The sequence below is a fragment of the Barbus barbus genome (genome assembly GCF_936440315.1).
Source record: "Barbus barbus genome assembly, chromosome: 15".
NCBI classification, from domain to species: Eukaryota; Metazoa; Chordata; class Actinopteri; order Cypriniformes; family Cyprinidae; genus Barbus; species Barbus barbus.
Window position 1 is genome coordinate 4,959,854 of NC_136743.1, and position 72,089 is coordinate 5,031,942.

Consider the following 72,089-nt stretch of genomic DNA (forward strand, 5'->3'; position numbering starts at 1 on the left):
ATGTCCAGTGTATACCATGCTTTTCCTTCTGACAGCCTCACTGTACAATGGTACCACCATAAATGCATTTTAAAGTTTGTTCCGAGTTAAATTTATCTTATAAATGGCTGGTTTTCATTGGAAGCAAGGGAAGCAGTTCCTCTTAACTAAGCTTATAAATTATGCAAAACTACTAGAGCAACAAACCCAACAATCATCACATGTAGAACGCAAAGGACAAAAGTCAGGTGATTGCATTTCAGTCATGCATGTATATCCCAAAGCACATGTTGAAACGATCCCCTATCCTCCTAGCCAATATGAAAGCTTTGTCTTCAGAAAAACTGTTGACATACGAAATGGGCTTTACATAAGCCTGGCACTGGAGAGGTTTGTTTATTACCAGCAAGAGCCGCAGAATTATGAAGCATCAGTGGGACTGGAGTGTGCATGCATTCACAACAATAGAACGATGAACCAATGAAAGCCACACCGCATCAGAACACTCACCTCGCACGCACGTGAGAGAATTACAAACTAAACAGTTTTGCAAGACATGAATCTTGCATGCACGACCTACAAGCTACTGAGAGCCTACTAGCCCTAAATGAGAAGAAAAAGAGCCTTAAGCCAACCAGCTATACCTGGTTAAAATTCCTAAAGGGATGCGAACAGAATTCCATCATGATTTAAAAGCAATTCTAAAGAATTCTAATTGGAATTTTCTAACAAAATGAAACATCACACAAACAAAAACTAGATCTTTCAGACAAAGAATCCATGTGATTTCCTTTAAATGTCCAGCAGTAAAACATTAATTCAGTACATGACATTTAAAAAGATTACACAATGTCCAATAAGAGTCTGGAAATCCTGTTGGATCCTATTAGGATTGGTTTCAAATTCCAAATATCCAGTATTTATGTCTCCTTAACTAGGGTGTATATATTGACTTAATATTACTTGATTTACCATCTTAAGGACTTATGGTGGTCTTTCAGAAACCCATGCTTCCTAACAAGACTTTTACATCACCAAAAGAACCAATGCCTTCCTCAAAAGGAATGTGAGGAAAATCTTTCACTAACTCTCAGCTTCCATGTGATTTCCTTTAACCGCCCAATAGCTAGACATTATTCCATTACAATAAGTGTAGCGCTTATATACAACAGACATGTTAATCCCAAACACCCTGGAGGAATTTCAGTTCATCCAGTTGGATTTGATTCTTAAAGGATTCTTACTGGATCCCATTAAGGTTGGTTCCAAACGTTAATGCTATTTCCAATATTCCTCCAGGATTTTATGACTAGGGTGGATGTATTGACTTGATGACCCTTCTACAAGATCAAATGTGCATCATGGTCAGAAATTAACAAGGGTTTAGGGCAAAAAAAATGACCTAAAGAGCTCCATATATTTATAGTTTTATAGTTTTTGACCATTCCTAATATTTTAGGCCAATAATTACGGTTTCAGCGCCTCCGCAGAGCTAATATGAAGTGTTTGTGATGAAATCAGCAATTCAAATCCTGACAAAATGCCACTGGAATTAATTTACCTAATAATATAAAAAGTTAATTTCTGACTCTAATGTGCATTAAATCTATCGCTAATATGAATAAGCGGCTCACCTGGTAAGTTGGATGTCGGTGCGTTTAAATCCTCAAGGTGATGCGTTCCTTCTTGGCGCAGGATGCGGGACAAAGCGGATAATTTCACCTGCCTCTCCTCCAAAGCGATCACGCGCACCGGGCGGACATATCGGTCCGACACGGGCGTCTTTGAGCGGGTCCGGTGCGCACCGGGCGTTTATAGCGCAGTGGATCCGCGTTCTTCCACCCGCTCACGCAGACACAATGTCCCTTTCGCGACGGGATCTGTCGGGGTCCGGTGTGCGGACGCCGCTGCTGTAATTCGGTGAGGATATAACGGGTAGGTGTGGTTGGGTGAACGGACGGAGACAGACAACCGTGGCACGGGTCCAAAGAGCAGTCCTGCGTTAAGACGCACAGCGCAGCGTGTGTGTCCGCCCGCTGAAAGCCTTTCAAATGCAGAGGATTCACGTGCATATGAAGATATCAATGTCTGAGGATCCTTAAATGGATTCGGGGATGGTTAATAACGCCGTACATCCTCCTGCAGTCTGGAGTGGAGCGGAGCGTCTCTCCAGCGGTTCCTTTGGCGATGCTCATGAATCAGTCTGTGCGTTCTGCTGTAGTATAAACTGATATTTACATCCACCAGTGAGACACCAAGCGCTGCGTAAACACGAGCTTCATCCGCGGGCTTCAGACTGAGGCACCTAACCATCCAAGAGGGGGGGGGGGGTGGATCTCTCTCTCTCTTTCTCTCTCACACACACACACAAGCACACACACACACATTCAGTTAGACAACGTATACACACTCGGATAATTGGATCTAATTAATATTTCAATTGTTTCTCCTAAACTAAATGAAGAGGAAATAGTGAGAATATATTTTCCCCTGAGAAAAATGCCCTTAATTTCACACTTCCTCTGAGATTCAGTGGAGGTCTCAACAATGTCTCAAATTGTAGGCCTATGTAATATTGGATAGGCCTACAATTTGAGACATTGTTGAGACCTCCACTGAATCTCAGAGGACGTGTGAAATTAAGGGCATTTTTCTCAGGGGAAAATATATTCTCACTATTTATCTCCATATGAACTGACAGATTTCTCATCAAATTGGTTTAAGACTAACTGATCTGTACCCACATTAATTCCATGTACCATCTTTTTTGGTTTCAAGAGAAACATCTGAGAAAGGCAGTGCTTGAATTGAATGCATTTTACATCTTCATTAAGTCTTCTGAGATGTGAAAGATCAACCTCTAAGCAATATGATTTTTAATAGCTACTCGAGAGCACCCTCCTCGGACTTCTACTGCTATAAAAATAAAGCTAATTATGATTACACTCTTAAAAAAATATATCATAATTACATAAAAAAATCAAGTTTTTATGATATTTTTTCAGTTTATTTAAAGCAAGAATCCCCCCCACCACGTGGACAACAAAGGCTCTTCTCAGATAATGCTTTGGACAATCTGTGTTTGATTTTTGACTGACGCACCTGCTGAAGCAACAAAAGGTGTCATAAACAGACCTAACCAGTTAATGAACATAAAATAATCTGTCATTGTGATCTCACTTTAAACACAGGTTATGATACAGACTGGCTCACCAATGACCTATCTACCTACCAATGTGTAATTTAACCTGGATTCCACCAACCTGTTGGAGAAAGTTTTGAAATAAAATACATTTTACATTTTTCACACTTAAAAGCCTGCATTTATTTGATCAAAAACACAGTAAAACAGTAATATTGTAATATATTATTAAAATTTTTGTGGAAACCGTGAAACTTTTTTTTAGGACTTTTCAATGAACAAATAGTTAAAAATACAATATTAAAAATATTAAATTCTTTAAAAAAACTATACTTTATGTCTAATGCATGCAACTCTGATTCTACATATCAACCCAAAACATAATATAATATAAATATATATATATAATGTAATATAATATAAATATAATGATATTTGCTGTTGACCCAACCCTAACTCTAACTGCAGTTCTTTCTATATTGATGATTTTAGGCTGAACCTGCAGTCAGTTTTTTTGTTTGTTTTTTTTAAAGCATTAATAACGGTCCACAAAATAAAGTACATAAATAATCCAGGCAGTCTAATTATATATTTCATATGTAAAAACATTGAAAATATATGCATGTGTCATTTCAACACTTCAGATGACTCATCAGCAGCATAGACGGTACTGCTTTTCTCTTTCTGTCACACACGCAGAACAGATTTTCCAGATGGATTCTCGGCTGATTCACTGAGGTGTGTGGGATTTTTGAGAGTCTGATATATTCGCCTGTACGATGTGACTCAGTAATGTTTAAAATGCACTCGAAAGACTACAAATGCACTGAACCACAGGATCAAAAGCACATGCATGCATTTCTCAAGGGTTGTTCACATCAAATAGCAATGCTTAAATCAGACAAATGAGCAAATTAGTAACACTCAGTGCTTATACTCCTTAAATAAATAATAAGAAAGAGTTTCAACTGTAGAAAAAGACTGAAAAAACAAGCCCTTTTCAAGCGTGCAATGCAAATATTTTTTCAGGCCTGAAAACAAGACTCTGAAGGCCCAGTTTTCCTAATATCCCCCAAAGAAACTGCGATCAAAGAGAAAAAAGAGAGAGCGAGGGAAACACTTTTTAGTAATATTCCTGTCAGGCAGGTTTTCATCACCCTTGCTTCTGTTGCTGAGGAGATGAGCATCAGGAAACCATTACGCTGATATTTTCTAGGCAAGCATTGAAACAGATGCCGCTTTGATATAGAACGGGGAAAAAGTATCCGATTCTGACATCTACAAATTGGACACAGGTCAGTGGCAAATCACTGCAGAAAGTGTTTTTAGCACAGACCCTGCAAAATTGAAAACCTATGTGCAAATCACTACAAAAGCCAGCAGGCCACGCCACAACATTGTAGCAATTTATGTCAATAAAATGGGTCACCGAAAATGAAAAGTCTGTCCACTGCTCTCAAATCACATTTGAAAATTTTGAAATGTAGCATTATGTCACTTGCTCAACAATGGATCCTCTGCAGTGAATGGGTGCCGTCAGAATGAGAGCTGATAAAAACATCACAATAATCCATACACCACTCCAATTAATCAATTATCAATTAAAATCTTGTGAAAAGAAGAGCGTGTTTGTAAGAAACAAATCCATCGTTAAATCAATTTAACTTCAAACTGTCACTTTTGGTTCAAATTTGAGTCCATTGTCTGTTGCCCTTTAACATCAAAATCCACCAACATATTTGTTCTGAACTATTTTGGCTTGTAAACAGTGCTTGATCTGTGCACATTTCTCTCCTGATTCAGATGGATTTTTTTTCTTTACTGGAGAAAGCTATATTATGGATAGAGGACTCAAAAAGAAAAAAAAGTCTTGATGGATTTGTTTCTTACAAACATGCAACTTTTTGCTTCACAAGACATTAACTGATGGACTGGCCGGAGTTATGCTGATTACTTGTGAAATATAGTAATGTTTTTATCAGCTGTATGTACTCTCATTCCGACGGCACCCATTCACTGCAGATTATCCATTAGTGAGCAAGTGATGAAATGCTACATTTCTCCAAATCCTTTATAATTAAGAAACAAACTCATTTACATCTTAGGTGATTAAATTTCCATTTTTGAGTAAACTGTTTCTTTAACTCACTGATGGCACATTTAGCATAAGAAATGAGAATTAAGAGCTGCAGCAGAGGGGAAGATTTAAATGGATTATTAATAAATGGACTTATGGGATTCATTTGAAATCCTTTAAACCTGAATTGCAAAAATGCAACAACAAAAAAAAGGCTTTTCAAACAGGTTCAGCTTTCTTCCACTGGTAGGAACGAATAGTCTCACACCAAACTCAAACATTTGTTAGCTGCTTTGGATAAAAGCGTCTGCTAAATTACGCTGAATCAATGTAAACTCAAGTCTCTTTGAGCCACGGTTGCTGTGTCGAGCTGGTTTACACTTTCTGAGGGTCAACGTCCTTACCGTTGACTCTGAACATCAAGCTGGGATAGTTGAAGGAAACAGAAAAACTCCATGTTGGAGCTTTGAGCAGATTTTATTTGAGGTGAGCCATTTATTATAGTTTAGTTTTTTTATATAGCACTACTAAAAGAACCCCAGGAATTACCCACAGTGCTTTACATAAAAGCAAACAACCAAAACGACTTCACACACATATAAACAATCTGATAATCTGATTATAATTGCTTTTTATCTTTAACAGCTTCAAACCATTTTAATAGATAATGCTACAGAGTGGGTAAAAATAGACACATATTACTGTATCCCTGGAGATGGCACTGAAAATCACAAACTGGTTTATTGACTGTGGGTGTGATGTGATGTGTAGATTGTTCAGAGGTGGGCAGTGACAGCAGTGTTGCATCGTGCTGAAGACAGAGAGACTCTGCCATCTAGTGCCTGATGTCGATGCCTAGACGGTCTTTGCATTGGGAATATTATTCTGAGATGCAAATGCCAGCAACAAGCTTTTGACGTTGTACAAATCTGGGTTATGACAACTTTTTTCTTCTTAAATACTTATATATATATATATATATATATGACATTAAATTGTTTCTGGCAATCAGAGCAGTAGGCCTATTTACCTGGCACAAAACATCTGTTAGAGTAATAGCATTAAATATGAACAGATTGATTTACACCAAACAAAATAAAGCTTAAAAATATTTTAATTTAACAAACATTAAATAAAGTGTATTAAAACTACACTTTTTTTTTCTATGGAAGCTTGTTTCTGCCACAGGATGCTAAACTATAAAAACATTTCTCAAAAATCTGCATTTATATCTCGCAATTCAGAGAAAAAAAAAAAAGTCCAAATTGTAAGAAACTCGGAAATGTGAGATAAAAAAAAAAAAAAAAAAAAAAATCTGAATTCTAAGATAAAAGGCAACAATAAACTTTTTAGTTTTATTTTTCCAAGGCTGAAACATTATACACATTTTATTGCATTATTTTTCTGCTAGTTGCCATGGCAACATTTGTCATTTTCATTAAGTTTATTGATGTGCTAAAATAACAAACTAAATCAAAGTAAAAATGAACAAAGACTATATTACAGACATGTATAAAATACTCTAAAAACTAACTTCAACTTTAATCGAAACAAAAACAAAAAGTATAAAATTAAAACACATTTAAAATATTAATAATAAAGAGCCGTATCCGTATCTAAAGTATAAAAAAATAACACCTCCGTGTTAAAAGAGCAGTATTTTACCAAGCATCCCTTTATAAAACTGCTGTAAATGCCACATATTATTTTTTTAATGTGCTAATTCATTATTTATTTTTTAATTCACTAAAATGAATTGTCCTTTGTAGGCAAGCATATTGGATTATTGCATTTAAAATTGTATTGCATTACAGTTTTGTGCTCAATAATGTGGCATAAAAAAGGACAAGGTTCAGTCAGTCAGCCCATATTCGACCATTCTGAGATGCTCAGAACCGATTAACCAGTGTTGTCTATGGACAAAAGGCTAAACAATTGCTAAGTTTAAACAAATTTTAAGTCTGATTCAATATTGTAAAATATATGCTACTTTAATGAGCATCTCATTTGCATTCATTAAAATGCTCTTTTAATGAATAAAAGGCTCTTGCTCTCTAGATATCAGTCATTTAAAAAAAAACACAATTCAACTACTAATCACTATAAAAGAATCAAAAATACCACTGTTACTTTACAGCTTTCCTTTATTACTCAACCACATTACATCACATCTTCCAGCTAAAAAAAGAAAACATTACCCTACACACACAAAGCATCTTACATCATAGGGGGACACACCATCACCTCTTTATACAGACGTGTACCTGGTAATATACAGTCATTTTCTTGCAAATCTCGATATACATATGTGACTTAGTGTGACTTGAAATACAGCAAATTAGCTTTATATCGCTATACAAAATTGTGAGTCAACATAGAGTATTTTAGAGTTCTGAGACAAGGTTGTGCTGCGTCACTGAAAGTGCAAACCCTTCAAAATGATCATCATGTGGAGTTTTGTGTGAGTCTGATAAATCTATCCAGCTCTCACAGTCAAAGGCTTGACATTATTGCTCGGTTGTTCAGAGATGTGCATACTAACCCTTTTCATTAGAGCTCTAAAAAGCAACAAAAAAATAAAAAATTCAACATTCTAACATCCTTTTTATATATTAGGCTAACGTGAACTATTTAATCTCGGAAAGTCATATAATATACACTGAAATTCACACGCTATAATTAGTTCGTTTTCTTTTCATATCTTATCTATTACATGCATACTGAAAGTGGCACACACCTGCTTTAACACGAAGTTTGCTATGCTCATTATGACACCGATGTCAACATGAAAAATGATTTTTCCTGCAGTCTGTGGTTCCTAAGATCAATGTAAAGCAGGTTTTGTTTTACTGGCAGCATCTGAGGACAAATATGCAGTGTGTTGTCAGCCAAACGATGAAAATGTTCCTGAGTACACACTGCTTTTTAAAAATGTTAAAGTCTTAAAAACCGTCTTAAGAACTACAGACGTCAGGATACAAAACGACTGACCTTAAGGGAGGTATAGCAAACTAGATAAAAGTTAAAGAGGTTGCCATGTCCTTTTAAAGAAATAGTTCACCTAAAAATGAACTTTCATCATTTACTCTCCCTCATGACGTTACAAGCATGTCTGATGTCTTGCGTTGATAAGCATATAGTGACCAGATGCTTTCAAGACCCTAAAAGGACAACAAAAAACAAACACAATTAAAGTATCATAAGCTGTACAACTGATTTGCATGATAAACACTTAAAGAGACAGTCCACCCAAAAGAAAATGACAATTCTGTCATCATTTACTCATCCTGATGTTGTTTCAAACTTGTATGACTTTGCAGAATGTAAAAGAAGATATTTTGAAGAATGTTGGTAACCAAACAGTTTCGGTTTCCATCGACTTTGGACAATGAGAACCAAAACTGAGTGCTTACCAACATTTTTCTAAATATCTTATATTTCTCCAAGTCATACAAGTTTAAACAAGTAAATGATGACAGATTTTCATTTTGGGGTGGTTATTCACCATTTCGTCATCATCTCTGAGCTTGGCATCCCTTGGTCACTCAATATGGTTTATAATCTTCAAAAATGACCTGTTTATGGTCCATGGAAGAAATTAAGACAGATTTTAATTTTTGGGTGAACTATCAGTTTAAGTCAAAAAATAAAACAATCTACATGTCCAGGCTACAAAGACACACCTGTCCCTTTAAAAATGCCTCTTAAACAGTGAAAGGTTTGTTCATTTTATAGCAAAGACTTGTCAACCTTACAAAAATAGATCTGGAAGTTCATGTTAAATATCCATTGAGCACATAAGAGCATGTCTAATACAGCGAGGCTCGTTTGCTAGAGAAGTGGCCGCTATAAATAGCTCAATATACAAACTGCGATTGAAAATAGCAAAAACGACAGTAATGTGATTTGATGACTTGGCATGCGGTAATATTAAAAAACCTGTCAGGGTTCTTCCTCTCGCAGACATCAACACAGACAAGAGGTCAGCAGTGGATGGAGGTCCTGACCCCATTCTGGGACGGCTCAGAAACTGTCAATCACACGTCAGTCTGGGGTCAACTTGGGCGTTCATTTATGCATCATTACATCAACGTGCACGAGCTAAGAGAACTGAATGCGGGAAGAACGTGTGATGTTTCGAGTGTAGCGTGCGGTTTCCTGTCATTCGGGTCAGGTGCTCACAGTGGGCAAAATCGCGGCTATTAACCTCCGCCACAATTCAGTGTGTGGGGGGAAAAAGAATCAGAAATCGAAATATTTACAAATGCCAACTACTTCATTGTGATACATATTTCACAACTCAATACACTGATGCATCACAATATCATATCAACTGGACGAGGGAAGAGTTTTAATCTCTCCTGCACATTTTACTTCACTTTCGTCTTATAGAAGCAGCTCTGGTTTTAGAGTTTTTGCTTATGTAGACAATCTGTTTCTTCTTAAACATGTAAATGAAATAAATGAACACATGAATAAAAAACAAACAAAAATAGTGTTATAAGGGTCAACACAATATGGCGAGGAAAAAAATCTTGATAGACTACTGTTCAAAAGTTTGGGGCAAGTAAGATTTTTTGTTTTGAAAGAAGTCTCTTTTGCTCTCTAAGGCTGCATTATTTGATCAAAAACTGTCATATTTAAGAATATTATTAAAAATTCAAATAGATTTTAAGATATAGTCAAATAGAAAACCATGTGAGGCAAATCTGGATTTCCATCATCAGTCTCACATGAGCCACCAGAAATCATTCTAATATGCTGATTTGATAACATTAAGAAATGTTTCTTGGAACATTGCTTTTAATATCTTTGGGGATACTTGTACTTTTCAGGATTCTTTGATAACTGGAATGCATAGAAGAGAATAGCATTTATTTGAAATATTTTGTAACATTGTGAATGTCTTTACTGTCTCTTTTGATCAATTTAATGCATTCTTGCTAAATAAAACCATTACTTTCATTAAAAAAAAAATCCACCGATCCCAAACTTTTCAATAGCAGTGTATTTCCGTATATCAATATTGTATCGGCACAGCTATACCCACATCCTTAAAAACAGTGTTTGGGTCCCAAACTCCTTTTTTTAAATGACAGTGAAGCAAAAGAAAAAGGCTAAAAGAAAAATGTAGAATCTGGAGAAACAAAACCGGTATGGACCTACACTACTAGTCAAAAGTTTGGAAAAATCAAGTAATATTTTTAGTATGACTTTTTTCCATTTTAGAATAATAGAAAAGTCATGAAAACTATAACATAAAATTACATAAAGTATGTATTGAGCAAAAAAAAAATTAAATGTCTTACAATTGAGCTTCTTCTTTGTCTAGATTCCAGCTCTGGACATTCGTCATCTTCATGAGCAGCATCCTGGGACGGTTTTAAACTGTATTGAAGACATTTGCATGTATACTGGACAGTTGCTGGTTGCTTCACTGGTCTGATCTGGTCAGACAAGATTCATTAAGATCTTTGTTTTGTAAAGACATTCGTAAGTAGGCATAATGTATATTTATCTACAAAACTAATATTTAGCATTAAAGCAGAAGGCTTTAGATCAAAAGGTTTTTAAGATCATGAAAATCAATGTGTCCAAACTTTTGACCGGTAGTGTATCTCAAGATGCCTGATGAAGATCAGTTCATCAGAAATAAGGTTATACGGTTCAAATGAAACCACATTTATACACTGGTCTAAAAAATATTGAACACACACACACACACACACACACACAATCTGTCCAGCAGAGAGTTCTTGTCTGAAAAGGCTATGATGCTGTATTTTAAAACAGACTGGTCTTATGCTCTTATAAGAACTAACAAAAGAGAAAGTACATTAACACCCACAAGAGCTTCATAAAGAGATCTTAGATATTAGTCCTGTTCAAATGACATTTTTCTGGTCACATAAATCACAAGCCAAATCAACTGCGAGTGCCTCAGATGTACTGAGGTCCTGAGACCGACGCTCACACACTCGGATCTTTTAGGTGTGAAGTCGAGGGGTCTTCTCAGTAGAAAACTCAGCTCCAGGCTGAGAGAAACGTAAGAGTCGAAGTTTACAGAAGAACAAACCCTCCAGAACTAGATTCTGTTTGTTTGCTTTCCATATACGTCGACGATTTGTTGACATGAGCGTAATGAAAGGTGTGTTTACTGTGCAGCCACTTCCTGGCTGATGAATCGGCGCAGGCGTTCCAGGTACTGACTGTAGAGCTCGATGTCATTGTGCCCGGCTCCTTCCACCCACAACGGCTCCACAGCCTTCGGGCAGCGCTCAAACAGGGCCAGACCATGAGAGAAATCAATCACTTCATCCTCCGTCCCGTGGATGATCAGCACTGGAGATGTGATTTTAGACACCTTCTCGATGCTGAGAAGAGGATAAGACGCAACTCAGAGTTATTAAAGAAACACCATGTACTCTCTATAATGTCATTGAAAATCTGTATAACTTCTATTCTTCTGTGAACCATAAAAAGGACATTTGGAAGAACTCACTGGTCTTTTTTTCCAGGGCAATTGTACTCACAGGGAATTGGAGCTTTTAGCCTTCAACAAGGTCACAAAATAACCATAAAAATACGAACTATTATTCTGAAATCATACAGTAGCCTTGGGTTAGGAACGGACCAGCACAATTAAAAATGTACTCTTCTAATCTATTGTAGTATCACACACAAAATGTTGGTGTCAGTAAGCCTTTAATGCTTTTGAAAGAAATCTATTATTTGATAAAAAAATGAAGTGAAATAATATTACAATTTTAAATTACTCTTGTCTATTTGAATACTTTTAATATTTTAAATTAGCTTTCCTGTGATGCAAAGCTATCATTATTCCAGTCACAAATAATAATATCACACGATCCTTCAGAAATCATACTAATATGTTATGATATTATGCTCAATAAATATTTATTATTATCAATGTTGAAAACAGTTGTGTTGCTTAATATTTTAGTGAAAACTGAGACAAATATTTTAAGATTCTTTGAAAGTTCAAATTAGAAATAGAAATATTTTATAATGTAAACGTCAGTTTTAATCAATTTAATGCATAGTTTCTGAATGCATTTTTATGGTGAACTAGCCCTTTAGTTAATAAATAGGTTATAAATATTTGTATTAGCTAGACATAAATAACTACTATTCTGCAGTCAAAAAAATAGTTTCTCTACTGATTGCCATTCAAAAGTATTCTGACTAAATATCTTGCACGCAGTGCTAATAAAGTCCAAATATTTCATTCTATAGTAGATTTTTTACCACTGCTAAATTTCAGAGGGAAAGGGAATTCAATTTTTCCTCTTCATGGAAACGTACGGCTCTTAATTCTGAATGAATGAGCCATTTTTGAAGACCTAAACAAATAATTGATATAAGCACACCTATGACTGCACCTCAGTTGAGTTCCATATTAACGCAAGACCTTGAGTGGCCAATTATATCCTAATATTCTAAACAACAGTGGTAACATCTTTGTCATAAAAAGAAAAATGTTTTCAGTGTTCACTGACTTTGGGAAGGCATCAAAGCAGTACGTCTTCTTGGTGTCAGGGAACGCCACCCTCATCCCTGAGGTGAGGGGTGAGTGAAGCACCACGGCAGCACACTCATAACGGGACGCCAAGTCCACAGTGGGCACGGTACCAATGCTCTGCCCATAAAGGATTATATTTTCAGGGCTGATGCCATACCTGAGACAACACAGAAGTGATTTCACAAATAAACACACCTGAATTTTAATATTGTACCAGTACAGCCGCATGCTCTCTAGTCTCCGGATTCTGACATACCTTGAGCGCAAAGCGTGCCACGCAGCGTCTATGTCTGCATACAGATTCTTCTCTGAGGGTTTCCCTGTACTGACCCCATAACCAGAATAATCATAAGAGAAGATGTTGCAGTTGATACGAGTGCCCAGACCGATGTAGAAGCTGCTCATCTGACCGAGATCCACAGCGTTACCGTGAGAAAAGAGCACAGTGTACCTGTAGAGCACAAAAACAGAGACAGATCTAGAGGACTGGCTTTAAAATGGATTGTGAGATGGTTTGAATATAAAAATATAGCAAAATAACATTTCTTGATTAAGAGGAAGAAATACAACAATGCAATCCTGACATCTATACATAGACAGAACTTAACACTACAGTTATGTCCATAAATTAATCAGTACTTAAATCAGTATTCTGTACTTTTATGTGTGCACATTTTTCTGCAGGCTTTCTTGCTAAATTTTATTATAAAGTGCAGCAGTTGGGTTCCAGAAGTAAAAAATCCATTAATTTTCTCTATAGGGGAATTGATTTTGAACAATAACTAATAAACCTTTAAATACAGACCTACTGTAAACTATGAGGTTATAAATAATGGCATATGTTTTTATTGAAGCTATCAGCCAGCATTTTATCATCTTATTTAATCGTATATCAACTTATGTAATAATCACATTCCTGGTGAAAAACTACTTTACTCTTGATTCTTAAATATCCTTTATGTATAATGCATTATAAAGGCATTTATCAATGAATTATAATATTTGAAGCTTTGTTTGTCATGTGTTATAATGAATTATGACTGTAGTTACAATTATTCATGAGATCATACAATGCATTACAAGGCATAACTCATGCATTAAAACTGCTATTATAATTCATTAGATAAAAGCTTTAAGTAAATTCTTACCAAATAGTTTTGAAAATGACTTCAATGATAGTGCTTCTCTGTATTGTTTTCATTATAGTTCCTCATCTTTATCATTATCATTTTAGTTATCGTTCCTGGTGTGAATGGGACTTTAAAGGCTTGGGTGAGGAGACTACCTCTAAAAAGAATGCTTTTTTACATTAACATCTTAAGCTGATCCTTCCTCACCTTGCAGAAGGGGCACAGCGAATGTACATGCATCCCACTCTGTTGCCACGGCTGGAGTGAGCGAGGAAGACCTCGGTTCCGTCCAGCTCCCTCTGGGAGTACTGGAACTCCGCTCGCTCAGAGAGGTGCAGCTTCCATCGACCTTCTACAAAACCACCACCACCTCCTCCTCCTCCTCCTCCTCCTACTCCACCACCTCCTCCTCCTCCTCCTACTCCACCACCTCCGGCACCTCCAACACCTCCGGCACCTCCAACACCACCAACACCTCCGGCACCTCCAGCCAAACGGGAGCGCAAACCTGGGGCTCCAAGGTTAGAGGTCACAGGTGAGGTGGACTCCAGGTCTGGCAGAAGAGCGTAGGTGGGCTCCGGGGGCAGGAAGGCCAGCTTTGCTGCAATCCGGCTCGGACAGGGCGGGCAACAGAACAGTCCGCACAACTCGCTGATGGATAAGCCGTTCATTTTCTTCTGCTGGAAATTAGAGATCCTGTGAAAGATTGCACGGCTTTAATTATCATATTTCAACATCATTCACATACGCCAATACCAACAAAGCACTCAAGCCAAGTGGGAATGTCATTTAATGTTAAGGAGGGTTGATATTTAGATTAAAGGGAAATGTTGATTTGGTCATTGCAAGACAGTGCAATTAAAGCACTGCATTCTCTTTAGAGGCATTTTAACAGGGCACAGAAATTAAAGCTGCATTCAGATCCGTCACTACAGCAAGGCTGACGTCAGGAGAGCTGCCCACATAATCACAAAACTCAGATCTCACCATTTAACTTAATCACACATTAATTCAGAAAACAATTACTTATGCACACAGCAGCTGACTGAATATTAAAAAATGGGAAAACGCTATTTCTGTAAAAGCTTCCCTGAAGTCATAATATTAACTACATTTTCTTGTGTGTATAGAAATATATATATATATATATATATATATATATATATATATATATATATATATATATATTTTAACCTAGAAAAAATGGTTTCACCATGCAACAAAACACACAAAAATTAAGAAATTGCAAACTCATTTGTCTTTTAACTCATCTCTTTTAACTTTTTATTTAATGTGGTTATGCAAATAAATATGCATTAAAATATATATAAATAAATATCCACTAGTGATCTCAGACTGACCTTTGGACCCCAATGCATGAAGGCAAAATTTAATTTACAAAGAAATAAAAAGTAAAATCAATCAAATAAGAAATATATTAAAATATATTTAAATGATAGATAGATAGATAGATAGATAGATAGATAGATAGATAGATAGATAGATAGATAGATAGATAGATACGCATTAGTAGCGCTGTATGGTACAATTTACAATACAATAAATATTAAATAATATAAAATATACACACACCATTTGCACAATATACGAAAACGCATCCACTGCAAAAGTGTATTTTAATTGTACATCACATGCATCCAAATGATTTATAAAAGTGCATTATTTTACTCTTGACATGATCATAAATCATGGATTTCTAAAGAATAATCCAGCTAGTGTTTATTAATATCTAGTCAGTTAGCACTAGCTGGATTTTCTGGCTAAATAAATCAAAGACATCACTTACCAAAAAGGGTATAGTACTACAAAATGGGCTTTGGCTACCTACAGTTACAGTAAACGCTAACAGTTTGATCCGTATTGATTGGAAACAGGCAGTAGGATGACAAACATAGTGCTGATTGTGGCAGGAATCAGCCCGGCATTAGCACCCAACACTGATGTTTTCATCTGTCGGGCAAAATACGGAGGAAGCGCCGGATGTGCCGCATTTCATAATAAAAGCCCCTTAACCGGAAAAGTTTACTTTGGAAAATAGAGTTCACCTCAAAGATAAACTTGCTTAAAAAAAAAAAAAAATATATATATATATATATATATATATATATATTTATTTATTTATTTATTTATTTATTAATACGTATAAATATAACAAATAATAAAAACGAATTAAATATTACTATTAAAAAATTATTAAACGACATTTGCTTTTTTGGCTTTACATCACCAAATGTTTTTAGGTATATATATTTATTTTTATTTTTTATACATATTAAAAGCATCCTGCAATACACTCCACATATCATGTTACTGACAAATGTACTGAAGTGTAATACAGGTAGGCCTACATTATTATAAAATTCCTTAACGTCAAAGCATAACTGTAAACATTAGTCAGGGACTAAGAGTCCTTTACCAACATTCAGTGAGTTCCTGAAGCCATGCTGTCCTGCGTTTGTATCAGATAACTGACAGCATATCAGGAGGACAGACGTCAGAGAGATGGTTGCGTCAGGCTCTTCCACATAAAGAGAAACATAAGAGTAATGACGATTGATCTGGACTTCAGATGAGATTTAGATTGAATATATTTATAATGTTATTTCCCTAATAGCCATGTAAAAATGCATGTATGCAGCAACAGACCTCACCACAGCTGATCTTGGTTGAATTGTATTGTTACTGTCTTACCTCTGGACAAAAGCCAGTAATTTTGATTGATTATGTAACAGAGATTAATAATAAACAGGCAGTATATCAGAGTAAGAGAAACTGTCTGTTTACTAGATTAGACTTTCCTGGATATTCACTGGAGCAAAATTAACAGTATATGAGATAGCTGCTGAACAAAAAACATATATTTTCTTTTAAAATACTGATACAAGAAGGAACATATTTCCTGAAAAGTGTTCTATAATAAAAAAAACAAAAACAAGAACTCTTATTTTATCCAAATAGGTTCTTTTAGGACTGGGGTTCTTTTCTAAAAGAAGCAAAACCATAGATTTTGTGAAAAAAGACAAGTATTCATTCAAAATATAAAACAAATGTTCCTTTTCTACAGATTTCTGTAACAGTGTTGAATAACTGAATTTCTGACATATTGTTATAATTCAGATCTATGATTGATTTTAAGGTTGATTTAATCACAGCATGCCCTGTTTTGTCATCAGATGTTGATCTGATGAGATTTGTCTGTCTTTGTTTTGGGGATAAATTGATGATATGAAGGTTTATTTGTTTGGTTTATGTGAGCATATTGTCTACTTGTGTTCAATACATGATGCTGGGAAATATATTTTTTTAAATAAAGCTTTGTAGACTTAATGTGTGTTACAGAGAGGCCCATTCTCCCCTATAGGCCTATAGTAACATATAAACATTATAGCCTAATGAATAGGCTAATAAATAACACAGTCAGTTAATTATTTAGTCAAAGTAATTATAAGAGGGGTTAGTATTAGTCAAATAGCTGGAATGATGTCTGTTACTATAGGTATGTTTACAGTGTAAACTCTGCCAGTAAAACTACAGTACCCATGATGCACCGCGACCCCATTGGAATTGAGGAAAGACGCATCCAGGACATCGACTCATAACTCGCCACTCTCCTACACAATTACTAGTTCACGCCAATTTTTGCTTGTCGACGGATTAGCTTGGCACACAATTCAAGCCTAGCCTTTCTTTTTGTACTTTCAGACATCTGAATTGACTTATTTAACGAAAACCTCCCCTTAGAGAGGATTAGTGTTGAATCGAAGTGGATTTTCACGGCTAGCCTTCAGCTACGAAAAACAACAAACCCGGAGCGCGATTTTTTATTTTTCTGACAAGCAAAACTCTGCGTATAAACAACCAACAACCTTTTTTACTTTCATGGACGACGAAAAAACACTTATAATGCTTTATAGATAAAAAACACTTTTTATTTGATCGAAAATAGTCTCTTTTTTGAGACATTGTCATTTCCTCGCTAAGCTAGCAACTCCAGACAAAGAGAGAAAAGCAGCTTTCATCGCCTCATCACATCTTGTCAACTTTTCGCCTTTTTTGAAGAACAAACCCCACTTTTTGAGTCTAGTTGGGTCGAAATAAAGCAGAAATGGCCCAGCAGAGCAGTGCTCAGGTCGCCAGCTCACAGAAAGCTTTAATGCTGGAGATGAAGTCTCTACAGGAAGAACCAGTGGAGGGTTTCAAGATCACTTTAGTGGATGAAGCTGATCTCTACAACTGGGAAGTGGCGATTTTTGGACCCCCAAACACTCACTATGAAGGGGGCTATTTCAAGGTAAGGACTGAGGATGATTTGTAAGGGGTAAATACGTGTTATTTTTAGGAACAGATGGCTATGGTCTATATTTAGAACTGGAACCAGCTCTAGATAGCTGCATATCTTTGTTTTCTTAAGACGTATTTGGATATAATTAAGGTTTTTGATTGATTTAAGGCCGGAATATGATCTGAAGTCTTGTTTTCCATCAGATGTCGGTTTGATGAGATTTTGGGGTCTTTGTTGAGGATAATAGAGATCATTTGTTTGGTTTCTTTGTTCCTCATTGTGATTCTGATGGATGGAGGGTGAGATGATTCACATGACTTTGTAAGAAGACTATTATTAATATTACAATTAAATGTGATCATATTTAATCTCATCATGGTATTAATATACTTTAAGATTACCGTATGCTAATTACTCATGAGTGATTATATTTTTACTCATTATTGACTAATAATAATTCATCACTTAGTGTTTGTGATAATTCTTCTGAATGCAGGCATCTGTCCAAACTGATTTCACTTTTGAAAATATCTTACTGGTAACCTTCCGTTAACTTATTAAGGGCCATTTATTTGGTATTAGTTGTTGACATCATGTTTGACCTGTTATGATAATTATAAAAATAAATAGAATAATGACAACAAAGGATGATTGGAGGTCTCTCCCCATTCCACCAGAGCCGATAAACCTGTAGGTCAATGACTTCACTTGTTTACAGCGAGTGCACTCACACACACATACAGAGTTTGGCAGATACACTGTTCACTGGTGTGTCAGGATGTGAGCTCCTGTTGAAACCTGATTAATGTCAGAACTGAACTCTCGAGCCTGGCAAAGCCCGAAGGCATGGTACTCGTACTCGTAACTGCTCCCTGCTTGAGGATAAATCAGTGGAGAGTGTATTTGCATGTCAGAGACTAGCTTCTTTGTTTGAAAGGGGAAATTATTTGCACACTTTGTCTGTTCACAGGAACAACAATGTTAAAGCTCTCTTGAGTATTCTGCTGGGACATTTTCAAGATCTCGTTGTCAGCCAAGAACCTGAAACCAGTCGTGCCTAACTTATCAGTAATAGTTGCGTGTTTCCTTTGAAAGGTCAATTCACCTAGATATGAATATTATGTCATTTATTTACCCTCATGTGTTTGTAACCTTTATGACTGACGTTCTTCCTTGGAAGACAAAAGGAGAAGTACTGATGGATGCTGTTGAATCACCACAACCACAGTATAACAAAAAAACTTGATCAATATGATTTTTTTTCTTAAAGAAATTAATGCAGATATTTAACAGGGATGCAATTAATTGGTCAAAAGTGACAGTAATGACATTTAGGCTACGTTAAAAGTTTACCATTTGAAATAAATTCTATTATTTTGAACTTTGTATTCATTAAGGAATCCTTTTAAAAATGAATGATGGTTTTGACATTGATAAGTGAGTATCAAATCAGAATAATTTCTGAAGGATTATTTGACACTTTCAAGTTGGAGTAATGATGATGAAAATATAGCTTTCCTTCACAGGAATTAATTACATTTTAAAATATATGAAAGTATAAAACAGTTATTTTAAATTGTAATAATATTTCACTGTGTTTTTGATCAAACCATAAAACATAAAAAATGTGTTATCAAACCCAAACTTTTTTGTATGTGCTGTATGTCAGGTCTTCAGAAATCACACAATGGCATTTTGAGAGGAATGAAACAAAACTGAAGTTGTTTTTGACACAATATTTTCCTCTGCTGTAGTTCTCGAATCTCATTGTCTCTAAAGAATATAATAATTCCATTTGACATCACTGATCTCAAACCTGGCGTCACAAGTTTTTTTTTATGTAATGTATTTGAATATACGCAAATGGCATTCGTGTGAAACAAGCAATTTCAGTGAATAAAGAGTTTTTGATTTGTTCCTTACACAAAAGCTGTTATACGGCTTTGGTGACTGTAGAGCCATATGGACTGTTTTTATGGTGGGGGCTCAACAGCATCGCTCCCTATTTACTTTTTATTATATGGGTCAGAACAGTGTTAACATTCAGGTTTTGGAAGAACATTAGCCTGAGTAACTAATCCTGGTTAATATAGTAATTTAAATGAGTATAGTCGAATGCACGTGTCAGTGTGTCCACTTCCAAGTAGCTGCCTAAAATATTTCAAGGGCAGTTTTGCCACGAGACTTGAAAATAATTAGGTCTGTATTGAATTGAGATGGAGGGCATATCTCTTGCGTAACGGCTGTTTAACCTAGTTGATTTTGTGCCAAAAAATGATTCGTCCCACTTCCTGGTTCTCCTGCTCGAAGTCCATTTGTGTGTTTTCTCTCAGATTTTCCCTCCTGTCCATCTGCACTGTTCCCCTGCAATGTGATGCGTCTCCAATCCTATTAAGAGCAGCTGTCCTGCGCTCACCCCGAGAACGAATCCTCCAAAGCTGCTGTATATAAGAAATCTCTCTGCGCCGTACCAGCCGACGCCACTGTGTTGTTGATTGTTTTGAGCTTAGCGTATGGATAGATTTTCAAGCAGCACCAGAATGTTTTTTTGGGGGGGTGGAAGAATCTGCAGAATGTTTTTTTAAGAAGGTGAAATGTGTTAAATGTTGCTGAGAGTAATACAGTCTTAGGACATTTTCACACTTCCAGTACAGTTTGCTTTAGGAAATTGGGGGCTCTTTGGGAAATGTTGTTTAATATGTAATAGAAATATAAAAATAAAAAAAATTACAGAATAAAACACTTCTGCTTTTTAAAGACTGGTGAGAAATGCAAAATCAATTTCTAAAGTTTTATACCCATGAAACAGTACTATAGGCCTAATGGTGCTTAGAAAAAAATACAAAATTTATAAGAAACTAAATATTTTTCAGACAAGTTTTTACATTTTGTTATTTTTTCGCAGTATCTCAGAAAGTTTGGAAAAAAAAACATTTTGACTTTATGCATTTTTCATTGTTGCTTTTCTCTAAATAAATTGCCTTTGGAAAGCAGCTTGCATTTTTCACATCTCTTGTGATGCATCTGTTGCAGACAAACAAATGTGAAAAGAGACCAGCGGGTGAGGGGGTTGAAATCGAACTTTAGTTCAGACCAAACAAAGAAAAAAAGTGTGAAAACAGCCTGATTGGCAGCTGAAAGCATAATCAATTTAGGCGTAATACTTAATAAGCAAACATGCATGGGTTGAAGCGTGTTTTGATGGTCCTGACCACAGTTTTCATCTTGTTTTTCAGGCTCGCATCAAGTTTCCGATCGATTACCCCTATTCCCCACCCACGTTCAGATTCCTCACCAAGATGTGGCACCCCAACATCTATGAGGTAAGAGGATTGCTTCAGCTCTCACGCTGTGTACTGTAGCATATGGCTTGGCTGTTGTTCTGGTCTTCCTCATTTCCTTCTCAGTTAAGCCCTGTGTTAATGCACCTGGCAAACATAAACCCTTGTATGTTGGTTAGTGCCACTGTACAGATATGAAAAGCAACACATTATGAACTCTTGATATGACTGAATATAAATAGCTGCACTGTGTCAAATGGGAAAGTGAGCCAAGCAGATTATTTGAACTCCTAAAAATGAGGAACAAACAACTGTAAGTCTCACCACCAGTCGCAAACAGGTGTGGTTCACCTGCAGTTAAGACCTGGTTGTGACCTAAAAAAACACATTAGATCATGTTGTGCAGGTCTGAAATTAGAAGCAATGGCAAAAGCCACTGCACAGATCTGTCATTATTTGCTTACCCTTCTACGTTTTTTCCATTCAGTGAACACATACGGACTTCTGGGTGGACTGTCTGTTGTCCAAAAAGGATTAAAACCATCATAAAATAGTTTTTATAAATCATGCGCTATATTCTGATGTGTGTGTGGAGACAAGACTGAAATTTAAGTAATTTAAAAATACTAGTATTACTCATTTTACGTATATTCTTATTTGAGGTTCACTGGGTTAATAACATTATATTTATAATTTTAATTAATATTGTGATCAGTAGCATTGTATTTGGTATTATATTTTTATATTTGGTGCAGATGTTTGTTTGTAAAAATTACAATTGGCCTTCCTCTCTTAAGTTTCAATATTTTTTGAAAATTCATATCATGGGTAATGTGTGTGGTGTGCTGGAGTGTAGTCAGCTTTGTTGATATATTATGTGCATTATTTTTATTTATTTCTATTTAATAAATGCATTTGTAATATATTTGATAAATGCAAGTAAATGTTGTTCATTAAACTTTATATTTATCAAAAAAAGAAAATCCTGTAAAATAGTGTATCGCTATTTCCACACAAAACATGAAGCAACAAAAAAAATTCTACATTGATAATAATCAGAAATGTTTCTTAAGTCAAATACATTGTAATGATTTTTAAAAGATCATGTGACACTTAAAACTGGAGTAATGATGGAAAAATATCTGCTTTGCATCATAGGAATAACATTACATTTTATATTAAAATTGATAACTTTTTTTTAATATTTGTAATATTTCACAATATTGCTGTTTTTTTATTTTATTTTTTATTTTGATCAAATAAATACAGCCTTGATGAGCAGAAGATATTTATTTCAAAATCATTAATGTAACGTTTCCAAACTTTTGACAGGTGCTTTAATAATAACAATTCTATATACTTTACTATAATATATTATACTACTTTATTATAATATATTATTTTATATTGTTATGATGATTATTATTAAATGCTGCTTTTTATTTTTTACAGGACAACAGTATGTATTATTACAATATAAGACATATCTTTTAATGTGCTGAAATATATATTTTTAATAAGTGCTGGGGGTGTGACTTGGGGGCGTGGTGAGATTTTCCTTCTTTTTTGTCTCTAGCTGTTGACATGCCTGCAGCATGTGTTCCTGTATAAATGTGGTGTAACTGTATGTTGTTTATGGTTGCCATGCAGTGTAACATCTTGCCACATTAATGTTGAATTGAACTGATGTGCGTTCACAGATGTGCTTATTTTTTTAAGTCTTTAAACATAGCTCATTATTGTACAAAGCTTTTATGTTATGACATATAAATATACTACTAAAGGATTTATTACTGTTTTGAATTAGCCTTTATTTTTATATTTACAGTTTTCTTTATATATAAATATTTAACTTTTTAAAATGTATTTTAATATAAGTTTTAGTGATTTTAGTATTTCAGTTATTTTATTTCATGATTTAATGATTGCCAAGGCAGTTTTAATTTTGTTTTTCATCTATTTATATTATTGATACCCGATGTATCAGTTTATTATGAATAATCTTGTTTTTTGGTTTGAGTTCAAGTTACAGATAAACAAAAAAGGCTCTAATTAAGTAAGATGAAGTATGCTTTAATTACAAAGCATTTAATTGGTGCTATTAGTATTGGATTATTATTAAAAAGATTAATATATATTTATATGAAAAATTGGGGTTGAATTTACAGGAAGTACAACTATATTGAGATCTGATTTAAGTTTGTAGTCATACCACCTACTACCAATGCACCAGTATGTTTCCCCAAATATATATGCATTGCATGCATGATGCACAAGCCCATTTCAGAGTTTTTCATCATCCTGCAGAGACTGTCCTTCATTTTTGATGGGCTGTTTTTTCCTTATCTCTCTTTCGCTCGTCTCGCTCTGACTCCAGTACTCACAGCAGTGGTGTGGAGGCGAGGGGTTCACTCAGATGCTTGTTTTGCCTCATGAAAGCATTACGATCCTGTGATTGATTGAATCTCTTTGTGCTTTCACAGAACGGGGATGTGTGTATCTCCATCTTGCATCCTCCAGTAGATGATCCACAGAGTGGAGAGCTGCCCTCAGAGAGGTGGAACCCCACACAAAACGTCAGGTAAGAAATAACCTCTAACAGCCAGACCTTTTTGATTAACAGCATATAGTCTAGTCCACTTTGCAGCTTGTTCTGACCACTTTCCACAGAGAAATGGTGGTTTTCAAATGAATTTTCCCTCAGGGAGAGACAGGCAATAGCTCTTTAGCAGTTTTCCCGATAACAGAATTATAGGAAGAGTGACCTGGTTTTGTGTTCATGAGTTTCCTGTTGCTTGCCTTTATGGAAAGCATCTCAGTGGAGATCTGGGTATTTGTGTGTTCCCTCCCCTGAGTCTGATCTGTGTTCTAGTTAGTCTGGTATTATGTTTCACTGGGCTTTGTGCTTCGTTGGAAGCTAGTGTCTTCCAGGAAGCTCATGTTACTCATTTGTGTTGTTGAAGAGCACCTAGAGAGAGATGGGCTTATTTTGACCCCAGACTGAATGTTGCCTGTTTACACTAGGGATGTGCAACAATGATCGAGTACTCGACAGCGATGATCAGTGAAAAACAATTCTGATTGGTTATAGCAGCACATTGGGCGGCACCGTGAGCTCTGATTGTTTAGCTTGCAACAGCATGCGGTTCAAAGTATAGACGTGAGAAGAGAGAAAAGCTTGGGTTTGAAGTCACGTAGTGATGTCTGGGTTAGCTACATAAATATCTGAGTAATCTAATATAGGATGCGTTGGGATATTAACTAGGGATGGACATTTCATGCAAAAGAAATATTCGAAAATCGCTGGGAATTATTAGATTTATTATTCGAAAATAGCACCCCTTCCCTGTATACACGTCACGTTATTAGGCTAGTATTACTCACCCATAAACAGAGAGAGAGACCATTCACACTATTAATTTATATGATAACAAATTGTTTGGCATTTAATGATAGGCTATCTTAACTCAAGCCATTTAATGATTGTAACATGCTGAAACATATTAATACAATAAACGTAACAGAATGACAGCACTTATTAACATAGCAGTCCGTCCATTAGCATAAATCAACTGCTCAAGGTATTAAACTGCTCAAATATATTCCAATACTTTCTGTCACAATTATATCGTTGGGTAATTATACTGTATATTAACTGCGGGCATCAGTGAGCCGTTATTAATATGAGGGGCATTGAAAGCGTTTTTGAATGTGCATGTGCGCGACCGTTTTACTTTCACTTTGGAGATTCACGATCACGTTTATACTATGGAGTGGCAGTACTTACCACACATTTTACAAGATTAGATGTTTGTCAGTGGTGCTCAGCATCTGCAAATCATTCGCCATCGTCCTATTCTGTTGCTGGTAAGTGAAACTGCATGTACTGTAATGTAACAGGCTATCGCTAGCATGCGGCTAACCATATGTCCCTTTAGTGGCTCCGTTATTTGTTTTCAGTGCCTTTCCCAGTACGGATTCAGCACACCTCTAACCCAGTCGGGGATATTTGTGGTCCGCACAGAACTCTTATTTGACATCGTTCTTAGTTGCAAGTCTACAGGGTTCACGTGAGAGAGTGTGTTCTTCTGTTATCTTTGACAGCTTTTAGGTGCGTTATTGGCAATGCTTCCCTCTGCTTATGCGTCACCACCGCATCAGCACCAAAAACATGGGGAATATTTTGACAAATATAATCGCACAACCTATTCGATATTCTATGGAAAAAAATCGACTAATCGAATATTCAAAAATCGTGACCCATCCCTAATATTGACATTTACATGCAGCTGAATGCGCTGCATATTACCAGTGTAGTTTCATGCTCAAATGCAATGCCCTATATTGACGGAGTTATTTTAGACGGTCATATTTCTTTTAGATGTTTCTTTTTCAAAAATACTGATCCTATAATAATGCAGAAATAATTTCTTTCTGAGGGGAAAAATGCAGTGACTAATATAGTTAATTTATAGTTAGTTTCAAAGCTTCAATGTACTGTTAAAAAAACCTTCATTGTTTTTTTATTTAATTCTAATAATTACAAATATTTTGCTTATCATATCTTCACAAGAGAGACTTGGTGGTGTTTCCAAACAAAAGGAAATATATATCAACATCGGTATCGGCCAAAATGAGTTGAAAAATATTGGATATCGGCAAACATCCAATATCGTGCATCCTTAATGCAAACTAATACATCTGCCAGTTGTTCTTTGTTCTTCAAAGAACTTGATTTGTTGCTGAAACAACCACAACGCATTATAGAAATAGGTTGCACTTTTTATATAATTTTCACATGTTTAATTTTCATGTTTTTATATTGGTATCTGTAAGTAAATATGATATTAAATGTTTGTTTGGTGTTTAAAATGTTCATTATGTCTTATGATTTTAACAAGTTCATATTTTGCAGTAAACAATTTGTATGTACTTTGTAACAATAGCTGTTTTGTCCAAATCATGTTTTTTTGATCACATTTTTAATATTTTTATATTTATCAAACTTATAAAAATAAGCATTTGTCAAAATGTATAAAAATATCAGGATATAACTTTTTATATGTAGAACCAGCTATTTTATTTTTTGACCTATTTACAACTAGAATAGTTAAATCACATGAATATATGAATGAATTGTACATCATATCACAAGTAAAGAATTATTATAGAAATATAATAATAATGATTATTATTGTTTTTGTTAATGTAATAGATGTTTTTTTTATTCATCTAAATTGTTTAAAATTATTCATTTGGATTGCTTAATTTTGGATTACATTACTTTCTACACTTTGCTCACTTGACAATCAATGACTATAGGGATGATTATGCAATGAGTGCTTCAAAATAAGTGAACGCTGTTGTTTTCTTGCCAAATTGGCCACTGAATATAGTGTACACCCCTACTGCAAATGTGAGTGTGCCGGTGTAGCTCTAAGCAATATATGAAGACTGATCCTCTTGTGTAAAATCTCCTGAAATCTTTACGAAAATGCATCACAAAACAGCTTTGCGGCTGATGAGCTTTAAGGTAATGGCATTATAACATGGAGTATCTGTTTGTGTTTCAGAACTATACTGTTGAGTGTCATCTCTCTACTGAACGAACCCAACACGTTTTCTCCAGCCAACGTGGACGCCTCCGTCATGTACCGCAAATGGAGAGACAGTAAAGGAAAAGACCGGGAATATGCAGAAATCATTAGGTAACACAAATGATTGTGCAGAACTACAGAATGTGACTCTTTTAAGAGTTCAGCTGTGCTAAATGTTTATTTGTTTAATGCTGGTTACATTTTAATGGCTCTATCAGAAGGCCTGGTGAGAAGCAGCTCTTTAGCTAATGGAAAGCCACTCTATAAAGATTTTGATTTATTTTCTGGATCATCGGTGCCCTCCTGTGGTTGCATGAGTTACTGAAACACGAGTGACTGTTTATCTCCTCTTGGCAATCTATCTATTGCATGTTGCAATTCATGTTTGCAACCATATGAGTTGGAAAATTTGACTTGCATCAGATTTCATCATATCCCTCCTTCAGGACATCAGTTGTTTATTCCTGAGCCTTGGCTTGTTAAGACTTCAGGGCCTAACAGTGCCTAAGACAGATGAGTCTTATGGAAGCTATATGGTTAATATTTCAGCTGTATAAAGCTGCATTTTGAGCAAAGTTAATGTCTTCAGTGCATGCTGTTGATTACCACAAACTGTAATATCAGTAAAAGCGAATGGAAAACATATTTACATTAATGTACTTACAATTCAGTTCTAGCCTGAAGATTTGAAAGCACAAAAGTGAAGCCAAATATTCCTTTAAATCTATTGCATGTGTTTGTGTGTCTTGCAGAAAACAGGTTCTGGCCACTAAAGCCGAGGCAGAGCGGGATGGAGTGAAAGTTCCTACCACCCTGGCAGAGTATTGCATTCGCACGCGCGCCCCTGCACTGGACGAGGGGTCCGACCTGTTATACGACGATTACTATGATGATGAGGACTTGGATGAGGATGAGGATGAGGATGAGGATGGCGAGGACTGTTGCTATGACGAGGACGACTCCGGAAACGAGGAATCATGACAACATTCCCATCTTCATTCGTGTCTTCATCAGCATCACCCCGAAAGTGGAAACGTTAAGGCATGCGCCCTGCATTTACACTCACTCAGATGGCCATTTTTGTTTCCTTAATGGACTGAAATGAGAGATTACTTTTTCTTTTTTTAGCATTTATGTTGTTTTCCCTCTGTGTCATAATTGTGCTGGCCTTCAGGCTTTTCTTAAATCTGCTGTTTTATTATTTCTTTGCTTTGTGCTTTCAGATAGCTCTGTAAAAATTACTTCACAAAGGGAAAAAAAAAACAAAAAAAAAAACGTGTGACTGAATTAGGGAGTGATTCTTTGAATGAGGCTTTGTGCTGAATAACGCTGATTGTCACTGATCTTTTGAATTTTCTTAGAGATGATCACTTTGATCACCCATGCTCACTTTTTTGGCCTTCAAGCACATCTGAGCAGCCCAGCAAAAAACATGAGTTTGGGGGCAAAAAGAGTTTTTGATTTTTATTCCTCCTTCATTTGAGTAGGAATTACATTAAAGGGATAGTTCACCCAAAAAAATGACAATTCTGTCATCATTTGCTCACCCCCATGTCGTTCCAAACCTGTATGACTGACTTCTTTGAAACACAGTTATTTAGAGAAATGGAAGTCAGTTGTCACCAAAACTGTTTGGTTACCAACTTTCTTCATAACTAAACAAATGAGGTTGAGTAAATGACAGAATGTTCATTTTTGGGTTGAACGATCTCTTTAGGAAACCCTAAGCAAAAAAAAATTAAAGGATAACTTGATATTAAAATAATTTTGCAATGTAAACAATGCAAAAAAAAAAAAATGCTGAGGCCTACATTCTACGATGTGCTTAAAAATCTGCATTATTTAACTTACAGTGTCACTTTAAATTATTGAAATTATGTATTACTTCCAAGATATAGGAGCTTATCAGAAAATCAATATAGTCAGGCTTAATCTGGTAGGTTGGCGAGTGGATGTCGTCCTTTCTGTTAAGCTGAGTTTATTTTAATATTTTAAGCAATGCTGATATTCCTGTGTTGTCCTCATAAGTGAATCTTATTTAATCTATTGTTGTTGTTTTTTTCATTACTGAAGCATTTGTTGTTTTATTTGGGATGTAGGGTGACTTCTGGATTATTGAATGATTTTTTTTTTGCACCGTTTCTTTTGCTTTATGGCTCCATTAATTGACAGCACGCCCTGCATTGTGATGATATGATCGAAACTTTCATTTTCCGCTGCCTGGAGGCTGGGGAGTGCTGGTGTCCGTCTCTGATTTGAATTTGATCTCATACCGACTGACTCTCAGGATCAGCCAATCTGAAAAAAAAAAACCTACCAACAACAAAGTACTTTTTTCACACCTGCAAGCTATCCATCTTTTCCATATTGCTTTGAGGACAATTTACAACCGTATCCTAAGAGGCTGAGATGCACATAAGGAGCTGATTTGTCATTTTATTGACCTGTATGTATTTTTACGGTTTGTTGGCCTATTTAAAACTGAATAAAGATCTTTATTAGAATATTTCTCTTTTTTTTTTTTTTTAAACCTAACTACGCTGGGAAAAAATGGTGCAGAAATTAACAGTTATTTTACACAAATAATTACTAAGTGACAAGTTACACCAGTGACACATATACATGTTTTATTAAAAAATCTTTACGATCAAACTAAAGCAAGCAAATGTAACCAGTCTTATAAAATTGTATTTTGCATAACTGTTCTCAGGGGTTTCAATCAAATAATTAAGATAAGCAAGAAAGAAGAATTTAATTTGGAATGTTTGAGTTAATTTTAAATTCTCACTTTGGTCCCATCACAGACTTTGGTATCTTGGCCAATTCTGAGTGCAGTACAAGACACGGGAGATATTCTAGAAATCTCTAGAGGAGACATTTAGGCCCGGGTTTCACAGACAGGGCTTAGACTAAACCAGGATTAGGCCATTGTACAATTAGGAAATTTAAGTCATTTTTATTAACATGCCTTAGAAAAAATATTGCTGGTATGCATCTCGAGACAAAACAAAGGCACTGATATGTTTTAAGAACAGTCAGTGCAAGTTTCTTTCATTTAAAACTGGGGGATAAGGTTATTTTAAGTCTCCTTTTGCTCACTAATTAATTTCTTTGCTGTCGGAATCAGTTGAGATATTACAGAGATCTCAATATTAGTTTTTTTATATTTCCTGTTGGATGTGTTATGTTTCAGGGTAAGCGGACACGAGAGAGTTTGATTTCAATGCGCAGCTGAATTTGACATTGGTTAGCAGATAAGATGTTCTGCACAGCTGAAGTGTTCAGGGTCTCCAGGCATTCCAAAGTGCAGTTGGCCAGACTCTGTTGCCATGACAACCCTCCGACTGGCATTCAGGGTTTGCCTGGAAACACTGTGCTCAATGCTTATTCAGACAATCTGAGCTCGCAGGCTACACAATGAACACGCAGAGATGAGGGGCGCCAGTGAGATGCAGTTACAGCGCTGATACATTACAGAGCAAAGGTTCACTGTAATCTGCCTGAGAGTGTTTGGAGACACAACTGGTGGTCGTAAACTGCTCTAGCAGTTTCATGTTTCTAATATTGGTACATTATGGCGAATAAGGGACAGTCCTCCAAAAATTAAAATTGTCATTTACTCACCCTCATGTTGTTCCAAAACGGCATGAGTTTTTTTTTGGTTTTTTTTCTGTTGAACACAAAAGCAGATATTTTGAAGAATGCTTGTAACCAAACAGTTGACGTAGCCATTGACTTGCAAAGTGTGGGGGAAAAAAAAAAAAAGTATTTAAGTCAATGGCTACCGTCAAGTCTTTGGTTACCAATATTCTTCAAAATATCTCATTTTGTGTTGAGGTTTGAAAAAAATATCAAAACTATCCTTTAAACTGATCAAACTTTTTTTTTGTGTGACGTAGAGTATGTATACCTATTCACTTTTTCCTATTCACTTACTGAGATTTTGCATTCAAAGTCTTAATAATGCAGTTGGATAAACATGGGGAAGTCGTGGCCTAATGGTTAGAGAGTCGGACTCGTAATCGAAAGGTTGCGGGTTCGAGCCCCCGGCCGGCAGGAATTGTAGGTGGGGGGAGGGAACGTCCAGCGCTCTCTCCACCCTCAATACCACGACTGAGGTGCCCTTGAGCAAGGCACCGAACCCCCAACTGCTCCCCGGGCGCCGTAGCATGGCTGCCCACTGCTCCGGGTGTGTGTGTGTGTGTGTGTGTGTGTGTGTGTGTGTGTGTGTGTGTGTGTGTGTGTGTGTGTGTGTGTGTGTGTGTGTGTGTGTGTGTGTGTGTGTGTGTGTATTTGTTCACTACTCACTGCTGTGTGTGCACTTGGATGGGTTAAAGGCAGAGCACCAATTTCGAGTATGGGTCACCATACTTGACAATACGTCACAACTTACTTATCCTAATTCTGAAGACCAGAGAGAAGATGAATATGTCACTTAAAGCACTAAAAGTGGTTTTAAAATGTTTTAATAGTTAAAAATTCAAGGTCACTTTGAATAACCTTCATATTCATTGCTCCTTTGTGGTGGAACAAACTCATGAACTCCACTGTGATCCTCAAAAAACACTAAACTAATTAGTGCTGTACTACTATGGTGATTGCAGGGATTTTGTATAGTAACATCCTTGTGCTATTTCATTTGTTTGTTGCTTTAGGACTTTCAGGAGAAAAGGACACAGACTGTAAGTGACCCTTATTTTGAAATTCTTAGTCCTGGCTTTGTCCACAACTGCTAACAGCAGGAGTAACTTTCATGAAGTTTGGCAAAATGCCACAGTTCACTCCAAAGAATCCTCTTTTAGTGAGTTCAGTCTGCACCAGTGCTCTCAGCGATGGCTGGCCTGCTTCATCCAGGGATGCTGAAAAATACAAAACAGCCTTTAGTTTAAGAATAAGCTGATTCAGTTTATATTTAGACAGTAAATCATTCATAGCATTGTTACATGCATTATAGGTCTGTATTTTAAAGAGCCGCCCAAATATACTTAAGTATGCTTTTAAAAGGGGTAGGCCTACTTATTGTGGAAATAATATACTTAATGTTTTCAAACACTTAATTGCATGTTATTTTCAAATAAATGTAACATATTATAGTTTAAATTTATATTAAATGCAATTCAGCTTTGCTTTACAGAAATAAATAAAAAATATATTCAAATAGAAAATAGTTGTTTTAAATTGTAATGATATCTCACAGTATTACTGTTTCTAATGTATTTTAGATCAAATAAATGCAGTTTCAGGTAGTATAAATGTAATATTGTAGGCCTTCAAGTTACTTAAATCATTTAACAGCAACAAAACAAATGCCTTACTGACATGAAATGGCTTCATTCTCTTTACACTGTTCATTTAAATGCACTTCTACAATCAATAAATCACACGGCAAAACAAAAACTTGAAGCTGCTTTGAGGTAAAAGCAAAACGTCTGCCAGTTCAGCGCCTCTCTAAAAATGTCTCCATTCATTTGATTAGTGCTCGGGTGACAGCAGTGAAGAGCCCACGCACGCACGCTGGCCTTGCGCTAACAGATTTGTCCTCCATTAAGACATAAAGAGTGTCTCTCTGTGTCTGATAGGGATTCTCTCAGGGAGCACAGAGCTAGCTTGTGCCTGCATACGGGTGCGCAGCAGTGCCCGGGGAGAGCTGGCGAAGGGCCTGCGCCTGCTGGAGAAAGTCCCGCGGGCCAGCAGGAACAGGACTCCGGTGTTAGGACTGTGTTTCAGTGTATCGAAAGGTGGGTTTTTAAGGCTCTGGTGGAGTAACTAGTCTTCTAGCTCGCTACAATCCAACCCGCTCCCTAAGGTCGCAAAACTCTGGAATTTTGGTAGTTCCTAGGATAGCAAAGCCCACTAAAGGAGGTAGAGCTTTTTCACATTTGGCTCCCAAACTCTGGAATAGCCTTCCTGATCACGTTCGGAGCTCAGACACACTCTCTCTGCTTAAATCTAGATTAAAGACACATCTCTTTAGCCAAGCATTCACATAATGCATCTCATAACCTTGTACTGCAGTTATATCTGATCAAATGCACATTATTATTCTTTAGCTTGGGTTAAACAAATAATTTTTTCTTGGATGGAACTCTGGTTTGACATCCCGTGGTAACTATTACAGAAGCTTCAGTCTGGATCCAACCCTTATAAGATCGGAGATGTCCGAACACCTGAGAAGAGATGATGCCAACCCCTCAGAGGACCTCAGATGATGCCAACCCTGAAACAACTTATAGAACTACCAAATTTTGCTACAAGCTTGATTGCAACATAATCTCATTGCTGCTAATATAGTGTTCATCGTCTGTTAGATTTTTACCGTACATTTCTGCTATATGTACATCAGCTTGATATAGTCACCACTGATAAGCTGCTACTAAACATATTGTAGAAACTTAATTTCTTTTTAAAGCTGCTTTGCAACAATTTGTATCGTGATAAGCGCTATACACATAAACTTGAATTGAAATATTGAGCAGCACAATTGTTTTAAACATTGATGATCAGAAATGTTTGTTGCGCAGAAAATCGGCATATTATAATGATTTCTGATTACAGAAATAAATGACATTTAAACTATAAAAGAGTTATTATAATATGCTAATATTTCGCAATATCACAGTTTTTACTGTGTTTTTGATTAATGCAGCCTTGGTGAGACTTATTTCAAGAACATTTGATAAAACTCATTGGCCCAAACTTTCGATTCCAACAAAGATGCAGCCTTGGTGAGCATAAGATATAGGACACTCATTCTTGACTTAGTCAGACTTCCTATTCAGAGATTCCAACATGAATTTGGAATAAAACTGCAAAACAACCATTTTCCTCCTTTTTTCTTTTTAATAGTAGGGTGTTTATAGTATATGCTGCACAGAATGCAAGTGACAAATTTGATCATTAATGGTAATTAAAACTAGACAGCGATTTATGCTGGTCAACCGTTGGAATCCTCCTCACACAATGGACAGACGAACCTGGACTGTGTATTTGTTGGACATTATCTCGATGGAAGTCGTATGATCTGATGTGAAAACTAAATTCATGGCATTCAGCTTTTAATGTTGTCATCTTTTCTAAAAATCTTTGTAAAAATTATTTTATTGTTATTTATTTATCTATTAATATTAATTTACTTGTATTATTATTATTTTATTTATAAAAAAAATATATATTTTTTTTTATACCAGGGGGTGGGTTCTAAATTTGTTAAGCTGCTTTTTGTTTTATACTGTTCCCAGAAGAAAATTAAATAATCAGTTAACAAAAAAACAAAAAAAAGACCGATTTATAGGCTCATTGCAGTATTTGCAATCCCAGAGAGCATTTGATGAGACTTAGATAGTTTTTATTTGTGATGGTTGAGGAGCACCCCGGTTTATGACAATGATAAACACTAGTGCTACCTATAAATCATCCTCATTGAGAGCTTCTCTTCAAGTGGCCGTCGCTGTTAAAATCTGAAACACAGCCTCATATATTCCTGTATGATTTAGTGACAGAGCATTACAGAGGTGTATTACATTAGAGAATCAATAAGGCAACCGGCAGAGATGTGGAAGTACAGTCCAATGGAGACGATTACAAATGAAACCATCCAAATATAAAATGGTAAGCCAATTTCATTACAATATATTTATAGGTATGATGCTGTACAATAATGCTAGCTTGGCCTCTTGAGTAAGCGTTTTTGTGCATGTACCTCATAAAATGGCAAGATCGATGGATGTATATGGAATAATGCCCAGGATATGGAGATGTAGCATGCATAAAAGGCCTTTGTGCCTCCTTTTCCCTGGTTTTGCTGGTCCTAGATGATGTGTTTATCAAGCAGTTAAGATTTGCTATATATCACCCTATTACACTGTATGTGGATAAAGTTGGACATCTTTTTATATCCAAGAGATGATGATGATCCAGTCTTTTTTTAGTGATAATTTTTATTAAGAAACGTAATTTTTCCACCCTGTTGCCATGGTGAGATAATGAATGTAGTTTCAACTTTAATGGTAGGTCTTCAGTGACATTTCCAAGCCAGCAAATGCATTTTTTCTACATGTATATAGTGCATAATATCCAATTGTCTATGGTTATTCTTGACTAGAAATCCTTTTATATCAGACTGAGACTGAGCCATTTATGTTCAAATATATATTCAGGATCCTGCCTGTCATGGTGGATTCTGGTGCAAATTTTAACATCATTACATTTGTTTCTCTTCCACAGTGGCATCTGTTTGTTTGGTTTGACCAGAAAGAATCGACCTGAAACCCACTCACAACAACAACAAATTACTCGCAGAGCAATGCATTTCAATTCATGAAACTATCAAGTGAGTAATATCTGGAATAGAATATATATTCTTAGTATCACTTTAACACTTAAAACAGAAAACAGTCTAGATTTGCTTTAAAAAAAAAGAAAAGAAAAGAAAAAGTCAGTCTAAATATTGAGAAATGCTAATGATGTACGTACATGCATAAGAAAAAAAACTTTCATTCGGCTCAAAATGTTCCTGTCCTGGATATCGGTCCTGCCGTTGCTCTGGCAACGAGCTGCTTCCACCAAATCCCCAGGTCTTGTTCTCCTCTGTGTACTCATTGGGAATGATAAGCCTGTCGACAATGTCCAGCACATGCAGTGTCACAGCCCTTGCTTCCTTAATATGAGTCTCAAAACGGGTGCAATCGGTTTATTATTCTGGAACCAGCATACGCACCGTGAAAACTAGAAGTAAACACACAAATAGCTGGTTAATTAGCCTTTAGCATAACACAAATTTACAAATAAATCCTCACACCTTTACAGTGCATCATCATGCATTTGTACATATGCAGTGCACATTAAATGACCTTTAAGCTATTTAAAATAACAGCACAAAACAATAATTTGCTTAGCTGAACACATTAAACTCTCCTGGTACAAGATACGCAACAAAATAATTTCCAGAAACAGTCAATGTAGACATTTTACATCATTAAAGATTTTCCGTCTCTCAAACATGGAACTAAAAAATACGCTCACCAAGGGTGCAAACTTTAAACTTGCTGCTTCCTAAGTTAGCCGCTAGCTTGATGGTCTCTGGGCTAAACAGCACACAAATGTGGACATAAGACAAAGCAACTCAACAAACAATGTTATAGTGCACAGCACCAGGATTACACAACCTGAGTTAACTTACAGATGTACTGAGTTTCTGGGACAAGAGAAATCTAACAAGTGAAACTGTTGATCAACTATGCAGGTTCTGGTCTCACAGCCTCAAACCCAGTCACATAAATGACCTGACTGTGAATGAATTATTCTAGTGACCTCAAGAGGCCGCTTACATGCTGCAAATGCAAAAAATGACACGTTCAATTCTGAAATTCTGTTTGCAAAAGGACCAGATCCTATTTTAAGTATAAACATTAAACATTAAAATCATAAAATATTTTAAACCATGCAATGCATCACTAACACTTGTACTGTGCTGTACCTGATTTTGTGTAGGTCAAAAAGTTTTTTAAAATTACTTGCAAATCTTTCATTATGCTATATTATCACCAAATCTTGGATTCAATCTTTTTGTCAACTTGTTTATTATTCAAATAGCAGGTTTTGGATTTCTTTTAGGAACTGGTTGATTGTAAGCCTCATTGATCTGAATTCATGCACCTCAGCTTTTGAGTGGAATGTGGCCAAAATTATCCACAAATGATGCTTCACTCTCTCTCAGAAGACACCAGGAAATCAGAGAGCAACTAACCAGAGGGGTAATTGAACACAAACACATTCTGCACAGATCCCAGACCAAAAATAAACACTATTTCTGTGAAAAAAAGTAATATGACAGTGTTAAATGGACAACCTTTTCAAAGATGTTCTTCTCCTCATTAGAGATGTCCATTCCCTGCCCAGCCTGTGACTGTTTTATCTCAGATGCATCCAGATGGCCAAACAGGAGCAGAACATGAAAGCAACTCATTAGCTTTCAGCGATCCGGCTTAATCAAGCCCAGACAAAACTCAATCAACGTAAATTATCCACTACGAGAATAAAGAAACACACAACTCATTTAATCAAGATGTTTCAAAACTACCAATTAGAAACTCAAGTAGTCAAACACGCCAAACACAAAGACACACGTCACTTTGCAAATCAGATAATACTGTGCTCAAAGAAGAGCAAAATAAATCTAAAAGCTTGGCAGATTTAAAACTCCTGAGCTATGTTCAGGATGTCAGACTACCATTACTAATGCACATTACTATTTTTAGTGTGCACTATGTATACTGTGCACAGTATGCTGTTTTGCATGCAATACCCAGATTAAAAGAATAGTTTACCCTAAAATGTTAATATTTTTAAACTTAGGCCAAAGTCGCTTCATCTGAATCAGGAGAGAAATGTGCACATATCAAACAGTTTACTAGCGAAAACCGTCCAAAAGAGTTCTGAGAAAATATGTGGGATGTGAGATGTGAGAGAACAACAAGGAGATGGACTTTTTCACTGGAGGAAGCATTATTATGGATTATGGACTTACATGGATATATTTTGGCTTGAAGTGATGGATAAAATGCCTAAATCCACAGCATTTCACTTCACATGTTAATTGATGGACTGGAGTGGTGTGTGTTACTTGTGGTGTTTTTATCAGCTGTTTGGACTCTCATTCTGACGGCACCCATTCACTGCAGAGGATCCACTGGTGAGCAAGTGATGAAATGCTCAATTTCTCCCAATCTGTTTCCATTAAGAAACAAACTCCTCTACATCTTGGATGATCTGAGGTTGAGCACATTTTCAGCATATTTAGATTTTTAGGTGATATATCTTAAAATCATTATTTGATCAACTTGCATATGATAAAAAAGCAAAATATACATATTTGTCATGAGCTCATGTGACAAAAACCTTTAGCATGGCTTACTGGCTTACTTATACTGTTACTGTTACTGCAGCATTATTCCATTTCAAACATACCCGAATGGCTTCACAGATTTTTACCAGCACGAAAACAATCTGTTTTAAATGTAAAGCGCCTAATTTTAGCTGGGCAAAGCATATCAGTACAACTAATAGTTTGAGTAAATGTGTGGTTTTGGCACATTGCTGTTGCAGCAGCATCTGTTTCTGTTTTCTTGCCATTCTGCCTAGATTAGTATTAATGTCATTGTTCTTGTTCAGGCTGTGAGCTGGAGTTTATACTCAAGTTGTTTTAGGCATCTGAAGATTCAATAAAGCCATGACTGCTATGGTATAAGATTATTTTTACAAAACAGATTTTAGTTAAAGAAAATGATCTTTTGGCCAACAAAATGTCTTTTGCTGTGCATAATTTTGTCTTCAGCACAGTCACAGCTTATTTTATTGGATATAGAAATTCTAAAAGGATGTTTACAAAGACATTTTTTCTAGGGGTGAGATCTTCCTAACTGCTACTGACATGGTCGAAGAGCTACTAAACAAACCTGTAATCAGCAGGATATATTAAAAAAAAAGTATTTTCACTTGTCCTACATTCTGCACTGTACTGATTTAGCTCAACTAAATTTGCATTATAAGATGCTTCCCCGTTAAAGAAAGCTCTCAGGAGACTAATTGCAACCCTGAAACTACTCAAGATTCTTGTGTAAAGGCGGTGTGGTGACAGAGGGGTTGTATTTTTAGTAGCCCTTGAGTTCTTAAGATGGGTCCTGCAGATCCTTAACCATAAGGCATGATGAATTCACTTTACTTGCAAAAATATTTGAATGTTTTTGGACGTGCATCTGACTTCCCTTATTAGGATAGATGATGGGTGAGACATGGTTTCCACAATAAAGCCCACTTCAGTACACCATTACTATAAATACTACATACTCTTAGAACATATGTTGCAATATTACAATTTTTTTATATTTTTTTAATGTTAACAAATGATAGATTTCAGAATATGGTTGAGAATGTGGAACACATTTGCCAGCAGAGGGCATGATATGTTATATGTTTCTTTATATATGTGCATTATATTTTTAATACTATTTTTTAATTATTTTGTTTGTATGTTTGAAGAAAAACTATTAACCCTGTAACACCAGTGTTCTCTATTCTTTTTATCTTCTGTCTGCTTGTTTTCTTTTTATTTATTATTAAAAAAACTTGCGACATACTGCATTAGACTCGCCAAGACTTGTCACAGCACTTACATATTATTGCTCTTTTGTTGGTTTTGTTTGCTTCTATTGTCATCATTTGCAAGTCGCTTTGGATAAAAGTGTCTGCTACATTACTAAATATAATGTATGAAGAGTTTATTTGCAAAAACAGATTACTCCTTTGATTAAATTTTCAAAAAACATGTTTTTATTATGTTATCATGTTTTTATTGTGTTTTGTGTTATTAGTTAGCTGTTGTTGTTTTTTTAATATAGTCAAAATAACCCAAGCACAGTTTGATTGGAATGCACAATGAAAAAACAAGATTTCTGAGAATTGTTAAACCCTTCATATATATGCAACACACAATAGACTGCTGCAGTGATCTCCCACTAGCAAATAAATTGGCATTTCATCATTAAACACCATTGCTCGCTAATTCATTTGCCAGATTAAACCAAATCGCATTCCTAAAGCACATTTTAACTAACAAGCACTGTTATATATCATCAAAAGTAAATCATCCTTCAGGTTTTAAATGACAATTGCAGTATAATTTTTTAAGAAGGTACTGGTGGGTTACATTTTTCTCGATCTTGTATAATTTTCCTCATGACATTTGAATATTACATTTAATAATATTATATTATCATATTACTGTTAGATATTTATTTATGAATAAAACATGTAGGCTATCGTGTAAAATATGTATTGCATTAAAAATTATTTAAAAGAAAAATATTACATCAAATATACTACAGAAATATATTTCATACATTTAAAGTAAATCATTATGGTGGCTCATGTTTTTATGATGTGTGAGAGAGATTTTTGAGACACTGACCTCATCTCCACCCCCTCTTCTCCTCCCCTCTCCCCCTTCTCCATCCCACCTATAATTGCCCAATTCTCTACGCCTTTTGCCTCTTCTCCCCCTTCTCTCTCTCTCTCTCTCTCTCTCAGACACACACGCACGCACGCACGCAGAAGAACACCTGCGCAGAGCCGGTGAATCACGCCGACGCCGCTTCGCTTCGCTCTGCTCTCCGATCTCTCATCCATCCTGACAGTCAGATCGCCTCCATTTTAATCAGGAGTCTCTCCGCGGTGGAAAGAGGATTCATTGCCATCTTCTGCAGCACGAGATTGCGTTTCGATTAATATTTCATAAGTTCCTTCTCGCTCTGAGTGGATTGGCTGGCTCTCTTTTGTTTCCTGGAGGTGAAATGATGCTGAAATGATGCTGAAGTGATGCTGCGTCGCTGTTCCCACCCGCTGTAGACCATCATCATCAACAGCATCATCATCATCGCCGGTATGAGTCTGATCGAAGAGTGCGACATGAGAGATTTGGATTAACAAATCCGCAGGGCTGCTGAAGATCTCAAGTGTTAAAACGCTGAAGTTAACGTGCTGGAGAACGCCTCAGTGGCAGGTAGGCTTAGTTGTATGCTACGACATACACGGACTGATGTTTATTTGCTGATCGAGACATGTTATTAGTAAAACATCAGTAAATCTGCATGCAGTATATTGTTATTTCCCCTTCTGGTTTCTTGCTTTATGTGATTGCATGATTGCTTCCAAGTATTTTAAATACTTATTGGAACTGAAAAATTAAATGTAGGCAAACAAAATGAGAACAACAATAATACATAAATAGAAAACTTTTTAATTATCAATTGCATAAAATTGTTATTATAAAAAATACAAAATGTTTGTAAAATATGTTAAAATGTATTTTAAGCATAAGAGTGGAATATATATATATATATATATACACACACACACATATATAGTAAATATAAAATAATTACATGCTACATTTATTAAGATTGATAATTATTTAATAATGATCCCAAAGCAGTGTTTTTATGGTGTATACATTTTTTTTTTTAAATTAAGAAAATGTTTAATATGCAGTATACTAATTGTTAGGCTATACAAAAGTAGTATTGTCTTATGGTCTTTAAAAATATTCAGTGTTAAAAAGTCTTGCGTGTTTTTGCACTAGTTTATATTTCAGTAAGGCTGTAATATTCATGTAAACAGCAGGCAGTGATCCTGACAAACATAGGCCACTGGTTTTATATGTGTGTGTGTGTGTGTGTGAGAGAGAACATGTATGTGTGTACTTGCAGCTTTGTGTCACATCTGACACTCTTTTCTCCCAAAAGACCAAATTTAGAAAACATGACAATCCCACTTTCCATCAGGACTGTGAACAAACCACCCACACAAACAGACTGAAACACAAATATAGACAAACACAAATACATGGATATACACACACGTTTTCTCCATTTTACTTTCACATTTTACTTTCATAAACTATGCAGTATTAATTATGCAGGCCTAGCATTGCATATCAAACAACAAGGTACTATTTTACTGTTTATTGTGCTTTATACACACACCCAGTAGGTTTTTCCACAGTGCAGGTCATTTTTCATCTGTGCTACCTGCTCCATTCAGTCTAATTCAAGTAGTATTTATTTCTTTTGTATATATGTGTGTGTCCGTGCGTGCTTTAGCTGAGCCCTGCAAATCTTGAAATATGTCAGTCTGAGATATCCAGTCTCTTTTGATAATCCTGTATTCCGGCTCTGTAAAGTTACTCCAGTATTTTGCGTTGAACACATGAGCACGTCTTCACACAGATCCACTCAATCCATGAAAGATTCATGAGTCTAAAAATGTGGCCCAGACCAAGAAGGGAGATCATGATCAATCTTTGAGTGGGTGTGATTACTACTGCCAGACTATCAGAGCTAAATATAGCGTCTCGCCGGACTTCGCACCCTAACACCCTGTATAAACACTGCAAACAGCATCAGACTCAGTCAGACAGATGTTACCGTACTGTATAGGTGATGCAGCAGTGAAATATGACATTATAGATGAATCAATGGTGATGTGATATGTGATTGTAGATGCAGGATATTGGATATATGTGCAATGAAAGCAAGAAGGCATTTTTTAGCACAGGTCAGGTCACTGTTTTTTTGCAATGATGACACGAGAAACTGTGACTGGCTTTCTTTATCTTTCTGAGAGGATAGAGATTTTTGTGTTGTGCAAATTGTGTTGTTTATGGAACGCTTGTAAGTTAAAGTTGATTGAGTGATTTCTGGGGCAGTATGAGGTATTGTGAAAATAACTGTTTTCAGACAGGTTTCCCAAACACGAGCAGGCACTGATGGCCTTGTTTGAGTTTTCTTTTTTTTATTCTATATTTATTTATTTTTAAATGAATAATTATTTCAGATTTAGTTATTATATTACATCAAGTTAAAACTAAATAAAATTGAGGAATACTGACTTGTAAACTAGCTGGAAACTATTAATTGTTTGTTTGTTTCTTTCATTGTATATTATTTTGGTTTATGCCTGTTTTAATTTAAGTAACAATGTGTGTTTTTATGGTTTATGGTATTTGTTAACTATAATAACCCAGCTTATAATGGACCTCTATGGGCACTTATTTTAGTATCCCTGAGATACTATTATGTTTTTATTATTATTTTGAATTGTTTTTTATTTTAATATTTTCTATTTTCTATTTAATTTTAGTTAAAATTTTTATATTTTTGGTGCATTTTTGACATAAAAAAGAAAGAAAAGTTTTTATTCATTTTTATTTCAGCTTTAGTTTGTCACAGATCGGCCAGGCTCTCCTCTCCGCCAATCACAACGTTCCGCATCACCTGAGTTCTGATCACGCTCACCTGCACCTCATCACCGCAGCAATCATCCCCAGTATTTAAGCACACTCTCCATTCACTCCAGCGTCTGATCTCATACACAACGAAGTGGACTTCTCGCCAGACATTGTCTCGTTGAGTATATACTTATGAAACTTACCCTCTGCTACTTACCTTCTGTGTCTTCCTCCTGTGTGTTCCTCTTTTGCCAGATTGGGCGTCTCCGTGATCTGTGTGCTCCAGGGATCTCCCCCGTGCTGTCTGAACTCTATACCTGTGGAAGGAAGGAACAGGCTCATTAGACCACTTACCTATATCAAGCAACGTCTTCAATATTCAACCACTCACCTCGAGTCACCACTGCACTGCCTAAGTTACTCATCTGTTCAATAAACACCAACTCTCTTTTATTAACATCTGTGTCCGGGAGCTTATGTTACAGAAGATCGGACCGCAATACCGTTGAACAGGATGAGTACCGCAGATCCATTCCAGGAGCTGGTGGATACCCTGAAGAGGATTTTAACCCGTCCATCTACTTCACCAGTTCCTTTGGCTCCTGCACCGCCACCAACCAGCACTTCTTCCCCGATCGTTTTCGCCAGTCCCATGGCCCGACCAGCGCCTTACTCTGGCTCGGCGGAGGAGTGCAATGGCTTCCTATTACAGTGTACACTTACCATTAACCTACATCCACAGATGTTCCCAGATGATCAATCAAAGATCGCTTTTGTGGTTACCTCTCTAACAGGTCCAGCGCTCCAGTGGGCGGAGACTATCCTCCAACAAGCGGGTCCAGCAACGCAGTCATTTTCCAACATCCTGGCTCATTTTCAGCGTTTCGCCAGGAGATTCATCGATTGGTGAGCAGCTGTATCGTTTACGACAAGGCACTATGTCAATTCATCAATTGGCACTTAAATTTCGTACCCTGGCGGCCTCTAGTGGCTGGAACGAGCCATCTCTCCTCATGGCTTTTCGTCAAGGGCTTGATCCCAGCCTCCGCCTGCACTTAGCCGCCTATGATGACACCTATGGGCTCGAAAAATTCATTCAACTATCCATCCGTTGTGCTCATCGCATCCAGTCATGCTCCACGGACACTACAGTAGCCATTGCCACTCCTCCCATTCGCCAGCCAGAGCCCAGTGACCCTCCAGAACCCATGCTAACGGACTCCAATCGCTTAACGCCAGCCGAAAGACGTTTGTCTAGAGGCTTATGCTTATATTGTGGAACCGGTGGGCACAGGATTCTGGAGTGCCCCCTTCTTCCTCCTCGAGTTTTGGTGAGTACGGTTCACCCTGCCATCACTAAAATTAATCCTTTATCTACCCATGCCCAGCTTACTGCCGGAAATTTTGTACTTACAGTTACCGTCCTCCTTGACTCCGGATCCGCGGGCAGTTTCATCTCCGGAAGCCTCTGTCGAAAACTCCGACTCCCGACCTCGATTACGGAGAAAACTTACGAAGTACAATCAATAACTGGTAAACCTCTCACTCGACGTCATGTCAGACATCGTGTTGGCCCCGTACATCTTCAGATTGGACAGTTACATCAGGAGGAACTTCATCTTTTGGTTCTGGAGGGTTCCACTGTAGACATCATCCTCGGCCGCCCCTGGCTTGTGCAGCATAACCCTTCTCTATCCTGGAGGACAGGGGAAATTCTTAAGTGGGGTGAGGAGTGCTTCTCTCGATGCTTTCCACAGTTACCACTACCTTGTCCTACCTCTCCAGTTTCACTTCACATCGACCGAGAGCCCAGTGGAGAAACAATCTGTGGACGTTCCATCCTGTTACTCCCACTTTAAGGGTGTCTTCTGTCCCAGGAGAGCTGCACAGCTACTACCACATCTGCCATGGGACTGTGCGATTGATCTCGTTCCGGGTGAGCCAGTACCTCGTGGAAAGATTTATCCTTTGTCACTCTCGGAGCAGAAGGCCATGGAGGAGTATATTGAGGAGGCGTTAAAACAAGGCTACATAATTCCATCAACCTCCCCTGCTGCTTCCAGTTTCTTCGTGGCCAAGAAGGATGGAGGACTCCTACCCTGTATTGATTATTGTAAGCTTAACGAGATCACCGTAAAATACAGGTGCCCTCTTTCCCTTGTCCCTACAGCCCTGGAACAACTGCGCGGTGCCACCATATTTACCAAACTGGACCTCCGCAGCGCTTATAACCTCATCCACATACGAGAAGGGGAAGAATGGAAGACAGCATTTGTCACACCCACCGGTCACTACAAATACCGGGTAATGCCCTATGGGTTAGTCAACGCTCCTTCTGTCTTCCAGGGTTTTATGCATGAGGTGCTCCGGAATTCCTCCACAGATTCGTCATTGTCTACATCAACGACATACTCATCTATTCCCGGAGCCTGGCCGAACATCGCCAACACGTTGCGGAGGTCCTTCAGCGTCTACGGGAATTCCAACTATACCTCAAAGCCGAGAAATGTACCTTCCACCAGTCCACAGTCCACTTCCTCGGGTATGTCATAAACAGTGGTGGCATTCGTATGGACAAGGGAAAGGTAGAAGCTATTACCTCCTGGCCCCGTCCCACCAGTATAAAAGAGCTCCAAAGATTCCTAGGTTTCTCCAATTTCTACCGCAGATTCATCTCCAACTACAGTACACTTACCAGTCCTCTCACTGACCTACTGAAAGGAAAGGCCAAATCCTTATCATGGACTCCTGGGGCCCAGGAGGCGTTCGAAGAGCTTAAACAAGCATTCACCAGTGCACCACTCCTGGTTCACCCTGACCCAAGGTTGCCGTTCGTTGTGGAAGTGGATGCTTCTACTACAGGTGTCGGAGCAGTACTATCCCAGCAGCAGGGGACACCTCCCAAACTCCATCCATGCGCCTATTTCCCCAAGAAGCTCAGCCCGGCGGAAAGAAATTATGACATCGGCAATCGGGAACTCCTAGCCATCAAGCTGGCCTTAGAGGAATGGAGGCACTGGCTGGAGGGGGCAGCTCATCCTTTCAAGGTGTTAACAGATCATAAAAATCTACAGTATCTCCGTGAGGCTAGACGGTTGAACCCTCGCCAAGCAAGGTGGGCTTATTCTTTACACGCTTCCAATTCAAGATTTCCTATCGTCCCGGCCCCAGAAATGTAAAGGCGGACGCCCTATCCCGAATACACACGTCGGAGGAAGCTCCAGAGGAGCCAGAAAGGATACTGCCATCCGAGATCATTACGAGCCCCATTCAATGGACCTCTCCACCAGTCGCCTCTACAACTACGCCAGCTAATCCGCCGGGCTGCCCACCGAATCACCAGTATGTACCCCGGACTCAACGCACACCTCTTATACGTTCCACTCACTCATCCCTAGGTACTGGCCACCCAGGGGCCAACGCTACTCTCTCGCTGCTACGAGATCGCTTCTGGTGGCCCAATATGGCCAGGGATGTGAGAAGGTTCGTGCAAGGCTGCCCAGACTGCGCCATCTCAAAGAGTCCCTACCATCTACCCTCTGGTAAACTCTATCCATTACCCATACCAAACCGTCCCTGGTCACACCTAGGGGTAGATTTCATTACAGACCTTCCCATTTCAGATGGTAATACATGTATACTGGTCATAATTGATCGGTTCTCTAAGTTATGTTGCCTTATACCTCTTGCAGGCTTACCTACGGCTCTTCAGACGGCGGAGCTCCTTTTTTAATCAGGTTTTCCGGGCATATGGTATCCCTGAAGATATTGTGTCGGACCGAGGACCCCAGTTTATCGCTAAGGTCTGGAAAGCGTTCTTCTCTCTCCTAGGTGTGACCGTGAGCCTCTCCTCAGGATATCATCCACAGTCTAATGGGCAGACCGAGCGCAAGATCCAGGATGTGGGGTGATTCCTGAGAACCTTCTGCCATGGCCGCCAGAACTCTTGGAGCCAGTTCTTAGGCTGGGCCGAGTACGCCCAAAACTCCCTTCGCCAGAGCTCAACTGGACTCACTCCCTTCCAGTGTGTGCTCGGTTTCCAGCCTCCCCTGGTTCCCTGGTCAGGGGAACCGTCCAACGTTCTAGCAGTGGATTACTGGTTCCGAGAGAGCGAGGGAGTCTGGGACGCAGCACACCATCAGCTGCAGCAGGCAGTGCGTAGACAACGTATCTCTGCAGATGTTCGACGGCCACTCCCACGTACCATCCAGGACAGAAGGTATGGCTGTCGACACAGGACATTAAGCTATGCCTGCCTTGCCGGAAACTTAGTCCCAGATTCGTTGGCCCCTTCACGATTCTGGAACAGATCAACCCTGTCACTTACAAACTTCTGTTACCTCCACATTACAAGATACTTCCCACGTTTCACTACTCAAACCATTCTTTCCTTCTGTCTCCCCAGAGCCTGGCCAAACAGAGGAACCCCCTCTCCCTCTCCTCCTCGAGGAAGGTGTCGTCTACAGGGTGAAGGAGATCTTGGAATCCCGGCGCCGTGGTGGTAAACTGGAGTATCTTGTGGACTGGGAGGGATACGGTCCTGAGGAACGCTTGTGGGTCCCCAGAAGTGACATACTGGACCCGACGCTCCTAGAGGAGTTCCACACAGCTCACCCCGATCGGCCGGCTCCCCGAGGACGAGGAAGACCACCACGACGCCGGGGTCGGCCCTCAGGAGCAGGCCGTGGAGGGGGGGATACTGTCACAGATCGACCAGGCTCTCCTCTCCGCCAATCACAACGTTCCGCTTCACTTCTGAGTTCTGATCACGCTCACCTGCACCTCATCACCGCAGCAATCATCCCCAGTATTTAAGCACACTCTCCATTCACTCCAGCGTCCGATCTCGTACACAACGAAGTGGACTTCTCTCCAGACATCGTCTCGTTGAGTATATACTTATGACACTTACCCTCTGCTACTTACCTCCTGTGTGTTCCTCTCCTGCCAGATTGGGCGTCTCCGTGATCTGTGTGCTCCAGGGATCTCCCCCGTGCTGTCTGAACTCTATACCTGTGGAAGGAACAGGCTCATTAGACCACTTACATATATCAAGCAACGTCTTCAATATTCAACCACTCACCTCCAGTCACCACTGCACTGCCTAAATTACTCATCTGTTCAATAAACACCAACTCTCTTTTATTAACATCTGTGTCCGGGAGCTTATGTTACATAGTTATCTTAGTAGTTTTTTTTTTTTAAGTTCAGTTACTATGGAAATCTATGGAACTTTGCACTAGGAAAAATGTCAAAATGCTGTTTTGAAAGTGCGGCCCCATAAATTTACAATATAACGCTTGTTAACATGAGATCCTTTACTACCATTGTTTTCAACATTACATCTACTTTTCTCCTGTCGTGACTTTTCAAGGCAGTGAATTCTGCATTCAAAATATAGCAGAGACAGACTGTTTACATAGTAAAAAAAAAAAAAATCCACCTACTGGAATCAGCCTTGATAAGTAATCCCATAGCACGATTTTGACAGCTTTATAGCTCATATAGCACACTTTTATGAAAAAATGAATATGGGCTTTCACAGACTGCACATTTCTAAACTATCTAATCCCATAGACCTCCATTGTAAGTACATTACAGTAAACACAATGAAACAAATCAAAATTATTGTCTGTGGCAATCAGCAGCATATTTGGCTTGGATCTTCACTTGTTTTGAACCTCAAACAATCCTTTAAATGTATTCATCTGTGTTTCTCAAAAGCATCATAAACTTTAGTATATTGTAGAGACCGTTGGTGGCAATGGTTTCTACGATCTGCTTAGGCTTACCATGCTTTTGGGAAACTCAGACCTGTATGTTTAGTATCATGTGGACGGTTGCCCGTTTCAGGGTACATTTGTATGTGGGTGGGCATCAGAGCTGTGGATTAAGTGAGCCTAAATCCTCTAGCTGCCTTTTCACTTTCTTCTGAAAATGTGTTTAGCTGCTGAACCCGGAGGTTGATTCAAGTCAAGTTAGACATCCAGATATCAGTCTGCTCTTTGGGTTTGTGTTTTTCTAAGAGCCCTTCTGATAACAGATCGGATGATTTACTGTGTATTGAAACAACCTTCATCAGCTGTGTGTTTGATATGGAAAATGTTTTTTTTTAAAAGGTTGAATTGCATGAAGTCATCAATGTAATCTACTTAAGTTAATTTCAGGCAGTTAATTGGATGCTTAATGCATAACGGGGGCAGAGAATGAAAGGCAAGGTTAAAATGAAAGCTAAGCAATAATCAGCAGTGACACAAAACCGTTTCCATTTTTTATGGTTGCAAATTACTTTGATATTCTAAGAATGTCATCAGAGACAGTTATAAAACTTTCAGCCCATTGGTAAAACTTGTTAATTAGATCTTTTTCGATTTTATCAGTGTCTATCTCTGTCTCTCTCACTGTCTTTTTTTTTTTTGCAGAAATCAAACAAAGGCACAAATGAAACTCTGCGACTGAGAATAAGGCACTGAGAAACATTATTACCACACACATATTCACTTCTTACTTAACACACACACATACACACACACACACACACACACACACACAATGGCACTGGACAACACCAGCTTCTCCTCGTGCCCCGAATCCCTGTCCCTCCCAGTTCCAGAGAAAGGGGAGGAGGCTCTGGAGGAGGTCCCAAAGGATGCTCTGCCCACTGATGTACAGAACACATTTGAGGAGCTGGGGCACGTCGTAACCACGGAGACAGCCCTGCCCACACAGCCATCGACCAATAACAACATGTCCTTCCAGGACAAGATGGCTGCAAGGGAGGCGCAAGCCAATCAGCCCAGGAAGAAACTTCAGGGGGCGGGGCAAGAGAGGGGCAGGTTCGGATGGGGTAAGACTCAATCACTTAGATGATGTAGGAGTCGGTGGCTGTCAAAGATTTTGTTCTGCTTACCTGTAATGAAACAGACTGACCTACTCTAACACCTCTACAGGAACACAAAGTCACTGTTCTTCTGCTTGTCAGTTTCTTAGTTTTTGGATGTGTCTCACTCAATTTTACTTCTTGTCCGTTTTTTAAATATGGATTGTGGTAAGCTGCTCAGTGATGGTGTTTGCCTACTTTTTGTGTCCTTTTTTACTCGCTCTAATTTTCCTGTGTTTCTCTCCAGGGCGCAGCAAGCGTAAGAGGCAGCGCTATGTGGAGAAGAACGGCCGCTGTAATGTGCAGCACGGTAACATGCGCAAGACGTACCGCTACCTGACAGATATCTTCACCACTCTGGTGGATCTGAACTGGCGATGCTCTCTGCTGGTCTTCGTCATGGCGTATGCAGTCACCTGGCTCTTCTTTGGAGCAATATGGTACCTCATTGCATACTGCAGGTATAAAGAACACACACAAACATACAGTTTTATGTCTTTTAACCTTTTAAATCATAAGACTATATTTTTGGATGCAAAATCAGATTTTGTACCAGTAAATAAAGAATGCGGAATGTATTTGTGACAATTGGTAACAATGTAATATAATAATTAATAATATAATAATACATGGATGTATAAAACTTGTATACATTATTTTACAAGAATGTTTTGAAGCATGTTAAACTGTAGGTAGCAATAGCCAACAATACATTGTATGGGTCAAAATGATCGATCTTTCTTTTATGCCAAAAATTATTAGGATATTAAGGAAAGATCATGTTCCATGAAGATATTTTGTAAATTTCCTACCGTAAATATATCAAAACTTAATTTTTGAGTAGTAATATGCGTTGCTAACAACTTAATTTAAATACATGGAAATGAAAGAATATTGAATTTATAAATGTGTATATATATATATATATATATATATATATGTATATATATGTGTGTGTGTGTGTGTGTGTGTGTGTGTGTGTGGTTGTACATACACATTTATGTAGTTGTTTTTTAGTGTTTGGCTTAGTGTTATGTTAGAATCATTATTATATTCTTATACCTTTTGTTCTTTAATATTTTTAATAGTTTTTAGCTTTATTTTTTGTTTTCATTTAAATGTTAAGTTTTTAAATTTTGTTGTATGCATTTATCATTTTTATTGAATTTCTTTATTTTCTTTAAATGTGTATATATAGTATTTATAACGTTTTAGCTTTAGTTTTGGGTCTGTTTTAGTTGTTTTAATACTACAATTGATTGCTTCTGTTGTCCTCATTTGTAAGTCGCTTTGGATAAAAGCGTCTGCTAAATGACTAAATATAAATACATAATTTGGACAACTTTAAAGGGTTAGTTCACCCAAAAATGAAAATTCGGTCATTAATTACTCACCCTCATGTCGTTCCAAATCCGTAAGACCTTTGTTCATGTTGAAAACACAAATTAAGATATTTTTGATGAAATCTGAGAGCTCTCTAATCCTCCATAGACAGCAAGCATATTACCACAATCAAGGCACAGAAACATAGTAAGGACATTGATAAAATAGTCCATGTGACATCAGGGGTTCAACTGTAATTTTACGAAGCTACGAGAATACTTCTTGTGCGCAAATAAAACAATATTGTCTAATATCAGCCTAATATTGTCCTATCCTAACAAACCATATGGAAAGTTTATTTATTCAGCTTTCAGATGATGTATAAATCTCAATTTTAAAAAATGTACCCTTAAGACTGGTTTTGTGGTCCAGGGTCTCTCTCACACACACACACACACACACACACACACACGCATATATGTATATCACAAAAGTCTTTCTACTTCAAAATTTCACGTTTAAATGTGTTACTTGCTGTTTCTTTGTATTTTTTTTTATTCACTAGGAAGTTCTGAGTAAAATTTAGTTATTATTAGTAATTTTTTTCATATAAATAATACTTAACAGGTATCAAAGAAAAAAACATAATGGTTTTTGATATTGGTAAAAAATCACTTCAATCAAGGAATACTTCTCAATCAAGTTTTCTTGCTCGTCTTCCACACTATGTAATTTTTGTCCATGCTAGATAGGAACATAAATACTCTGTGTGGGTGGACACTTGAGAACAAGCGCTCCTCTTTGCGCTGTAAGATGCAAGAGCCAATTTACTAAAGGAGACTTTGTGATTTAAAAAAAGACAAGGACTCATTTTCACAAACAAAACATCTCTATTGCTGTTGGATGATCTCTCTCCTTTCCTCTTTCTTATGGCAGGGGTGATCTGGATCATTTGGAGGACGAGGCATGGACTCCATGTGTGAATAATGTTAATGGATTCGTCTCTGCGTTTCTTTTCTCCATTGAAACGGAGACGACCATTGGCTACGGTTACCGTGTCATCACTGACCAGTGTCCAGTGGGCACCATGTTACTCCTGCTACAGGCCATACTGGGATCTATGGTCAATGCATTCATGGTAAGATCAAACACAGGCCACTTTCCACAAACATATGGCACACTTTGGCATGCAATTTCTTTTTATAGTCACAAATCTTGTGTTTTTTGCTGTGCAATCTAAGAACTATGTCTTTTATTTTTTATACAAATTGTAATGCTGACTCCATCAAGTCCAACCATTATAAGAATAACAACAAAAATATGAATTAATAATATTGTTACCTTTATATTAATAATATTAGTATTATTTAATATTATTAATATAAATACTTAACATTATTACCTTTTTGTAGAAAGTATATATATATATATATATATATATATATATATATATATATATATACACACACACACACAGTATATATTATGTATATGTGTATATACAGGTACATCTCAAAAAATTAGAATATCGTGAAAAAGGTCAATATTTTTTGTGTGAAAAATAAAAGTGAAACCCATATATTATATAGATTCATTACACAGAGTGAAATATTTCAAGCCTTTATTTCTTGAAATTTTGATGATTAATGGCTTACAGATAATGAAAAAAAATGTTTACCTACATTTCACTGCTGCTTATACCCTGTATAATTGTGTATGTGACAAATAAAAACTCTTGAATCTTGAAACCCAAAATTCAGTGTCTCAGAAAATTAGAATATTACATAAGATCAATAAAAAAAGGATATTTTAAACAGAAATGTCAGGCTTCTGAAAAGTATGTTCATTTCTATGCACTCAATACTTGGTTGGGCCTCCTTTTGCATGAATTACTGCATCAATGCGGCGTGGCATGGAGGCAATCAGCCTGTGGCACTGCTCAGGTGTAATGGAAGCCCAGGTCATCTGCGTTGTTGGGTCTGGTGTCTCTCATCTTCCTCTTGACAATACGCCATAGATTCAATCAAGCACAGTAACACCATGGTCGTTGAACCAGTTTTTGGTACCTTTGGCAGTGTGGGCAGGTGCCAAGTCCTGCTGAAAAATGAAATCAGCATCTCCATAAAGCTTGTCAGCAGAAGGAAGCATGAAGTGCTCTAAAATTTCCTGGTAGATGGCTGCGTTGACTGTGGACTTCAGAAAACACTGTGGACCAACACCAGCAGATGACATGGCAGCCCAAATCATCATTGACTGTGGAAACTTCACACTGGACTTCAAGCAACATGGATTTTGTGCCTCTCCACTCTTCCTCCAGACTCTGGGACCCTGATTTCCAAATGAAATGCAAAATTGACTTTCATCTGAAAAGAGGACTTTAGACCATTGAGCAACAGTCCAGTTCTTTTTCTCCACAGCCCAGGTAAGACGCTTCTGACGTTGTCTCTGGTTCAGAAGTGGCTTGGTAGCCCTTTTCCTGAAGACGTCTGAGCGTGTTGACTCTTGATGCACTGACTCCAGCTTCAGTCCACTCCTTGTGAAGCTCTCCCAAGTGTTTGAATCAGCTTTGCTTGACAGTATTCTCAAGCTTGCAGTCATCCCTTTTGCTTGTGCACCTTTTCCTACCCAAATTCTTCCTTCCAGTCAACTTTGCATTTAATATACTTTGATACAGCACTCTGTGAACAGCCACACCTTTCAGTAATGACCCTCTGTGACTTACCCTCTTTGTGGAGGGCGTCAATGTTCGTCTTCTGGATCATTGCCAAGTCAGCAGTCTTCCCCAATATTGTGGTTTCAAAGAACAAGAGATACCCAGAATTTATACTGTAGGGATGGTCATTTATTGAAACTCAAATGTAAATATTCTAATATTTTGAGATACTGATTTGTGACTTTCATGAGCTGTAAGCTCTAATCATCAAAATTAAAACGAAAAAACCTTTAGAAATGATTTACTTTACATGTAATGAATCAAAAATATATGAAAGTTTCACTTTTTGAAATAAGTTACAAGAAAAGAATGAACTTTTTCACAATATTAAATTTTTTTTAGATGTACCTGTATATATATATAATTATTTATAAAAATGACAAATAATACATTCTGTAATTTTTATCTTAATTTTGTAACTGTATTATTTTGACATTTATTTATCAACAATATTATTTAAAAAAATATATATATTATTATTAATAATATAATATTATTTTTATGCCATTAGTCTACATATTTGGTAAAAACCTTCTAGTCTCTATATGTGTGTACTGTATATACATAATTATGTGATTTTTTATCTTAATTTTGCCACACTGTTATTTAGATTTTTTATGACTTAATTTAGTTTATTTAATCTGTATTATTTTAGAAAATAACAAAAGGTTATTGTGCATGTCATGATTTTGGTAACAAGGTTACGAAATAAATAGAAAATTAAAGCACATATAATATTTAGTTAACCTCCTGAGGTTGATGATGTTGTGAAGGTTAAGCACCTCTTTTCACTGGCCGTTTGTTGAAAAATCAAATAATCATTTCGAGGTACATTTGAAGTACTATTGGCACTCTTTTTGTAGAAAGTGCCACATGATTGCCATGTATGATGTGGTCTGGAAAATCAGTGTTTTTTCATTGCACGTGGCTTTGGTTTGTTGATCTGTGCTCTACTGAGTTATATCATCCATAACCAAGAGCAAATGAGTCATGCATTTGGTGCACTGATGTGTGTGCCCTCTCCCTCGGTTTCTGTTTCTGTGTCTGTCTTTCCTTCTTTCCTTTTCTAATTCTGTCACTTTTGCCAAATTCAACCCCATTTGCAATCTCTTTTATGGCCTATTTTGATGTATTTTTGTGGTTATGATGAGTTCATTTATATCTCTATGTCCTGGTTTAAATGTTGCCCCCAGGGGCTGTGTTTCTCACACACACACACACACTTTAACACAACACACACTCTCTCTAAATGCCACGTCCTCTAGTATCTGCTTTTCTAAACCCAGATTAACAGATTAAACCTGTTTCCTCATATGTCTCACTTTCTTTTTATTTAGTGGGGTTTGGGAAGGCAAACATCACTACTATTATTGTTCAAATTTGGGGTTAGAGATTTGAATGAAGTATAATTACATAATTCCATATAATTCCTAATTGTCCTCAAATCATGTGGTTTGTCGTGCAGTTTTTTTCCTAAGGCACCACAATTTCACCTGCCGAATTATAAAAAAAAGGGGGGGGGGGATCCCATAGATTTAGCAAATTTTGACATTGTTAACAATTGTGATAGCAGTCCATCCAAAATTACATATTTAATGCTTTTTCTTGTTATGTGGGCATGATTTGAACTCGAATGGTAGTCCGATAGTAACTTCTTTTTAAGTAAAGGTTAATAACAAAATTTACTGGAAAATGTTAGACGCTCAAAAAACTGTATTGGTCTAATCTTGCATGAAAAAACTAATAGTAATTTGCTGAAAATGATACCACCATCATTTTACAGCATTATAAGAAACAAATTAAATTACTTTATTACAATAATTTAAAAATGGCATAATCCACACAATTATTAATTCCACATAAAGGAACAAATAATTTATGGCTCTTACAACTATAATGAAAACTATAAAAAAAAAAAATAAAAAAAAAAATTGTTAATTGAAATAAAACTGATATAGACCTAACCCTAATGATTTTTTCTAATTTGTAAAAAAAAAAACAAAGGCTATTGGAGTATGATTTACTTGAAAATACTATTTCGGTCTTTCTTAAATGTGTTACTGTATCTTTGCAAGTATCTTTTAAATTTACTGTTTCTTTGTAATAATTAAAAAATTTACTAGCTAGATAAACTTCAACCTAATTTATAACAAATTGGTGTAGGTTTATGTACTAAAATGAATAAATCTTAAATAATAATAAATTAAAGCTAAATATAAATATAAAAACTAATAAAAATGACAAAAGCGCGTTAATAAAACTTTAACTAAAATTGAAATAAAAACTGCTCATTTGAAGTATGAATAAATAGACTGAAAAAAGTGCAGAAACAATTTTCACTCAGAAAATGCTTGTAAATTTCACAGATAGTAACAAAGAAATGGCAGGTAACACACTGAATTAAACATGAGATTTTGAGATTTTTTGTCCATGGAATTTTATCTGAATTTTTTTTTTTTTTTTTAGAGTATGTAAACAACACCTCTGAGCAGCACTCAGAGAAAGTAAAAAATCACATAGTTACTGTCTCTTCTTCTCTCACTAGGTTGGCTGCATGTTTGTGAAGATCTCCCAGCCGAATAAGCGTGCCGAGACATTGGTGTTCTCTCGTAATGCCGTCATCTCATTGCGAGATGACAAGCTGTGTTTAATGTTTCGCGTCGGGGATTTGAGATCCTCCCACATTGTGGGCGCCAACATGAGAGCCAAACTTATCAAATCCAAACAGACACAAGAGGGTAAGAGAGCATTCACCAGCCTCACAGACTCATCTGCAACATCAGCACCCTCATATACAACTAGTCAGTGATGAAGTGACGCCACCTGCTGGTTATATCATACAAAGACATGGTGTGAACATTCTATCAGATCCATTTGTTTTGTTGTCTTTCTCTTTAGGTGAGTTTATTCCACTGGATCAGACGGATATCAGCGTAGGTTTCGAGACGGGGGACGATCGTCTCTTCCTGGTGTCTCCGTTGGTGATCTCTCACGAGATCGATGTCCGCTCTCCGTTCTGGGACATGTCACAATCTCAGCTGGAGAAAGAGGACTTTGAGATTGTGGTCATCTTGGAGGGGATGGTAGAAGCTACAGGTACATACTCTAATACTCAGGTTTATCATGCGGAATGTGTTGTATTGACTTGTGTTAAGTAACTGATGGATATATTCTGATCTACAGGAATGACCTGTCAGGCTCGGAGCTCTTACTTGGCTGAAGAACTGATGTGGGGTCACAGGTTCAGTCCCATGATGTTGATGGCCGAGGGATTCTTTGACGTGGATTATGGGGCTTTTCACCTCACATTTGAGGTATGTGGTGTACAATAGGTATTTCTAATTGGACACATTTTTATTTACACATTTACAAAATAAAGTTCTTTATGGCTCCATGAAGAACACAGAACTTTTACGTTCCACAAAAGATTCTTTATAGTGGAAAAGGTTCTTTAGATTATATAAAATGTTCTCTGCACTAAAAAAAACTGTTCACTTAAATGTTCTTTGGGGACCCAAAAATCTAGGGCTATGAAACCTTTTAATGATGCCAAACTTAATTAGCATGCATTTAATTGTTTGGTAAGTAGCTGTATCACCATATCTGGGTTTCATTTTGCAGTTTGCATCATCTCATATACTGTAGTTTTCCCCCAAATCCCTTACAAAATTTTCAGTTAGAGGCTCTTAATCATCTGTCTGTGCAAGGCTGACCAGCACTTTATTATAGAGCAAAATCAGAGATTTCTCTCTTTACTTATGGGATTATATGTGCGTAATCTATCATTCTGCATCAGGTGTTGCTGTAGTTTTGGATGAGTAATAAATGCACATCACCAGAACAAATCAAACTACTTACGAGTTCACATTCTCACTTTCTGTCCTTTGGCCAAAGAGTATTTTTGTATAAACCGTTTAAATGAACGAATGAATAAATAAGTAAATAAATAATACTGTGATCATCAGTTAATATTTATAAAATATTTTTAGATAATTAGATATTTAATTTTATTTAATTAATAAACCATTTTAAATTTATTTCAAGAAATGCTGTTGTTATATCTAGTTAATATTATTTATTAATATTTATATGTAGATAATTTTATATACATTTTTAAAAAATAAATAATATTGTAATAATTAGTCAATACGTATATTTCAAAATATTGTAGATTATTCGTTTTTTTCTTTTTAAATTAATATTTATATTTAGAATTTTAAAATGTATGCGTGTGTAAATGTACAAAATACTTAAATGTATGTAAACGGACAGATGCAATCAAATTGAGCAGGATTAATGTGTTTTAGCTTTCATTCACAGAATGAGGAATAAGATAAATGCTTTAAATAACTAACTAAAGTTTTTTATGATCTTTTAAAGGTGAACACGCCCTCCTGTTCTGCGAGAGAGCTGGCATTGGCTGCCGCCCGTTTGGACGCTCATCTCTATTGGTCGATTTCCAGTCGGCTTGATGAAGAGAAATGGGAGGGGCCTAATCTGACTGAGCAATCAGGGAAGTCTACTGATTCAGAATCTGTCAGGGAGGGAGACGTGCCAACATTTACTGTGGGCGGAGTTACAAATACCCAGGACCAATCGGTTGTGGGAGAGCAGAACGGCAGTGTGACCACTGACCAATCAGAGTCTGAGGCTTAAAAGGATGCAAGAATGTACAAAGGTACGGAAAATGTTCGAAGGAGTCCACAGTAGATGTAAATTTAACTTTAGTCTGGATTGTTCAGCGATCCAAGCCTCCTTCATTGATTTTTAAATGTATAGTCGCTAATTCCTAGCATAGAATACTTTCCCCAAGGGGGAAATCCTAGCATCTCCTTGCTGTGTTTTCAGTCAGATTAAACCTTAACTTTTGATGTTTCACAACAACACTGCCTTTGAATTCACACAGTAGCTCTATTTCAAACCCTAGTAAGATGCCTCTACTTAGACATCATCCTAACTGAAATAAAACCTGCGAAGGACACACAGGTGTTGCCTTAAAGGGATATTTCACCAAAACATGAAAATTCTGTCTTAATTTACTCACCCTCATGTTGTTCCAAACCTTCTGCTGAACAGAGAAGAAGATATTTTGAAGACACATTTTTCTGTTCCCTATTGACTTCCATAGAGTTTTTTCCTACTATGGAAGTCAATGGCTACCAGCAACAACGCTCTTCAAAATATCTTCTTTTGTGAAGAAAGAAACTCATGCAGTTTTGGAATAAGTGGAGTGTGAGTAATTGACAGAATATTCATTTTTGGGTGAACTATCCCTTTTAATGTGACTTAAACATAGGCAACTCGCCAGGTTTTGAAACCAAGCTAACAAGTCTGTAGCCACTCATTTGGGTAAACTTAACCATCGTTAACATTTCACTGCCTTTCTTTCTTAAGTCTTCAGTCAGAGCGGTACTATTTTTAAAACAATCTTTCTTTTAGAACAAGTCAGTGCAAGTTGTTTACTGTCACGTTGGCTAGTTTCACGTGAACCTGAAAAAGAAGTGAACGTGTTACTATGGCGACATAACATTCCAGTTTGCAACATCACAGCAGAGTCCAGCATTAGTTCCTTAAGAGTTAGCCGGTGGTAAAATTAGCACACGTTTGCGATTGCTGAATAGCCTGGGAAAGTCATGCCATTATGTGAGTGGATCTAGATGATAAATGGCTTAACTAGATTCAAATACGAGAGATATTGAATGCTATTAGGTCATTGCAACTTTTCAACGTCCTAATTAAATCATTGTAGAAATTAACATCATCCTGTGATTGATCAGCTGTTTGCGAGACTGAATGCAAACACACTGCTATTCTTTGTATCTCTTATTTATTGAGTTCAAATGTGTTCTTGGCAACAAATAACTCATTGCTCTGTTGCTGCTGATCAGTGAATATTTCCAACACTTCAACAGGCCATTTTTGACACATTAACTAATGTAGTGCAACCAGGGGCATCTCAAACCAGCTGGTCAAGGTCTCTTCCCATGCTGGTCTAGACTTTTTATTTTTGGTGATCTTTCTGGTGAAGCTGGTTAAGTTAGTCAAGAGGTTTGGCCCAATAGGTTTTTTTTTTGCCATAAGATTTATTTGAGAATGAGCTGTACACGGGAAACAAGCTTGACAAAAATAAGAAGACCAGTGAATTCTCCATATTTCCCATAGTCATACAACAAATACATTCAGCCAAAATAAACCTAATAAAGAAAATGGGATATTAATGAAACGCCAAAATAGCCGAATAAACAGTGTTGTTTTACAATCACAGAAATGTTTGAGTTAAAGGGAACAGTTGCAGTTGTCATTTTTAAAAGACTTTTAATAAGAAATAGGTTTTGAAATATAAGAGTTTTATGTCAAAGGCTGAGTTTTATATTTTTTAATACTCTTTAATGCGTAAAGAGTTTAACACAGATTTGTAGATATAATTCGAAAGTAAGTTCTCTATTCTAGTTTCCTTTGGGACAGTCGTGTTTAATTCTTGCAGTTTGGAATTGTGATCCTCAGTCCTACTTTATTATTATTCATCATATGTTGAAGAAACCAGACTGATCCTAGATCTGTTTCATATTAATTTTACACAATTATGCTGAAAACCTTCGATTGACGTAATGTAGACAGAACTGTCATGAGCGATGCACTGATGTGTGTTTGTGTAGAGTGATGTGTGTGTGTTACATAGAACACTCAATCTGGACCTTTATTATTAATGAAAGCTTTCAATGCATCATTATATAAACTCAATTCAATTTCAGTATACTCACTTCAGACGAGTAAAAGTTTGAATGAATTTAAAGTCCACTCAGTAATATTTGTTTTCCTTATTCTGGTGTTGAAGTTCTCACTTCTTAGTGCCAGTGTAGAAATGTTTGCCAACATCCATGATTAAATTATTTGTTGGTTTGTGTTGTTTTAAAGACGTCTCATATGCTCATCAAGGCTGCAATTATTTGATCAAAAATACAGAAAAAAAAGCAGTAATAATATGAAATACAGTGCCTTGCGAAAGTGTTCATACCCCTTCATTTTTTCACGTTTTGTGTTGTTAAACTGCTTTAAATTACTTTTTTCCACATCAATCTACACTCCATACACTATAATGGTAAGATAAAAAAAAAAAAGGTTATCTTTGCAGATTTATTAAAAATAAAAAACTTAAATGACTGCATTGCATAAGTACTCATACCCTTATCTGGGACAGTTGGAATTTAGCGCAGGAGCATTCATATTGCTTGTAGGTGTTACTAGATTTTGAGTGAAGGTAACCTGTCGCAAATTCAATTGAATGGGTATGATTTGAAAAGGCACACGTCTTAATAAAAGGTCAAACAGCTGATAATGCATATCAGAGCAAAAACCAAGCCCTGGGGTCAAAAGAGCTGTCTGTAGAGCTCAGAAACAGGTTTGCGTCAAGCCACACATCTGGGGGAAGAGTTCAGAAAACAATTCTACTTCATTGAAGGGTCACAGAAGCATGTCTCCGTTACCCTTAATGGAAGAAGTTTGAAACAACCAGGATTCTTCTTAGAGCTGGGCAAACTGAGCAATTGATGGAGAAGTGCTTTGGTTATAGTGGTGACGGAGAACCTGATGGTCACTCTAGTTGAGCTCCGTGATCATGTGTGGAGATAGGAGAAATCTACAGAAGTACAAACATCACTGCAACACTCCACCAATCTGGGCTTTATGGCGGTGTGGCAAGACTCAATCCTCTCTTCAGTGTAGACACATGAAAACACACTTAGAATTTGCAAAAAAGCACCTAAAGGACCCTCAGACTGTGAGAAATAATATTATCAGTGCACTGCTCATCACTTGCAGAGTACCATCCCAAAAGTAAAGTGTGGTGGTAGCAGCCTCATGCTGTGGAGCTGTTTTTCAGCTGCAGGGACTGAGAGACTCGTCAGAGTAGAAGAAATGCTCAATGCACCAAAATATTGAGGTAGCCTTAATGAAAACCTAGTCCAGAGCATTCAGAACCTCAGACTGGGCAGAATGTTTACCTTCCAACAGGACAGTGACCTTAAGCAAACAGCAAGAGTGGCTTATAGACAACTCTGTGAATGTCCTTGAGTGGCACAGCCATAGCCTGAGCTTGAATGCAATCAAATATTTCTGGAGAAACCTAAAAATGTGCATCTGCCCTCATCCAACCTGACAGAGCTTGGAGAGGTGAAGAGGTGAGGAGAAGAATAGCAGATAATTGCCAAATGCTGATGAGCAAAGCTTGTCGCATCAAACAAAAAAAGACTTAAGGCTGTAAAGATGCTTCAGCTAAATATTTAGTTAAGGGTATGAATACTTATGCAATGTACTTATTTCAGTTTTTTATTTGTAATTAATTTACAAAGTTGTGACAATTTTGTTTTTGTTTTATCGATATGGTTTATGAAGTGTAGACTGCTGTAGGATTTTTTTTTTTTTAAGCAGTTAACATAAGGCAGCAACATAATGTGAATAAAAAAATGAAGGGGTATGAATACTTTCGCAATACACTGTATTATCACAATTTAAAACAACTGTTTTCTATTTGAATATATTTTAAAATAGAATTTACTTCTGTGATCAAAGCTGAATTTTCAGCATCATTACTCCAGTCTTCAGTGTCACATGATCCTTCAGAAATCATTCTAATATGCTGATCTGCTGCTCAAGAAACATTGGTTATTTTTATCAGTGCTGAAAACAGTTTTGCTGCCTAATTTTTATTTTTATTTTTGGAAAGGGTGAAACTTTTTTTCAGTAATAAAATAAAAAAATCATTTTTTTTTTGTTGTAAGAATCTAAATGTATTTATTGTCATTTTTGATCAATGTAATGCGTCCTTGCTGATTAAAAGTAGTGATTTCTACCAATATGAATCTTTATCTCATATGATGATATTTTAAACATATTTCTCAAAATTACCGCTCATTTTTTTTTTTTTTAAATAAGGGAAAAATTTCTGAGTGCACCTTTAAAACTTGAGTTTGAATCAGGCTGAGAGAAACTGTGTTTTCCCCAAGTGTTCTAGCGTGTGCTGTCCTGTGTGTGATTTGTAGTTCACTTGAATGTCTTTAGCACACACCATAAGCACAAACTCTGCTCTCATGCAGGTTTCTCCTCTTGCTTTTGCTGCTGTTGACATTTTTAAAATATGTGTTTTTAAGCTTTACTATTTCTGTATTATAAGTCTTAATAAAACTATATTCAACCTAATGTCTGGTGATTAAGATGTATACATTGAATGTTTAAGAAATTAAAAGTGCCAGGTGAAGTTTGTAATTTGACGCCACAGAATTGCTAAATAGTCCCACCCCAAACTGGCTTATATTGATACTATTTTATAACATGATCTGTTCAGCTAATCAGATACACTTATGCATTTGTAGTCTTATAAAAGGGGTTCAACAATAATCAGTTTAGTTCTAATTCTAAATAATTGAATTTCTAGATTCACCATCATTTCCACTTGCACAAATGTAACCCGGTGAGATTATGGGTAAATGTTAAAGTATTGACTATTCTCTGACTTTCTGACTCTTTCGTCCTCTGGCATCTTCCTCCTGCTCCTTTCTGTTTCACTGATTCGCCTCAGTGTTTCACCATATCTGCTGTATTTATAGCAAACTGATCATTTAAAAATAGACATTTGCATTGCTCCTTTAAGACACAAGGTTATTGCATGAAGTCTCCATGTGCTGTATACCAGCAGCTCTGCAGTTTAGTTGCCTTGCAAGGCCTGGAAGCGCCACTAGAAGGCAGTGGCTACAGTGAGGCTGAGTGCACAGATTCATCATTTCACTATTCTACATAGTAACAGACCTACAGATCTGTATAAGCCCCAAAGCTCAGTGGGGTTGTCTTTGAACAGCTTATAGCCAGGCCCACACTGAATCTGCGCCCGCAGCACTCTACACAAACATCAGCAGAATTAAAACGCCCACCGTTCACAAACTTTTACACATCCTTTGACCATGTTTATGAAATATCTTGAGTAATCTGATTGCGCTTTCAGCTATCAGAACGAACGTTCTTACCTCAGTTCCATTTTACGCATTGGAACTTGTAAAAATGGCACAGATTTCCCTCCAAAATCAGTTCAGAACAAAGAAAATTGCAACACGATAAACAAAAGAGACACTGTTTTATATCTTGCATTACGTTTCCCTTGCTCTCTTTCTTTTCTGTCCAATGCACCCCTCCTTGCCTTTCCTCTTCATTACAATACTGACATAGTTTTTCAAACATGAGCTTGTGAAACCCTACGGAGGCCTGCTGCAACACACTCTTGTGGTCTATTTCAATGGTTTGTGCAAACTGAGTTTATTCTGACAACAAACTATAGTAATGTTAAAATGAATTGCTTAATATAAATGATTGTTTTCAATTCAAGAAACTTAGACTTGTATATTTTATTGGTAATTTGTATGCATGTTTTCGTGACACTGCCTCATGTAGGGCATGCTGGGAGGTTTGCATGTGAACAACATCCAGGCTCTTTCTCTCTCTCTCCCTTCACCTCTAGCATCTCTACGGAGTGTCATTGTGGATAGCGCTCGCACCGTGCTGATCTGATCAAGAGCACTGGGAATTCTGGGTCAGTGTTCCATGGTGATGAGGTGTGTGTGTGGGGGTGTGGGCCGCTCCCTCAGAGAAGGGGTATGGTGTTATATACACAAGAGAGATAGATATCAGAATTGCTATGCTCAGATGGGCAGTTTCAAAACGCACAGTACATTAGACTTTCTCTCTGTCTGTCCATGTGGAATATTATATAATGTCATCTGCTTTCTGGTAGCAAGTCATTAACATGCAGGCAAAGACGGTCAATCTGAACCTAATGCGTGAATCTGTAATCCTTGAATGCACTATATGTTTTTTTTTGGATAAAAGCATCTGCTAAATGCATGAATGTAAAAGTTTAGTAAATATCTCTTCCCAACTTTTTTGGAGGTAAATAAAGTTCTTGTGTATGTATGTGTGTGTGTGTGTGTGTGTGTGTGTGTGTGTTGTCACCGTGATTTTGCCAAGTAAGACATGTTCCTGGATCAACATTATTGTCCAAAAATATAGCCTTAACCTATATATATATATATATATAATGTCTTAATATATAAATGAACCTGTTTTTAAAAGAATATATATATTTTAAAAAACTAGATTTCTTTTTTGCTGTATTCTATCAACTCGTTTTCTTTAAAAAAAAAAACTTGCTACATGCACTGCATTAGACTAACCGAGACTTGTCATAGCACTTGCATGTTGTTGCTCTTTTGTTGCTTTTGATTGCTTCCATTGCCCTCATTTGTAAGTCGCTTTGGTATGTAATGTCAAGAACATTTAGATTTTTCAAGATTTCTATAGAGTGAAAATAGGATTTAATAACAAGAGAATAAGAAAAGAGAATAAAATAATAACAGATCTTATATAAGATAGATGTGTCTGTTTTTATTTTATTCTCTTATAAAAATCTGTCATATGACAGCTGGGTTCTTTAACACTGATGGTTTTCTAACACTCAAGAAACATGAATTAAGTTGAATTAAGTTCTTCGTGTAATATTAAAGGTTCTCCAGATCCTTAAAGCACCAGTAGATGTATTTCTGACGAGCTCGAGCATAAAAAAGTTCTTGGTGGAACTTGAAGGTTCTCCTTAAGGGCTGGAACCTTTATTTTCGAGAGTGTGTGCACACCTAGCATGAACTGAACCCCGCTCGCTGTAGATCTCCTGACATCAGAACATACTCCGCCACCACCATGGAAGGCTCCGCATTAGCGCTGGCATATAGAGCTCCACTAAATGTCAAATCAAGCAGCAATTTCACGCGCATCTGACGTCAACGAGGGTGAAGGAAAATAAACTTCGCGCACACTTCGGGAGAAACCATTTTCGCCAACGCCGTTTTTTCTCCTTCCGCGTAGAGAGGAGGAGAGCCCGCTGATATAGGCATGCTCAGCTGAAGCGCCCTGCAGCCTCTGACGCTGGGCGCAGGCGAACTGCGACGGCCGCGCCAAACGAGCTCCAGGTAAGACATATGCATTTGAAATGACATCCGAGCGCGTCGCGCCTTTTAACGACCGAATATACACATATGCAGCCGGCCCGTGCATGCATGTGTTTTTTTCCATTAACAAGCAGTATAACGCGGGCGCGCGCGCGCGTGTTTTCCACCTTATGCAAAAGATAAACACACTCCAGCAAAAGACGCATCTTGCGAATGGTGCGGAGAGCTGGAAAATAACACATCCCGCACCTTGCATTTGCTGGTGCGAGTCTAGGCCATTTATGTGTTTATGTTGCTATGGGAGGATATGTAAAAATTTAAACGGGGTTATGATAGCGTTTTTCCCCACTCAGTTTGTGCAATGTGATTCCTGTACCTGCGGCGCCGCGTAAGCCTGCGTTTTTGTGTTTTTTTTACTTTTAGAATCGTTCCTGAATGGCCTGTTTGATGTATACTGTGGCACACACTGCAGTATGGCATTGCCAGCATAGCACGTTTGTGCTGCTGGTGCTGATGCTGATGCTGCTGCTGTAGGTCATATTACGCGCTTGTGCGCCGCGTTGATGCTCATCAGGATCTGCGTGTGTTTGTGGCGCAGTGGAGATGTTCAGCGAAATGAAATAAGTGAGAGGTGGAAATTGCATTTGAGTTGGGCTTCTTGCTCTAATATTAACGTCCTCTCCCGTAGGGTAGGGAATGCTTGGTGCGTTTGGGTGTTACTCTGCTTTACCCATTCCACCCCACCTCTCTCTCGCTCTCTCTCTCTCTCTCTCTCTCTCGCTCTCTCTCTCTCTCTCTCTCTCTCAGCTCGCTCTCGCGCTCTGCTCCAAGTTCTTAATTAATTCTGGTACACACGTGATAATAATTGAACCGTCTCTATTCGGTTCCTATTAAATGCTGTATTCTGTAAAAAGTGACGGAGGAGTGATTTTATCACCTGCTCGTGTGCTGATGGAAGCTAGTGTGCCTTACACTATAGCATCGAGCCGGCCTGCTCCTTAGAGACAGTGTATTTGACCACATGATCGTTTTATTGCTCTTTTTACAGCTTTGAGATTTTCGCATGTTCAGGTTTTTATCCTTGAGTGAGATTAAGGTAAACACATTTGGCTTTTTGACCATGATGGAGGGCTCAAGACCCAACTCAAGCTCTAAATAGATATTGTGGACTTCTTAATTAATGAATGCTTTAATAGAAGTGAGTAGAAACAGAAGTGGAGGTGGATGTCGGTAGAAAGTGAGTTAGATGCTCCTCCATTGCCTTGTTTTTCAACTTTGCTGCAGATGTTTTTTTGTTTTGTTTTTTCCTGAAATTAGAGATATGAGTTTAGAATTAGATATGAATAGCATAGCTCAAATAATTAAGCCCTGGAAGAATTTCATGATAAATATTTGAGAACATTGCACTTGAGAAAATTTAAAGGAGTCACATGTGAGATTAGATATTTTTACTTAGGAGAAAAATCAGGGTTATTAAAAGCACAATTCTCTTTAAAATGAGTATTCTGTCATCATTTAAACTCCCGTTCAAACTCCCATGACATTCTTTCTGCTGTGGTACACAAAGCAGACGTTAGACATAATGATAGTTTTAGTCACCATTCACTTACATTGCATTTTTTGCTTACACTGAAAGTGAATGGTGACTGAGATTGTCATTCTGCTTAACTGCTTTGCTTTGCGTTTTATGTAAGATAGAAAGTAATCCAGGTTAAAAACAGCATGGTGACAGGATTTTTAATTTTGATGTGAACTGTCCCTTTAAGCATAAATCAAAATTTGCTCTCCTTTTAATCTATAGAGAATCACTTGAGATATTAAAACATTTCATTGTGATTTGTCTTTACTGAAGTGTGTGTATGTGGTGAAGTTTGTGTGTATTATCTGACACATATCTAGGCTGCTGTTGTCATGATGATAGGCGTGTAAAGTCCATATTTATGTTTTGAATGTTTTTTTTTTTGTTTTATTAGTATTTACGACGTAATGCAGGTCTACAGAAAAAAAACAACAAAAAAAAACAACGACAATAATTAATGAAAAAGTCATTCAAATTCTTCTGGATATGCAGTTTTAGTGATGCTTTGTTATATTATCTTTTAAAGTTTTTAATGATCAATGTTAAATGGATGTTAAATTATTATACAAAAAAAAATATTTACATGGTAATGTTTTTTGCATTTATAATGCAATGCAGATTTACAAAAGAAGATACATAATATGATTCATTAGCATTTTGCCGAATATGCAATTCTTGTAATATTTTGTCATATTACCTTTCAGCTTTCAAAGTTTTTTAATGATCAGTGTTAAATGAAGGATAAATTGTAATACAAAAAAGAATACATGTACATGCAAATGTGTTTGCATTTATGATGCAATGCACGTACATATACATACACGTACTAGTGAGCAGATATATTAGTATGACACAGAAGATTTGAAAATGACAGAAGATTAGATAAATGATGTCAGATCAGTGTTTGGTGAAGTCCCCCTCTGGGATACAGTCAATGGTTGTAATTATGAACCTCCATTCCAGTGGTGATGCTGTGACACTCTCATATTCAATCAACATGAGGCAGCAACACCCCTTTTTCTACCCAGCAACACCGATGTGCTATCATTGACAGCAGCTGTCATGGTCAAATCACACTTTGACTGTTGCCTTCTCTCTTTCCTGATCCCTACGACTGAATAGGGAGCACTACTTGCTGGTGTGATACGATCAGCCTGCGATGGTACCTGCATTCACACTGGTATTGTTGAGAATGCAGTATTGGAGGGTGATGGCTAGTTTAACTGTGTCACAGGCAGTTAAAGAGCGAGAGCTGTGTATCAAACAGCATTGTTGGGTTTTTCACTTTTTATTTAGTTTTACTCAGAATTCTGCTGTAGGTTACAGCTGATTCAGACTGAGAGTAACGCGATTGGCTGCTCACAGTGATGATGTCACTCCTATACCACACCAATCAGAGTTACAGCTGGCAGGGGAAATGCAATATCCTCAAGCTCACTGTAATTTCAACCCCATATTTCACAAATTTAACATTGGTTGTTAAAGACTGGGTTGTTTTAAGGGTTCTGCAATGCGATAACTGACCCACAGAGAGGTTTTCAGAATGCTAACGGAAACAAAACAAAACACACTCACAAAAGTATGCAAATTTTATGCGTGTGATTTTTGGATTCATTAGACAGTGTAAAGTATACACCGGGTACTGGTTATGTTAAGCGTCTAATTGCGCAGGAACGCATGCACATGCTTCGCATAGAGGTCATCCGGAGGTCAGGTGTGTGTGTGTGTGTGTTGACAGCAAAAAAAGTGCAGATATGGTAAGCAGGCTCCTGACTAGTTAGAGAAGGATCTAGCCAAAGCCTCAAGCGTAGCTGGCGGTATTGCATGGCTCACTGTGAATTCAACCTGACCGAATGCCACTCATCAAATCGGTCTGAGCATTACTCAAGAAAACAAGATAGTGTTTTGGCAAACACACTCTCACACACACACACACACACACACACACACACACGCAGAGCTGCTGCAGAGCATGAGTCAAGGTCATTGTCTCTCTTTTTCTTTGAACCTTGTTCAAGGTCAAGCTAAGGTCACTGCTGGGATCAAAGGTTACTGCTAGGATACATTCAGCACTGAGGTGTGGTTCATTTATTTTAAATCGCCATGGAAACACACAGTTTTGCTCTCTTGGCAATGCAGATAGAGTGCTTCCAGATGATTATTTATTGAACAGTTATTCAAACATAAATTCAACAATCAGTATTTGCTGATTTGCTAGTAGGTATGTCTCTTGTGTATATGTGATCTGTAATCTTTACTATTAAATATGCATGTGAGTGAAGTTGTAAATAAAACATTTTTGGAGAATTAAAAATCTTTAAAAAAATATTTCTACCTCAGAATTTCATGTTTAATTCAATGTGTTTCTTGCTGTTTATAATGATTTGAGAAATGCACTTGCAATTTCTAAGTGAAATTTGTTTCAAAGTAAACATTACTTTGATTTATGACAGTTTATGTATTTTAAATGCATGCTCCTTGTGTCTTGGTATTGACACTTTAAAAAATTTGGTTATATTCTTATTTGAGTGTATATACAGTCAATCAAAATGATTAAATATCATAATTTCTGTTGTTTCAGTGAGAAACAGGATGGAAAATATGCCTTGATCATTTTGTTACTGTATTTAACTTGTATTGAACATTTTAAATCTGCTTGGCAACAGTGAATCTGGTTCCTCTAAGACTGAGACATATAGGTTGAGAATCATAAAAAAGCTGAAAAATATCACGCAGGTCCAGATAATGGCTGTGTAATGGGTGCAGAGTATCACGTTGACTTTAAGTTGCACTTCTGAGTTTGCACTTGAAGATTTTGTGCATTGGTTATATAATGACCTGACAGGGTGTGGCCGCATCAGATCTAAAGAATAAATACTGTATGTAGCTTTAAACTTTCATGTGCTCAACAAAGAAGATGGTTAGGTCTCTACACAGCAGATGGCTATTGTTTTACAGTGTAATGTTCTCTCTATCTCTCTTTCTCTCTTATTCTCCAGTGATGGCCTCTGCTGAGCAGCTGTGTCCCCGCCTGCTGCACCAGCACTGCCCATAGGCCACACACACACACAGATACTTACACACGCCTTTGGTCTCCCTTTCCAACTCCGTCCACACACCTACACACACATCATGTACAGTGTGGAGGACCTGCTGATCTCTCATGGATACAAACTGCCCAGGAGCGGCCCTGCCTCCTCCTCTTCCTCTGCGCCTTATGACAATCGAAACAACGAATGTCGCCGTGATAATGTAGAGAACCAGCCTGCTGGAGGTGGTGGTGGTGTTGGTGGAACTCTGAATGGATTTGGGACAACGGAGGGGGGAGCAGAAGCAGGCATGGGGGTGTACAGGCCGGTGCCAGTGAAGGCTTACCCAGAGAACAACAACAACATTAATGAGGGCCATGAAAGAATTCAACGGAGATTGGAGGTTCCTGTTGCTTTCCTTGGTGACCTGCAACCTCTGGGTGACTCTCTAGCTACAGACAGTGGGTAAGTGTGCACAGTCAAGTGTCCACAAAGAACATTGTCATCCATTGGTGTTGAAAATATAATCTTTATAGTTATTGTTCTTGATGTGAATGGCCCTTTGGATTTAATTTAATTCCAATTGGTTAAAGTGGATTTTGACCATTATAAAAAATAAATTGAATATAATTTAAAATCCACAGTTAAATAATCTAATTTGTTACCTTTAAAATGTGTTTGTATCACATCAATTTCTTATGTGATTCTAAACCGATAATTAAAAAAAATATTTTCACTGTTAAAATTAATTTGTAAACCATAAAGTTAAACCAAGGCTTACAACATACTAGTGTGTTGCTAGCTTAATTTAGTGTGCAAGTAGCAGGGTTGGGAGGGTTAGACACTTTTAAAATGTATTCCGTTACAGTTACAAATGACTTGTAGAGTATTCAGTAACGTAATCCAAGTACCACAATATAAAAGTAATGTAATCAGATTACTTTTGGATTACTTCAAGTTACATATTTAAATAAACAATAAAAATAGCAATATTAAAGCAGTTTTATTTAATTATGGCTTTAAAATTAAAACAAATATAACTATTGTAAAACTATTTGAAACTATTAAAAATCGTGTCTTGTTTCACCATCTAGATATAACAGCCCATATATATTTATATAAAAGGCTATGCAGACATCTAATGGCTGTACAGTTTAGCATTTTTACTATTATTATTATAATATTTAACATGCAAGGAAAAATATAGTTTATACATAACATTAAAAACCTTACACCATATACATATTTGTCTATTTTAAAAGCTTACATGTTGAAATATATGTGAAATGCTGTGATCTTTCTTTATTTCATTGACTGATCCTTTGACAAAATAACTGAAATTTCCAGACACGAAAAGTTTTTTATACTTTGTTTTTTAATGTAACTGTAACGTGTTACTGTTTCTAGTTTTTTGTATCCTGATTAAGTAAGGCCATTACATGTATTCCCCAAGTAGACAGTTCAAATCCTCACTATACCTGCGTTTTTGGTGGCATAAATGTGTCACCAAAAGTTAAATTAAAAGAAATGGCAGAAAAGATAAATAAAATTGATTTGTGATATATAAAATGATTTACAGTGGTGTGAAAAAGTGTTGGCCCCCTTCCTGATTTATTATTTTTTTGCATGTTTGTCACACTTTAATGTTTCAGATCATCAAACTAATTTAAATATTAATCAAAGATAACACAACATGCAGTTTTTGAATGAAGTTTATTATGAAGGGAAAACAAAATCCAAACCCACAT

The 72,089-nt window shown here is 37.0% G+C and overlaps 3 protein-coding genes across 4 annotated transcripts; 2 read left to right on the top strand and 1 right to left on the bottom strand.

Annotated features, from left to right (window-relative positions):
- Nucleotides 1–7,326: 7,326 nt before the first annotated feature.
- On the bottom strand, nucleotides 7,327–16,558 carry LOC306881556 (alpha/beta hydrolase domain-containing protein 17A-like). Of its 2 annotated transcripts, XM_079435740.1 has the most exons (6): nucleotides 15,679–15,867; nucleotides 14,079–14,567; nucleotides 12,998–13,192; nucleotides 12,719–12,898; nucleotides 11,357–11,572; nucleotides 7,327–8,359 (listed from the first exon to the last, which is right to left on the bottom strand). In XM_079435740.1, the coding sequence occupies exons 2-6, from the start codon at nucleotides 14,540–14,542 to the stop codon at nucleotides 8,299–8,301; spliced, it is 1,116 nt and encodes a 371-aa protein (XP_079291866.1). In that variant the 5' UTR covers nucleotides 14,543–14,567; nucleotides 15,679–15,867; the 3' UTR covers nucleotides 7,327–8,298. The 2 variants fall into 2 exon arrangements, with proteins under 2 accessions (XP_079291866.1, XP_079291867.1); XM_079435741.1 differs by lacking the exons at nucleotides 7,327–8,359; nucleotides 15,679–15,867 and adding an exon at nucleotides 16,539–16,558 and having other exon boundaries at nucleotides 11,224–11,572.
- An 894-nt stretch (nucleotides 16,559–17,452) lies between these two features.
- On the top strand, nucleotides 17,453–29,554 carry LOC306881436 (ubiquitin-conjugating enzyme E2 R2-like). Its single transcript, XM_079435543.1, has 5 exons — nucleotides 17,453–18,183; nucleotides 21,411–21,497; nucleotides 23,939–24,036; nucleotides 27,029–27,163; nucleotides 27,805–29,554. The coding sequence occupies exons 1-5, from the start codon at nucleotides 17,998–18,000 to the stop codon at nucleotides 28,031–28,033; spliced, it is 735 nt and encodes a 244-aa protein (XP_079291669.1). The 5' UTR covers nucleotides 17,453–17,997; the 3' UTR covers nucleotides 28,034–29,554.
- Nucleotides 29,555–40,171: 10,617 nt separating this feature from the next.
- Nucleotides 40,172–60,702, top strand: LOC306880857 (G protein-activated inward rectifier potassium channel 3-like). Its single transcript, XM_079434652.1, has 8 exons — nucleotides 40,172–40,607; nucleotides 49,256–49,680; nucleotides 49,961–50,174; nucleotides 51,973–52,174; nucleotides 56,295–56,487; nucleotides 56,648–56,845; nucleotides 56,933–57,063; nucleotides 58,130–60,702. Exons 2-8 carry the CDS (start codon nucleotides 49,386–49,388, stop codon nucleotides 58,403–58,405), a joined length of 1,509 nt encoding a protein of 502 aa, XP_079290778.1. The 5' UTR covers nucleotides 40,172–40,607; nucleotides 49,256–49,385; the 3' UTR covers nucleotides 58,406–60,702.
- Nucleotides 60,703–72,089: the final 11,387 nt, after the last annotated feature.

Coding starts and splice junctions, on each gene's coding strand:
- LOC306880857 (XM_079434652.1), top strand. CDS start 49,386: ATGGCACTGGACAACACCAGCTTCTCCTCGTGCCCCGAATCCCTGTCC. Junction 56,846..56,932: donor GGGGATGGTAGAAGCTACAG/GTACATACTCTA, acceptor TCTGATCTACAG/GAATGACCTGTCAGGCTCGG. Junction 57,064..58,129: donor CTTTTCACCTCACATTTGAG/GTATGTGGTGTA, acceptor GATCTTTTAAAG/GTGAACACGCCCTCCTGTTC.
- LOC306881556 (XM_079435740.1), bottom strand. CDS start 14,542: ATGAACGGCTTATCCATCAGCGAGTTGTGCGGACTGTTCTGTTGCCCG. Junction 13,193..14,078: donor CGCTGTGCCCCTTCTGCAAG/GTGAGGAAGGAT, acceptor TGTGCTCTACAG/GTACACTGTGCTCTTTTCTC. Junction 12,899..12,997: donor TGGCACGCTTTGCGCTCAAG/GTATGTCAGAAT, acceptor GTGTTGTCTCAG/GTATGGCATCAGCCCTGAAA.
- LOC306881436 (XM_079435543.1), top strand. CDS start 17,998: ATGGCCCAGCAGAGCAGTGCTCAGGTCGCCAGCTCACAGAAAGCTTTA. Junction 21,498..23,938: donor GGCACCCCAACATCTATGAG/GTAAGAGGATTG, acceptor GTGCTTTCACAG/AACGGGGATGTGTGTATCTC. Junction 24,037..27,028: donor AACCCCACACAAAACGTCAG/GTAAGAAATAAC, acceptor TTTGTGTTTCAG/AACTATACTGTTGAGTGTCA.